The sequence below is a fragment of the Aquarana catesbeiana genome, linkage group LG06 (genome assembly GCF_042186555.1).
Source record: "Aquarana catesbeiana isolate 2022-GZ linkage group LG06, ASM4218655v1, whole genome shotgun sequence".
NCBI classification, from domain to species: Eukaryota; Metazoa; Chordata; class Amphibia; order Anura; family Ranidae; genus Aquarana; species Aquarana catesbeiana.
The window spans coordinates 42728161-42800249 of record NC_133329.1 but is presented as its reverse complement, the minus strand read 5'-3'; the positions used below and the strand labels follow the sequence as shown (position 1 = coordinate 42800249).

At 45.9% G+C, this 72089-nt stretch overlaps 2 protein-coding genes across 2 annotated transcripts; one reads left to right on the top strand and one right to left on the bottom strand.

Moving 5' to 3' along the window:
- Window positions 1-30517: 30517 nt before the first annotated feature.
- ZNF646 (zinc finger protein 646) lies at window positions 30518-56834 on the bottom strand. Its single transcript, XM_073635770.1, has 2 exons — window positions 56407-56834; window positions 30518-38312 (listed from the first exon to the last, which is right to left on the bottom strand). The coding sequence occupies exon 2, from the start codon at window positions 38129-38131 to the stop codon at window positions 31184-31186; it is 6948 nt and encodes a 2315-aa protein (XP_073491871.1). The 5' UTR covers window positions 38132-38312; window positions 56407-56834; the 3' UTR covers window positions 30518-31183.
- On the top strand, window positions 56298-68715 carry ZNF668 (zinc finger protein 668). The gene is made up of 2 exons (XM_073635772.1): window positions 56298-57414; window positions 65168-68715. The coding sequence occupies exons 1-2, from the start codon at window positions 57400-57402 to the stop codon at window positions 66872-66874; spliced, it is 1722 nt and encodes a 573-aa protein (XP_073491873.1). The 5' UTR covers window positions 56298-57399; the 3' UTR covers window positions 66875-68715.
- The last annotated feature ends 3374 nt before the right edge of the window (window positions 68716-72089 follow it).

Below are 72089 nucleotides of genomic sequence, written 5' to 3'. Positions count from 1 at the left end.
GTCTCATTTTTATATACTTTATAAAAGTGATAACTAAATGGCTTGGGGAACAAAACATGGAAATTTTTTGCTCCATGGCAAGTAAACTCCCCAGACCCTAATCCCATTGAGAACTTGTCTTCAATCCTCAAGAGATGGTTGAACCCCACCACCACCACCACCACCACCACCACCACCACAAATTCTGACAAAATCGAACCATGGATTATGCAAGAATGGGCAGCCATCAGTCAGGATGTGGCCCAGAAGTTGATGGACAGCATGCTGGGGTGAATTGCAGAGGTTTTGAAAAAGAAGGGTCAACACTGCAAATATTGACTCTTTGCATAAACTTCATGTCATTGTCAATAAAAACCTTTGGCGCTTGTAATTATTATACTTCAGTATACCATAGTAACATCTGACAAAAAGACACTGAAGCAGCAGACTTTGTAAAAATGTAACATTCTCCATTTTTGGCCACGGCTGGATATACATTTTTTTTTTTTTTCTTTTTGGTACTTGCAGACAAAGGGCAAGTACAGAATTTGAAAAGTTACAGAAAATTTCAGTGGAAAGTTGAGTCACACATACAAATTACAACTGAAATCCAGAAACCTGAAAAGTGTGTAGCACCAATTTTGGTATCAGATTTGGTTACATTGAAAAGAGGGAACTCCCATAGAGCAGGGGTCTCAAACTGGTGGCCCTCCAGCTGTTGTGGAACTACAAGTCCCATCATGCCTCTGCCTGAGGGAAACATGCTTGTAACTGTCAGCCTTGCAATACCTCATGGGACTTGTAGTTTCACAACAGCTGGAGAGCCACCAGTTTGAGACCCCTGCCATAGAGCAAACTAATCTTGGAACACACAAAGTATAAGCTGCAGGGATGGCAAGTGTATGATGAGCATCAGTGTTGTTTTTTTGCATAGTGAAAGGAATGAGTAGGTATAAAAGGATAACCTAGATTAGCTGGTTCCCAACTGGCTCATGTGTATTTACGGGGGCAGAATGGCTCCCCTGCGCAAAACCCCATAAGGGTACGGGGTTCCTTTTAAGAGCGGCCAGAGGGCGCCCGCTGCATGGCAGGGGACCCGATGCACGTGACTGGTGGTCGCGAGCGCCAGCATGGGGATTTGTGTGTGTGTGTGTGTGTGTGTGTGTGTGTGTGTGTGTGTGTGTGTGTGTGTGTGTGTGTGTATATAAACACACAAATCCCTGTGCTGTCAGGGGAGACATGTTGTTTGTTCCTACTATGTAGGAACAGCAATCTGTCTCCTCTCCTACTTGGTTCTATCCCCATACAGTTAGAACACACAGTGAGGAAACACACATTTAACCCCTTCCCTACCAGTGTAATTTAAACAGTTATCGGTGCATTTTTATAGCACTGATCGCTGTATAAATGTCAATGGTCCCAAAAAACATGTCAAGTGTCCGCTTTGTCCGTCGCAATACCGCTAAAAATCGCAGATCACCGCCATTACTAGTAAAAATGACATAAAGCTTTCCCATAGTTTGTAGATGCTAGAACTTTTGCACAAACCAATCAATATACGCTTATTGCGATATTATTTATTTATTTATTTTTCCTCTCTCTAGGGTCTCTGCTTATAAATATTTATTAAATATACATTTTTTTTAATAATTGGGGGTTCTTTAGATGGATGTCCCCCTTACCACCTACAATAAGGTCATGGGAAAACTCAATGCTATTCTGCCAATGTATAAACTTACCTATATGAACAGAGGCTGTCCTCGGAAATTCGAGAGGGTCTGGCAGCCATGGACCGACCCCCTGTGATTTCTATTGTCCTCTTTTGGCGTCCTTACCTTATCGGCCTATGATGCACTGTATTTGACTGTGCTCTGTTGTTCGGTGTGGCCCCCCCTCCTTTTTTTTCTGATGCCAGCTGAGGGATAACTCCCTATGTTCCTGCCCTGTGTGATGTATATCTACCATGTCCTATGGTTATACTGCATACTATGTATTGCATTTATACTGTTTTCCCATTGTTGTGTTCACTGCAATAATTTCATGTCCAATAATGTACTGCAATCCAATTTTTCAAATAAAGACCAACCTTGTTAAAAAAATAAATAATTGGGGGTTCTAAGTAATTTTCTAGCAAAAAATGACGATTTTTTACTTATGGTTAGGGATGAGCCGAACACCCCCCGGTTCGGTTCGCACCAGAACCCGCGAACGGACCGAAAGTTCGCACGAACGTTAGAACCCCATTGACGTCTATGGGACTCGAACGTTCGAAATCAAAAGTGCTCATTTTAAAGGCTAATTTGCATGGTATTGTCCTAAAAAGGGTTTGGGGACCCGGGTCCTACCCCAGGGGACATGTATCAATGCAAAAAAAACTTTTAAAAACGGCCGTTTTTTCGGGAGCAGTGATTTTAATGATGCTTAAAGTAAAAAAAAAAAAGTGAAATATTCCTTTAAATATCGTACCTGGGGGGTGTCTATAGTATGCCTGTAAAGTGACGCGTGTTTCCCATGTTTAGAACAGTCCCTGCACCAAATGTCATTTTTAAAGGAAAAAATCTCATTTAAAACTGCTTGCGGGTTTAATGTCATGTCGGGTCATGGCAATATGGATGAAAATCAGTGAGACAAACGGCATGGGTACCCCCCAGTCCATTACCAGTCCCTTTGGGTCTTGTATGGATATTAAGGGGAACCCCGCACCCAAATTAAAATAAGGAAAGGTGTGGGGCCACCAGGCCCTATATACTCTGAACAGCAGTATACAGGCGGTGCAAACAAGACAGGGACTGTAGGTTTGTTGTTAAGTAGAATCTGTTTGTAATTTTGAACATTTTTAACGTGTTTAGCTCCAGCCAAAAAATCTTTTCTAAGCTTTTTGGAAAACATAGGGAAGGGTTATCACCCCTGTGACATTTGTTTTGCTGTCTTTCCTCCTCTTCAGAAGATTTCACCTCACTTTTTTGTCCCAATGAAAAATGTTTTTTGAAAATTTGGGTTTTTTTGTGGAACAAGGATTGGAAAGCATCAGTGGAAAGGAGAACTTGTTTTCCCATATTAACTCTTACAGGAGAGAATTTCCCTTCCTAGGGGTAGATTTCATCTCACTTCCTGTTGTCTCCTTCCGTTTGCAAGTAGGAGTCGTTTGTAAGTTAGATGTTTGAAAGTAGGGTCCTGCCCTATATACTCAGCAGAAATTTGGGCCTTAGGTGTTGCTGTGGCCACAACACTGTAAGCCCTCACAGGGCCCTGCTGTGAAATATTAGATCAAGAATTGTAATTACATGCCCCTGTTGAACAGCAGCTGAAAAATTAGGCCTTAGGCACTGGTGCTGGTGCCACAACACTGCAACCCCTCACAGACACTCTAGTTGGAACGCAGGAACGAGCCCTGCTGCAAATTATTGCTTCAAAAATTGTAATTACACGCCCCTGTTAGACAGGGGCAGAAAAATTGGGCCTTAGGCACTGGTGCCACAACACTGCAACCCCTCACAGACACTCTAGTTGGAACGCAGGAACGAGCCCTGCTGCAAATGATTGCTTCAAAAATTGTAATTACACGCCCCTGTTAGACAGGGGCAGAAAAATTGGGCCTTAGGCACTGGTGCTGGTGCCACAACACTGCAACCCCTCACAGACACTCTAGTTGGAACGCAGGAACGAGCCCTACTGCAAAGTATTGCATCAAAAATTGTAATTACACGCCCCTGTTAGACAGGGGCAGAAAAATTGGGCCTTAGGCACTGGTGCTGGTGCCACAACACTGCAACCCCTCACAGACACTCTAGTTGGAACGCAGGAACGAGCCCTGCTGCAAAGTATTGCATCAAAAATTGTAATTACACGCCCCTGTTAGACAGGGGCAGAAAAATTGGGCCCTAGGCACTGGTGCTGGTGCCACAACACTGCAACCCCTCACAGACACTCTAGTTGGAATGCAGGAACGAGCCCTGCTGCAAAGTATTACATCAAAAATTGTAATTACACGCCCCTGTTAAACAGGGGCTGAAAAATTGTGCCTTAGGCACTGGTGGTGGCGCCCAGAACCAAAAATGTTCTTACAAGCTATCAGCGTGATGATTGAGGAGGAAGAGGATAATTACTCAGGGATAGTCACTCAGCATCAGCATAGGCAGTCTTTGAAGGGATCTGAGATTTCAAAAAAAATTATTCGGTTACATCAGCATCAGGTGCTTGGTAGCTGGTGGTGATCCAAGACTCATTCATTTTTATGAAGGTCAGCCGATCGACCGAGTCGGTGGACAGACGCACCCTGTGATCGGTTACCACGCCTCCAGCAGCACTGAATGTGCGTTCCGAAAGAACGCTGGATGCAGGACAGGCCAGTAGCTCAATTGCATACTGTGCAAGCTCTGGCCAGTGATCCATCCTCAAGACCCAGTAACCCAGAGGATTTTCGGTGGGAAAGGTGTCCAAGTCTGATCTTGCCCCTAGGTATTCCTGCACCATGTAAAACAGACGCTGGCGATGGTTGCTGGAACCGATCATACCTTGGGGCTGCGGACCAAAAAATTGTCTGAACGCATCGGTCAGACGGCCACCTTCTCCACCGCTCCTTCTTTGACTGACCGAAGCCTCAGCAACACGTTGTCCAGAAACAGGAGTTTGTAACCTCCCAGTCTCTGGGAACGCGTTGCACAGACCTTTCTGCAAGGCCTCCCGAAGATGTTTCATCCTCTGCTCCCTCTGCGATGGCAAGATAAGGTCCGCAACCTTACCCTTGTAACGTGGATCAAGGAGGGTTGCCAGCCAGTATTGGTCCTTCTCCTTGATACCACGAATACGAGGATCCTTACGCAGGCTTTGCAGGATCAGGGAGGCCATGCAGCGTAGGTTTGCTGAGGCATTCGGTCCGGAGTCCTCTGGGTCACTAAGAACGACATGGTCCGCAGCCACCTCCTCCCAGCCACGTACAAGTCCATGTGTTTCTTGGGACTGATCCCTTAAAGACTGCTGCTGATGCTGAGTGCCAGGCTCCACCTCCATACTGACACAATCTTCCTCCTCCTCCTCTTCCTCCTCGTCCTCTTCCTGTGTGATCGGCGGGCACGCAGGAACACTGTCTGGATAAAGGGGGCCTTGAGAGCTAAGGAAGTCCTCCTCTTCCTGCCTCTGTTCTGCCTCAAGTGCCCTGTCCATTATTCCACGCAGCGTGTGCTCCAACAGGTGGACAAGGGGGACAGTGTCACTGATGCATGCACTGTCACTGCTCACCATCCTCGTGGCCTCCTCGAATGGTGACAGGACAGTGCATGCATCCCTGATCATGGCCCACTGGCGTGGGGAAAAAAAACCAAGCTCCCCTGACCCTGTCCTGGTGCCATAGTCGCACAGGTACTCATTGATGGCCCTCTGCTGCGTGTGCAGCCGCTGCAGCATGGCCAACGTTGAGTTCCACCTGGTGGGCATGTCACAGATTAGGCGGTTCTTGGGCAGGTTAAACTCCTTTTGGAGGTCCGTCAGCCGAGCACTGGCATTATATGACCGGCGGAAATGCACACAGACTTTCCTGGCCTGCCTCAGGACATCCTGTAAGCCCGGGTACCTGCCCAAGAACCGCTGCACCACCAAGTTAAGGACGTGAGCCAAACAGGGCACATGGGTCATTTGTCCCTGTCGGAGGGCAGAGAGGAGGTTGGTGCCATTGTCGCAAACCACCATTCCTGCCTTAAGTTGGCGTGGCGTCAACCACCTCTGAACCTGCCCCTGCAGAGCTGACAGAACCTCTGCCCCAGTGTGGCTCCTGTCCCCCAAGCACACCAGCTCAAGCACCGCATGGCATCTTTTGGCCTGCGTACTTGCGTAGCCCCTTGAACGCCTACGGAGCACCGCTGGTTCCGAGGAAGAGGCCATGGAGGAAGAAGAAGAGGAGGGGGTGGAGGAGAGAGGTGTGTCACAATCAGCATTTTGGAGGCGTGGTGGCGGAACAACCTCCAACACTACTGCACCTTGTCCTGCATCCTTCCCAGCTGCCAGCAGAGTCACCCAATGCGCCGTGAAACTTAGGTAACGTCCCTGTCCATGCCTGCTGGACCATGAGTCAGCGGTAATATGCACCTTACCGCTGACCGCCCTGTCCAGCGAGGCATGGACATTGCCTTCCACATGCCGGTAGAGAGCCGGAATCGCCTTCCGTGAGAAAAAGTGGCGTTTGGGTACCTGCCACTGAGGAACCGCACATTCCACAAACTCACGGAAGGGGGCAGAGTCTACCAACTGAAAAGGCAGCAGTTGAAGTGCTAGCAATTTTGCCAAGCTAGCATTCAACCGCTGGGCATGTGGATGGCTGGGAGCAAACTTCTTTCGGCGGTGCAGCAGCTGGGGCAGGGAAATTTGCCTGGTACAATCTGACGTCGGTGTACCAAAAGCAGATTGCCCACAAGTACTTGGCTGTGACACACCTAATTCTACACCTTCATTCCTCTCACTGTAGGTCTCAGAGAGGACTGAAGGTCTAGTGGGGTTGGAAATCTCAGCTGATGAGGAGCAAGGAGAGATCCTCTTTGTTCTTTGGTGTGGGTCTTTTAGATACGCTTGCCAACGAACTGCATGGCAGGTCAACATATGTCTGGTCAAGCATGTGGTACCCAAGCGGGAGATATTTTGGCCACGCGAGATACGCTTGAGACATATGTTGCAAATAGCAGCGGTGCGATCTGATGCACTCGTCTCAAAAAAGGCCCACACCAAAGAACTTTTTGAATAACGCGCAGAGACTGCAGCGCCCTGCACATGTGGAGCTTTGGGGTGTGATGCAGTCAATGTGCTGCCCTTAGGCTGGCCCCTGGAGGGCATCCTGCCTCGTTGGTGATGTGCTGCCGCCTCCTCCTCCTCCTCCTCCTCCTCCTCCTCCTCCTCCTCCTCTCTCCTATCAGGCACCCACGTTGAGTCAGTGACCTCATCATCCCCTCCCTCCTCATCACTGGAGCAAACCTGGCAGTATGCTGCAGCAGGGGGAGCATGACTGCCAGATTGCTGTCCTTCTTGGGCACCCCCTCTGTCCGCGCTCATGTTACTGCCTTCATCGAGCTCAGTATCGTCATCAGAGCCTTCCAAACGCTGGGCATCCTCCTGGAGCATGTACCCAACACTGTGGTCAAACAGTTCGAGGGAATCCTCATGAGGACATGGTGGAGCTAGGGAAGGAGTCACTGATGACATTGAGCTGAGGGAAGAGGCCGCTGCTTTGCCAGACAAAGCACCCTGGGCATGGGTGAGAGAGGATGAGGAGGATGAGGACGGCTTGGTCATCCACTCGACCAAGTCTTCCGCATGTTGCGGCTCAACATGGCCAGCTGCCGAAAAAAAGGCCAAGCGTGTCCCATGGCCACGTGCTGATGAGGATGCACCGTCTCCACGACCAGCACTAGACACAGAGCCTGCTTGCCCTCTCTTATTGGCTTGTGACTGTCTGCCTCTCCTTCTTGGCCTTCCAGACATACTAATGGCCTGTAGCTGCACTAAGCTGGGATAGAACACCTGTAATTTTCTTCAAGTAGCTTTATATACTGTAACCAGACAAGCCTGCCTGTCAGTAGGAAGATAACAGGAACGGATCTAGCTGAACACTGTGAGCAGGACGCACTGTACTAAATGTAAATAGTCTAGCTGCCTGACCGTGGTACTAATAGGATCAAATAGAACACCTGTAATTTTCTTCAGGTAGCTTTATATACTGTAACCAGACAAGCCTGCCTGTCAGTAGGAAGATAACAGGAACGGATCTAGCTGTACACTGTGAGCAGGACGCACTGTACTAAATGTAAATAGTCTAGCTGCCTGACCGTGGTACTAATAGGATCAAATAGAACACCTGTAATTTTCTTCAGGTAGCTTTATATACTGTAACCAGACAAGCCTGCCTGTCAGTAGGAAGATAACAGGAACGGATCTAGCTGAACACTGTGAGCAGGACACACTGTACTAAATGTAAATAGTCTAGCTGCCTGACCGTGGTACTAATAGGATCAAATAGAACACCTGTAATTTTCTTCAGGTAGCTTTATATACTGTAACCAGACAAGCCTGCCGGTCAGTAGGAATTTAACAGGAACGGATCTAGCTGAACACTGTGAGCAGGACACACTGTACTAAATGTAAATAGTCTAGCTGCCTGACCGTGGTACTAATAGGATCAAATAGAACACCTGTAATTTTCTTCCGGTAGCTTTATATACTGTAACCAGACAAGCCTGCCGGTCAGTAGGAATTTAACAGGAACGGATCTAGCTGAACACTGTGAGCAGGACGCACTGCACTAAATGTAAATAGCAGGAACGGATCTAGCTGAACACTGTGAGCAGGACGCACTGCACTAAATGTAAATAGTCTAGAAGATAACAGGAACGGATCTAGCTGAACACTGTGAGCAGGACGCACTGCATTAAATGTAAATAGTCTAGATAGAAGATAACAGGAACGGATCTAGCTAAACTGAATACAGTGTATATATATATATGCAACACCTGGGATGCATATATATACACAATACACTGTAAGTGCAGCTAACTGACTGACTGTTCTGCCTAATCTATCTAACTCAAATCAAATGACACTGTCTCTCTCTCTCTCTATCTCTCAGCACACCGGAACACACACTACACAGGGCCGCCGTGCAGGCGGCCTTATATAGTGTGGGGTGTGTACTAAATGCCCTGAGCCGTAATTGGCCAAAGCCACCCTGGCTTTGGCCAATTACAGCTCTCTCTACTGACAGCGCTGTGATTGGCCAAGCATGCGGGTCATAGTGCATGCTTGGCCAATCATCAGCCAGCAATGCACTGCGATGCCGCAGTGAATTATGGGCCGTGACGCGCCACACGAATTTAGCGCGAACGGCCCATAACGTTCGCAATTCGGCGAACGATCGAACAGCCGATGTTCGAGTCGAACATGGGTTCGACTCGAACACGAAGCTCATCCCTACTTATGGTCTTAAAGTGGTTAAAATGATTGAAGACTGAGACTACCTGAAAATGAGTATTTCCAGAAGAGGGTTTGCAATGGGGGAAACCATATGTCTCTCTTGTTAAGTCTCCTTAAAAGGGAAGTATGGGTTTGGGGTTTCGACCCCCCCTCCCCCCATCATACTTAGGTGGATGCAGCATAGGTCCCCCGCTGCCTCTTCACTGAGAACCGAGCCACCGAACACCGCCGATGGCTCGGTTCTCACAGATCCCCGAGCAGAGAGCTGCTGACTGTCAATCAGCAGCTCTCCTGCTCTGCTCCTCCACGCTCACTACAGCGCTGAGCTGTGGAGGGGTGGGGAGTGTCCGCCTCAGGCTCTCAGCGGCTTGCTGGGACGGCTGTCAGTCCAGGCACCTGGTAGATCCAGACTCCCAGAGTCGGGATGATGTGGTGCCTGGACTGAACTGTGTGACGTCAGCAGAGAGCAGACTTCAGACCACTCTCCGCTGAAAACGGGTGACAGGAGTGCAAAACAAATTGCACTCCTGTGACACTTGTTAGAAGCCCAGCCAATTGAGCTTAGGCTGGACTTCTCCTTTAAGCCCTGTACTTGCAGGCCCTTAACTACTTATTCTATCCTGGCATTCTTTGCAAAAAAAAAAAAAATGAAATAGATTTATCTCTACTCTCCTGCATCAAGTTGAAGCCTAGGAGCAAAAGAATGTCGGCTTCCAGCTAATGTTTCTCACACGGGTATATTGGTTCATGAAGGCTCCCTTTTAAATTCCTGAATGTCTTTGATTAATGTGTCTGAATATTAGGAGCAGCTTTATATAAACCACTTGCTGAGGTTTGATTATGAAATTTCAGAAAAGATTTATTTTCTCTGAGCGGCTGGTTTCGTGTATCGCGAATGTGAGCTGCTCCTCTGAGAAGAAGCAGACGAGCTTCAACAAGAATTTTATACGATAAACTTTATAAAAACGGCTGCCTCCGACTCCTGAGCTGAATTTTATATCCCCTCCATAAATTCCTGCCTTCCCTGCGGAGAAGCCTTGGCCTACCTCCACATCTACACGGGGTTACCTCTGCTGCTGTTATAGTTCCTGAGAACTTCGGAAATACTAATTGTGATGGGACTGGGCCAATATTCCAGACAAGGAGAAAGCTATAACAGTAATCGCTCCCGTGTCTCTCTCTAGTTACTGCCACCAACATAGTTATATCTACAGCTTTCAGAAAGATGATTATTGCTTCCCAGACCTGCTATAGACCTGGTATGCAATGATACATAAGGAACCATTTTCTGAGCTATATCAGTTGTTGCCATAATAAGCATTCTTCTCACCAATAAGAGCTAAACCTCCATAATGATACAGTAACACATATGTGGAGTTCAGGAGGTGGTGTTTAAACCTGGGCGCTGCATATACGTGTTCTTGTGTCCTGTGCTGGGAGCGGGCTCTCGTCAACGATTGAGAGCTGGGAATTCCCGGTTTCCGGTCACCTGATCACTGTGACGGCCTCTGATTGGCTGTCACAGTGATCTATAGGTGTGCCTGGGCACACCCTAATCACCGCATGTGGTGCTGATTCCCCCTGATTCCTATCTCCCCCTTGCAGTGCTGCCAGCTTCCCTCACCTCCTCTCCTCACAGGAGCTGGGAAGGGGCTAGTAAATATTTCATTAACCGGCCTTCTTTTTCTGAATGAACACAGTGAGTGATCTGTACCGATCCTGTCTTCATTCGTAACTGAAGCTTAGTAAACTGTGTTTACTGCAGAGAAAGTTACTGAGAAATCTCTGTCCTCAGTTTCATTCTCTGTCTCAAAAGTGACACATAAGGGGTCTGTTTTGACCCTTTTGTTTCACCAAAGCAACATAACAGGGCTCCTAAAAAAATAAAAATTAATAAAAAATAATATTGTAGGAAAGAAATTTAAAAAAAAAAAAAAAAAACTACTGACACCGTCGACTGCCCTACTGACACCAATCTTTGCTCTACTTACTCCATCTGCTGCTTTAATGATATACACGCATGTGTGTTTGTGCTCTGGGGTGCATACCCTAATGCAGTGATTAGTCATTATGCAGCCCGCCCCTGTTATTTTTCTCCTCTGAATGAAGAGAAAACGGAAAATTGTAAACTCACCTTTCCATAGTTTTCCTTTCCTGACGCATCCCATGGCAGCACACACACTGGGTTGTGACTCCGCCACCACAACCTGATAGGACTGATTAGCTATAAATTTTGAAGAGGAGCCCCCCGCTGCATTCTCAGTATCTATCACCTTAGACAGGTGGGTATGTGTGTGCTGCCATGGGATGCGTCAGGAAAGGAAAATTAAGGTGAGTATACATTTTTATGTTTTTCTGACCCATCATGGCAGCACACACACTGGGAAATAACTTGCTACATGGGTGGGTGCGTTGCAAGATTTATTTTATTCACAGGATATGGAAGAATTAGCTTTAATGATCGATCTCCCAAATTCAACAGTCGCTAAACGAGCCGGGTCTATTCTGTAGTGAGACATGAACGTGGTTCTAGAAGACCAAGTTGCTGCTTTGCAAATCGTTTCTGGGGACACTCTACAATACGCTGTCCAAGAAGTCGCCACTGCCCTGGTCGATTGAGCCTTTAGGTATTAGAAGAAGCTGGATTGCATATGCTTTTTTTAATGATCTTTATTAGGCAAGAGGCTATTGTCCTGGAAGAAGCTGCCTGACCTTTCCTAGGGCCGTATGGTATGACTAGCAAGTTTTCTGTTTTCCTGAATGGTTTTGTGGCCTCTAGATATGAAGAAATAAGTGATTTAATATCTAGTGGATGTGGCATTCCTTGGTTAGAGAGAAATGTTGGTAAACTGATCTCCGGATTGAAGTGGAAAGCAGATGCCACTTTAGGTATGAATTGTTCAGATGGTGTTAATACAACTCTATCAGGATAGAACAGCAAATGAGGCTCTTTTATTGAAAGTGCTTGCAGCTCGGACACTCTTTTTGCAGAAGTTATTGCCACTAAAAAGGTTAATTTGAGGGTTAGATCCCATACAGACACTGACTCCAAAGGAAAAAATGGTTCTTTCGATAAGGCCTCCAGAACTATTGTTAAGTCCCAGTTCGGGTGGTCTTACTTTCAAGCATGCTTTTTGAAATTGGATTATAAGAGGATTGAAGGCCCATTTGATTCACATCATGGCTGATAAGGCAGATATTTGAACCTTTTGGGTGCTTGAACTTAGCCCCCTCTCCAGGCCTAGTTGTAAAAATTCGAGAATTTGTGACACTGTAGGAGAAAGTAGGTCCCAGGACTGTTCTTGTGCTAACGTAGTGAATCTTTCCCAAACTCTTTTATAAGTGCCATTTGTTGACTTCTTCCTTGCCTGTTGTAGGGTGGCCACCACCCTTAGAGAACAACCTTGATCTAGAAGCCTCTCCCTTTCAACTTCCAAGCCATTAGGTGTAACCTTTCTGGTGCTGGATGTAGGAACTGGCCCTGTGAGAGTAGGTCTGGAGTTACCGGAAGGAGTAATGGATCCTCTGTACTCAGTTCTCTGTACTCAGTTGTTGCCAAAACGGTATTACCGCAATCACAGTGGATGTTGAGTTCCTTAGCCTGGCTAGGAACCTGGCTATTAAGGGGATTGGAGGGAATATGTAACCTAAACGGAACCTCCACTGATGATGGAGACAGTCGACCCCTAGTGCTGTTGGATAGGCAACTCTCGCCAGGAACTTGGCACACTTGTTGTTCATTGGAGTTGCTGCCAAGTCGATATCAGGAATTCCCCATTTGTATGTTAGAAGGGAAAAGGCTTGTTGACTTAGTGACCATTCGTTGTTCGAGATGAACGTTCGGCTTAGATCGTCCGCCAGTTGGTTCTGCGCTGCCGGTACATACACCGCTTTCAGGTCTTCCAAATGAATCTGAGCCTAGTCGAGGATAGGACGTACCTCCCGCATGAGGGCACTGCTCCGGGTGCCCCCTTGCCTCTGGATGTAGTTCACTGCCACCGTATCGTCCATGTGTATTAATACACTCCTTCCTGTGAGTGATGGCCTTAATGCTAGGAGAGCCTGAAAGTTGGCCCTCAGTTCTGGAATGTTCGATACTACGCCCAGGGGGCGAAAAAACCAACGGCCTTGTACCGCTTGATCCTGGTAATGTGCTCCCCAACCTTGTAGGCTGGCGTCTGACGTGACTATTTCCGGCTGAGGGGCCACAATGTGTCTGACGCTTTAGATTGCTGGTTCGCGTCTACCACCATGCAGACTGTTTCACCGATTGGTTGATGAAAATTCATTGACTCATTGATGTTCCATTCCATTGTTTCGGGAATGATATCTGGAATGTCCTCGTATGCCCCTGGGACCACCGGACCATTGGAAAGGTGGCAGACATGGATCCCAATATGCTGAGACATGTTCTGGCAAATAGGTGTGTTGCTTCCATTAGTCTTTTTATTTTCTGGACCAAATGTCCTATTTTTTCCTGAGGGAGACTCACCGTGTTGGCCTTGGTGTCAAGTTCTGCTCCCATAAAAATCATTGATTGGGTTGACTCCAGACTGCTTTTTTTCCAATTTATCATCCACCCGAATTGATGTAATGTGGATATAGTACTTCCCGATGTTGGAGAAGTAACTGTTGGCTGTTGGCCAAGAGTAAGATATCGTCGAGATAGTGGTGGACTCTTAGTCCCTTCTCTCTCAGGTATGCTGACTGGAAGCAGGATTTTTGTGAATGTTCTGGGTGCCGTGGATATCCCAAACGGGAGACTCCGGAATTGAAAATGTCGTCGCCCGCTTGCAAACCGAAGGTATTTTTGAAAGCTTGTGTGTATAGGAACATGGAGATAAGCATCGCATAAATCTATTGATAGCATCCAATCTCTTGTATTTATTGCCAGCAGTATAGATTGAAAACTCACTCTCCATTTTGAAAGACTCTACCAATATCATTCTGTTGAGGTTCTTCAGATCTAGAACCAGACGCAGGTCCCCTGTTTTTTTCTTGACAAGAAAAAGGGGGAATAAAAGCCTTTGCCTTTCTGATATTGAGGAACTTCTGCAATTGCGTGTTTCTGCAGTAACTCTAGTACATATTTGATCAGAAGCTTTCTCTTTGGAAGAGATGATGGTAGTCGGGTCTTTAGGAAGTGATCTCTGGGGTTTCTGTATTTGAAACTCCATTTGTGGCCCTCGCGAACTGTGGCTATTGTCCACGGATCTTTTATATGTTCTACCCACACCTGTTTAAACAGGCTGAGCCTGGCTCCCACTAACACAGGCTGGGCAGACGTGCCATCAAAACGACTTCTGCTGATCCCCTGTAATAGGAGTTTTGGGCTTCTGTGTCCTCAGGAAAGACGATTGGGTATTACGCCAATTCCGTTTGAACTCTTTGCCTGGTCTATATGATCTGGCTTCTCTGTACCGTTCGGGAAGATTGCCTCTAAAATAGTGAACTTTCTGATGTTTTGGTCTTCGGTCAGAGGGAATAAGACCCGATTTTCCCCCTGTGACCTTCGAGATGGCGAGGTCTAACTTAGGACTGAACAGGTTGGTTCAGTCATACGGGATCTTGCACCAGTTCGATTTGAAAGCTGTATCTGATACCCACGGCTTGAACCATAAGGCTCTCCTGGACATGACCGAGGACAGCATCGCCCTTGCTGCCGATCTTAATATATCTACTGATGCTTTGGCTATGAAGTCCCCTGCTAGGCTGAGTTCCTGTAGAGCAGATACGATTCTCTCCTGATCAGCTGCTTCTGACAGGAGTTTTTCAATGTTAGAAGTCCAACTACTAATTGCTCTGCCGACTGCTGCTAGTGTGATAGCTGGTCTGCATGCTCCCCCTGCTGCTGAATAGGCTTTCTTGAGATCAAGGTCGATTTTCCGGTCCAAGACATCCCTGAAAGTCACTGCGTCTTCTATTGGCAATGTCACATGTCTGGCCAGACGCATTAATGATGCGTCTACTACAGGTGCCGTGAGGAGAGGGTTTACGGCTGGTTCCTTTAAAGGATATAGCGTTGCTATCCTATTGTTTAGGCTGGACTTCTTGTCAGGTTTTTGCCACTCGTCTTTCGAGTTCATTGATAAAAGGAAAGGTTTCTGGATCCTTTTTATGTTAGGGAAATATTTTCTGAGCTTGCGAGGCAATTCCTTTGGTTCCTCCCAACCAATTGCCTCCTTTACTGACTTCGCAAAGGGGTCTATTAAGGCAAAATCAAAGCCAATTGACACTGGAGAATCCTCTTCGGCTGATGAGTCGTCTGATTCTTGCGGTACGCAGGTGACTGTTGCTGATGTGCTTTGCACTGGTCTAACTGGTTCTGTGGCTGATACCTGCAGAATTGATTCTTTAACAGACTCTCTGATTATGTTCGATACTTCCAATGCATCCGATTCCCTTTCCCTAGTGGCTTCTTCAGCACATGTTTGGCAAGCTAACTTGTTAGGAAGGGCTTGTGCTCCGCAAATCCAGCAGGCATTGGCTGCAGGTTCCTTATGGTGGTCGGGTTGTGATTGGTGGGAGGACAATGTTTTAATGTGATGGTGGGAAGAAGTCCTTAACCGGCTTCTTCTAGAGTGTGAATGTCTTGAAGGGGATCTCTCTTTCCGCTTAGAATGAAATGATTTTGAGGACCTGCCAGGGCTATCAGGATAAAGTGATATATTAGTGGCATGTCTCTCTTTTACTCCTCTTCACTACTTGCCAAACATGATGCCTCTTACCTTACTGGCTGTGGATGGTCTGCTGGGGCAGCGGCCTCCATGAGCAAAAGATAAAGTGTATCTGTGCAGGGAAGGGTTAACCCCGTGAAGCTCAGTACAGTATATTCAGCATGCATTAGCATCTATGTGAAACAGCCATGAGAAGGAAGATTAGTCTTACCGGGTCAGAGGGTAGTCAGTAAGCGGTGGCAGCAAGGTGTGGAAAATGCAGAGTGTGAGCGTTCTGGATACAGAGCAATAACCTGTGCAGCCAAAACAGCATATACATCGTTTTTAAATAGACCGCCATCGCGGCGGAAGTGACACACGCACAGCGCATGCACCGTAGCGATCTGCGGCACCCGACGCCATCTTTGATACTGGCGAAAGGAGATAGATGCCCGCATCACTTCCGGTCGTGCCGACGAGCCGATCACGGCTGCCATCTTGGGAAGGTCAAGGCGGCCGGAGGACTAAAAGACTCAGCAGTGAGGAGAGAGGGAAAAAAAAAAAGAAATGAGGTAAAATCAAACAAAAAGAAACTAGAAAGAGAGAACATATAAAGGGTAGAAGATGAAGGCCGCTGCATGGTAGTGTAAGCCTGTTTAAGGCTTGTAAAAAGACAATGTAGTCCCCCTGAGACCATCAGAGTGGGGTCCCTGCATAAAGCTCATTTAGAGACTGTATTGTCAGGGCTTCCAACTAGGAGAGGCTGAACCTAGCTGGGGTGAAGCGGTAAGAGGTCCTTGCTTTATCTTGGTCTGTACTAACAGATGAGGAAAAAAAAGAGAATGCAGCAGGGGGCTCCTCTTCAAAACTTATAGCTAATCAGTCCTATCAGGTTGTGGGGGCGGAGTCACAACCCTGTGTGTGTGCTGCCATGATGCGTCAGGAAAGATAAATTCTAGGGGAAAAATAAATATATGAACAAACGTGTAAAAAAATAAATAAATAAAGGTCAGTGTCAGGGTTAGTGTTAGGGTCGAGCAGTGCTGGGACAAGGTCACCTAGAGCCCAGGGAGAATGTGCCTACCCAAGATGTATGAGTGTTATGTCAGCAAAAATCCGGTAAGGGCCCCTGTTAACTGAGGTGGTGGGTGTCACTTAAGACACCCACCCCTCTGTGCCGTTTCTTCCCCAGCGTGTGCCATGGTTGGCAGCTCCCGCACGCATGCACGGGAGTGACGTCATGCGGCTTCGGACAGTCAGAGCCGCTGTCCGTGGCCCCGTAAGGAAGAGGGGTGAAGATGGATGCTTCCACCAGTGGAGACATCGTAGGCTTTGTTTGCAGGTAAGTGCCACGTAATGAGCTAGTATGCGATGCACACTAGCCCATTATGCTTTTACTTTGCAGGGGAATAAAGAGGAAGTAAAACCCACCAGGGTTGAAAATGTGTTTGTCGTATCTGAAGTTGCAATGTAATGTGTACATTGTTTTGGATAGGGTGTAGAAAGGTTGGAATCACTTTCAAGTTTTATTGCTGCCTGCTTCTTCAATGGAAGGAATCTTCCTTCCTAACTGCGGAAATGGCTGTTCCCATTTCATCCTTCTCACACAGGTGTTTTTCTCTATGACAGGGTCTCTTTAAGGCTGGGTTGAAGGGTATGTAAACCCTAACAATGTGTGTCCCATATTTGCTCTTCTTTGGTCTATTATACACCAATCACCCATAACGTGATGACAACCCACCATAACCTGTCAAGGCATGGACTCCACTAAACCTTTGAAGGTATGCTGTGCTCTCTGGCAACGAGCTGTAGAGCAGTAGATCCTTTAAGTCCTGTAAGTTGTGAGGTGGGGCCTCCATGGATCGGCCTTGTTTTTCAAGTACATCCCACAGATGTGCAATTGGATTGAAATCTGGAGAATTTGGAGGCCAAATCAACACCTCAAGCTTCTTGTTGTGTTCCTCAAACTATTCTTGAATTCATCAGAGCAGGACACCTTCTTTCATTGTTCCACGGTCTAGTTCTGATGTTCAAGTGTCCATTGTAGGAGCTTCTGGCTGTGGACACCGGATAATCATGGGCAGCCTGACCGGTCTGTGATTATCAAGCCCCCATACACAACAAACTGCGATGCTCTGTGTGTTCTGACACCTTTCTATCAGAACCAGCATTCGCTTTGTCAGCAATCTGAACTACAGCAGGTCTTCTATTGGATCAGAATTCACGGGCCAGTCTTTACTCCTCACATGCATCACTGAGCCTTTGCTGCCCATGACCCCTCCTGCTGGTTTTGCTTCCTTGGACCACTTTTGGTCGGCCCTGACCACTGCAGACTGGGAACATCCCACAAGAGCTGCAGTTTTGGAGTTGCTCTGACCCAGTCGTCTAGCCATTACAATGTGGCCCTTGTTAAAGTCAGTCAAAACCCTTGTGCTTGCCCATATTTTCTGCTTTCAATACATCAAGTAAGGGACAATGTTGTTGAGAAGTGCAAGTCAGGGTTAGGTTATAAAAAATATCCAAATCTTTGATGATCCCTAGGAGCACCATCAAATCTATCATAACCAAATGGAAAGAACATCATGGCACAACAGCAAACCTGCCAAGAGACAGCCACACACCAAAACTCACGGACCGGGGAAGGAGAGCATTAATCAGAGAGGCAGCACAGAGACCTAAGGTAACCCTGGAGGAGCTGCAGAGTTCCATAGCAGAGACTGGAGTATCTGTACATAGGACAACAATAAGCCGTACGCTCCATAGAGTTGGGCTTTATGGCAGAGTGGCCAGAAGAAAGCCATTACTTTCAGCAAAAAACAAAATGGCACGTTTTGAGTTTGCGAAAAGGCATGTGGGAGACTCCCAAAATGTATGGAGGAAGGTGCTCTGGTCTGATGAGACTAAACTTGAACTTTTTGGCCATCAAAGAAAACGCTATATCTGGCACAAACCCAACATATCACATCACCCAAAGAACACCATCCCCACAATGGCAGCATTATGCTGTTGGGATGTTTTTCAGCAGTCAGGACTAGGAAACTGGTCAGAGTTGAGGGAAAGATGGATGGTGCTAAATACAGGGATATTCTTGAGCAAAACCTGTACCACTCTGTGTGTGATTTGGCTAGTATGGAGGTTCACCTTCCAGCAGGACAATGACTCCAAACACTGTTAAAGCAACACTTGTGGTTTAAGGGGAAACATGTAAATGTGTTGGAATGGCCTAGTCAAAGCCCAGACCTCAATCCAATAGAAAATCTGTGGTTAGACTTAAAGATTGCTGTTCACAAGCACAAACCATCCAACTTGAAGGAGCTGGAGCAGTTTTGCAAAGAGGAATGGGCAAAAATCCCAGTGGTAAGATGTAGCTCATAGAGACTTGGGTCCCTCCCCTGTCACCATTTTTTTTTGGTGTCAGAAAAAATTATCAGAAGTGATTCATGCTGATAGCAGAGGAAGGAGGCAGAATACAGAAATTACACTTAATGCTCTGGATTGAGACACGTACACACTATAGAGCAGGGGTCTCCAAACTTTCTAAGCAAAGAGCCAGTTTACGGTCCTTTGGGCTTGGGGGGGGGGTGTACTATGGCTAGTAGGAGTAGAAAATGCCCTGACAGTGCCCAGTGCTCCATCATTGGTTTCAATGGGAGAAATAGTGCCCCATTGTTGGTATCAATAGAAAAATAGTGCCCCATTGTTGATATCAATGGAAAATGAGTGCCCACTTGATCAATGGAAGAAGAGTGCTCCATTGTTGGTATCAATGGAAGAAGAGTGCCTGTTGTTGATGTCAGTGAAAGGACAGTGCCCCATTGTTGGTGTCAATGGAAGAAGAGTGCCCCATTTGATGGTGTCAGTGGAAGAAGAGTGCCCCATTTGATGGTGTCAATGGAAGAAGACTGCCCCATTTGATGGCGTCGGTAGGGGAAATAGTGCTCCATCATTGGTGTTGGTTGGTGAAATAGTGCCCTGAGGGCCAGTTAAAGGCAAGCAAAGGGCCACATCCAGCCCCCAGGCTGCAGTTTGGAGACCACTGCTATAGAGGTATATGCTTTGTTCATATTTCATGTCTGAGATTTACAATTACTTTAACCACTTGACCACTGGGCACTTAAACCCCCTTCCTAACCAGAGCAATTTTCAGCTTTCGGTGCTCTCACATTTTGAATGACAATTACTCAGTCATGCAACACTGCACCCATATGAAATTTTTGTCCTTTTTTTCTTTTGGTGGTATTTAATCACCTAGGGTTTTTTTATTTTTTGCGTTATAAATCAAAAGACTGAACATTCGATAAAAAAAAAAAAAAAAATTCTTTGTTTCTGTTAAAATGTATTGCCAAGTATTGGCAGAGTATTGCACAGTGTAGCAGAGTATTGCACAATGTTGCAGAGTATTGCACAATGTTGCAGAGTATTGACACTGAGTAGCGCTGTGGGCACTAAACATCCAGCCCACAGCGCTGCTGCAATCTCTCCCCCTCTCCCCTCGCACTGTACCGATCGGTACAGAGAGGGGAGGGAGGAACCGGCGTCATGACGTGTCACCGGTTTGTTTACAAGTGATCGCTCCATCATTCGACGGAATGATCATGTGGTAAACGGCTGCGATCAGCGGCTATTTACTGTGATCCACCGGGTCCTCGGGACCCGGCGATCATGGATGTTCCCAGGTGCGCGCCCCAGGGGGCACACGGGAGCAACAGTCTGGAATCAGGAACGTGCACCCAGAATAAGCCGACCGCGCTGTAGCCATCTTTCGGCTATGGCCCAGTCAGCAAGTGGTTAAGATACTCTTTGGGGGCATTGGCTTTGTGATCCAATTATTTCCCGTCATATGTTACAAATGTTTTTTTCACCATATGGATGAATACGGATTTTGCCACATCAAGGGTCACTTTGGGGTTGATTTACTAAAATTGAAGAGTGCAAAATCTGGTGCAGCTCTGCATAGAAACCAATTAGCTTCCAGGTTTCCTTATCAAAGCTTAATTGAACAAGCTAATTGGCTACCATACATAGCTGCACCTGATTTTTTTCAGTTTTCGTAAATCAACACCTATGTGTCCAAGTTTTTATCTTTGCTTCCATGTGTACATTGTTAGACTAGTGCTCAGAGACAAACACTACGATGAGCCTTTCTCAGGAGTTGCACACCCCCAAAATAAAAATGCCAGCATAGTGCAAACTGCAAGCAAAACACCACGCATCTACTACCAAACATGCTTGGATTGTCACACCGCCCTGTGCCAACATTCCTTACCGTGGCTGAAAATTGCCCGCCTATGACCTCTAGTGGACGCTGCTGGAACACTAAACCGCATGGTCTGAAGGAATGTGCAATGGTTCTGATAATGGAAACCAAGGGGCACCTGCTCTTATAAGTATTTCACTTTGAATGAAGAGATTACATATGCGATCTTGAAAAAAGATCGTTCATATAGAGATCAAGTTCACATTTTTCAAGCTGCCAGCACTAACCTCTAGTATTTAACATTTCTATCAGCCATGCTACTGTAAACATTTGTACAGCATTAACACATTTCCAAATGGTCTTAACCTGCAGCTGCCAGAAATACAATACCCACAGCGTGATGGGTCAAAGAGGGCGCCAAATGAAAAAAATCCTTCGGAGTTCAAAGTCTTTATTCATCTAGTTATGACAAGCAGGTCATAATACAACCAACAAGTTTCGGGGCCACTCAGTCACCTCCATCAAGGCTGGAGGAAAAGTTCAAAGCCCTGATGAGGGGGATTGTGTGGCTCCCGAAACGCATTGGCTGTCTTTTGCCCTGCTTCTTGTAACCAACTAAACAATAAAGACTCCTACAGAGTTTTCATTTAGCCCCTCTTTTTGACCTATTACACTTGGATTTCTCAAGTGAAGTGATTACTCTCTCCTGGGAGATCCTGGTCTTCATGGTGAGCTGACAAATACAGGCCAGTTAGGTTCAAATAATAAAAAAAAACACAAGAGGGCACCTCCATCTAGGTGTAGTGATTTTTATTAAAAGGAACAAAAAGACAATAAAAATGCACTCACTTGTTAAAAGTGGATCAAGGCTTGTCATAAACTAGGGTTATACCGATACTAGTATCAGTGCCGATACCGAGCATTTGCCCGAGTATTGGTACTGGGGCAAATGCTCTGATGCTTAATCTAATACCTGGGCAGTCAGGGGTAATTGGTTCAGCGCTGGGGGGAGTTACAATCACTGATCTCCCTGTATATATTTCAATAAAGCAGCTGACAGCCACTTCTCCTCCTCTTCCCCTTCCCCTAGTGCCTGTCAGCTGCTTTATTGAAATGTATACAGGGAGATCAGTGATTTGTAACTCCCCCCAGCACTGCACCAATTATCCCTGACTGCCCCCATATCCTCCTCCAGCCCCCCTCCATGTTCCTCTGATCCCCCTCCGTGCTCCTCTGGTCCCCCTCCATGCTCCAGCCCCTCCTTGGTGTTCCTCGGTCCCCCCCTCTGTCCTCGATCTGACAGGATGGAGAGCGGAGGAAGGAGCCAGTCAACGTGTCATTTACTGGCTCCTTCCTTTTCTGAATGAACGGAGCCAGTGATCACTGCCTCTGGTCATTCATAACTGTCACCGAGCATCGTAAACTATGTTTACGATGCTTCAGTTTATGAATGGAGAATCGCTGTCTCCTGTCCATTCATTTCAGTGCAGCTGAAGCTACTGAGAAAAGTACTGGGGAATCTGTGTCCTCAGTCCCTTTCCATGTCTCAAAACGGAGATGTCAGGGGTCTGTTAAGACCCCTGATATCTCACCAAAGCCACTCCCCAACAGGGCTAAGTAAAAAAAAATTATACAAAAAAAAAAAAAAAAAAAAAAAGAATTGTAATGATTAAATACTAAAAAGGTTCAATTGTAAAAATAATAATAAAAAAAAAAACAAAAACACACTGACACCACCATCCACCCCCCCCCCCCACCCAAAAAAAGAAAGAAAGCATTGTAAAAAAAAAAAATTGTAAAAAAATAAATAAATAAAAACGACTGACACAGTCCATGCATCATTAGTGCTGCATATTAGTGCCACTGTCACATGACATTTAAAAAAAAAAGTAACGGTTATCAGTATTGGCGAGTACTAAAAAAGTATCGGTACTTGTACTCGGTCTTAAATGGTAATTGGTGGACCCCCATCATAAACCCATATAGACCTCCATAGGATTACCGTGAGGCTGCAGGGCTCTGCAGGCACGTGGCTGGCTGAAGCTGAGTTCTTGGTGGAAGTACAGCTGGAACATAGGCAACAGCGGCTTACGGGTGTAGCAAGATGGCTGCAGTTCCAAACAGCACCTCTCTCCGCTGGGCGAAGGTGACAGGAAGTGGAGGGGCCGTGGCTACATGTTTCAGGGAAACAGGACCGCCCCTTTATTAAACCATTGATTTGAGGGGCGGTTCTGTTGCCCTGAAACATATAGCCACGCCCCCTCCAATCCCTGTCATCATCACCCAGCCCAGAGAGAGGTGCTGTTTGGAGCTGCAGCCATCTTGCTACACCCAGAAGCCAATGTTTCAGCCTGAATCCTGACAGCTGTACTTTCACCAAGAACTCTGATTCAGCCAGCTGCTTGCCTGCAGAGCTCTGCAGCCTCATGGTAATCCTTTGAAGGTCTATATGGGTTTTTGACAAGCCTTGATTCACTTTTAACTAATGAGTGCATTTGTATTGTCTTGTATTCCTTGCTAAATTGCTACACATAGATGGAAGCGCCCTCTTGTGTTTGTTTTATACAAGTGCATCAGGATCTCAGGACCTAATACGAGAGGAGCTGCATCCACTTCACCTGGTGTTCTCTACCACTTCCCTGGCCCTTTTTTGTGCCCCGATATATGACAGTTTGTGTCTAATCAGTGCAATAGCGTATTCATTTTCCTAGGCCCAAATAATAGCTTTGTCTGCATTTTGATAACCTGTGAAAATCTGTATCTAACACCCCTCTACATCTACCTCTTATAAATACCCATAGAGTAGCGTAAATACTTTGCTCAAAGGAGTTCTGTCTGGACAGTTGTTAGCCTGCCATGTGTACCCCTTTAGTTGGCTGTTGGGATGCCTGTCAGGGCTGAAGCCCCCCCCCCCCCCCATATGACAGAGCTGGGCCAGCAGCTTGGTACTTGGTACTTTTTCACTCCAATTGATTATCTTCAAGCACGACTAAATTTACCACTTCTCTATCGGTCGGCGGTCTCAGAATCTTCTCCCTGGGTGCCAGTCTTTGCGCACGCACAGCTCAATTTACATGCTGCAGAAGACTGTGAGCAGGCAGGTAGGTGTATTTTATCGCAGGAGAGCTGTTGCATGTCTCTTTTATGATAGTACCCTGCCTGTTCACAGTCTTTTCTAAATGAGCCTTGAGTTATAAAGCAAATAAAAGGTGGCCACGTGCTATGGAAGAGGGAAAGTGATCCTGGAAAACACGCCCCACATGGGTTCAACTTCAAACGATTACAGAATCCAAACTAGGGAGAGCATCTTTGTTACCACCTTAGATGAAGAGAACAGAGACATCAACCCTCACAAGTACAGCCTCCATGCAATTCAAGAAGCTGTTTATGATCAGCGTCCACACCAAACTGACATCCTAGCTTTGCATTGAGGGAGCATATCAAAAGAAACTGGATCAAAGGCATATATAAACAAAGGTAAAAATAAACCACATCAAAGCATAGAGAAGAACATCTCATAGTTCCGTTTTTATAAGGTTAAGAATAAGAATTATCCTTGTACATAAAACCTCAGGGCGATGTCTGGCCCGCCCTGTGTCCGGGGTCTTTTTTTGGAGATTGTCACTTTTTTATTTTTATATGTGTTACGTCAGTGTCAGACAAGTGTGTGTGGGATTACATTTACACAATGAGAACGCTATATGGTCCTGTGCTACAGAGTACAACAGTAAGCTCTGCTGTCCTATCCCCATACCTTCCTACATGACAGGATCATGGAACTGCTACAAGAAAACAGTGCCGATCACTTTCTGCAACATTTTCCCAGGTAAAGAAAGGTAGGAATATGTGGGGTGAATCACAAGAGGAGAAGTTGGCACTTTGAATGGCAACCAACAATGGTTATCCTTTATTGCAAAAAACATGTATGACAGCTGTAAAACAGCCAACACGTTTCGGCCATCAGGCCTTAGTTGTGACTAAGGCCTGATGGCCGAAACGTGTTGGCTGTTTTACAGCTGTTATACATGTTTTTGCAATAAAGGATAACCATTGTTGGATGCCATTCCAAGTGCCGAATTCTCCACTTGTGATTTGTGTTATCTGAGGCTTTCGCCAGCCTGTAGATCTGAGCACCGGGCAGAGTTGGGATGTGAGAAGGTGAAGGCACAGTGCATCTTAACATAATGCAGTGTGAAAAAAGTCTAATGAATTTTCTATATATACAGTGCATCCAAAAAGTATTCACAGCACTTCACTTTTTCCATATTTTACAGCCTTATTCCAAAATGGATTAAATTATTTTCCTCAAAATTCTACAAACCATACCCCATAATGACAACACGAAAGATGTTTGTTTGAAATCCTTGCAAATTTATTAAAAATAAAAAACTGCTCAATATTTTGTTGAAGCACCTTTGGCACCAATTACAGCCTCAATTCTTTTTAAGTACGATGCTACAAGCTTGGCACACCTATTTTTGGGCAGTTTCTCCCATTCTTCTTTGCAGGACTTCTCAAGCTCCATCAGGTTGGATGGGGAGTGTCAGTGCACAGCAATTTTCAGATCTCTCCAGAGATGTTCAATCTGGTTCTGGTCTGGGCTCTAGCTGAGCCACTGAAGGACATTCACAGAGTTGTCCCGTAGCTACTCCACTGTTATCTTGGCTGTGTGCTTAGGGTCGTTGTCCTGTTGGAAGATCGCCCCAGTCTGAGATCCAGAGCGCTCGGAGCAGGTTTTCATCAAGGATGTCTCTGTACATTGCTGCATTCATCTTTCCCTTGATTCTGACTAGTCTCCCAGTTCCTGCCGCTGAAAAAACATCCCCACAGCATGATGCTGCCACCACCATGCTTCACTGTAGGGATGGTATTGGCCAGGTGATTAGCAGTGCCTGGTTTCCTCCAGACATGACGCTTGCCATTTAGACCAAAGAGTTCAATCTTTGTTTCATCAGACCAGAGAATTTTGTTTCGCATGGTCTGAGAGTCCTTCAGGTGCCTTTTGGCAAACTCCAGATGGGCTATCATGTGCCTTTTACTGAGAAATGGCTTCCGTCTGGCCACTCTACCATACAGGCCTGATTGGTGGAGTGCTGCAGAGATGGCTGTTCTTCTGGAAGGTTCTCCTCTCTTCTCAGAGAAACGTTGGAGCTCTGTCAGAGTGACCATCGGGTTCTTGGTTACCTCCCTGTCTAAGGGCCTTCTCCCCCGATTGCTTAGTTTGGATGGGCAGCCTGCTCTAGGAAGAGTCCTGGTGATTCCACACTTCTTCCATGTACGGATGATGAAGGCCACTGTGCTCATTGGGACCTTCAATGCTGCAGAATTTTTTTTGTACCCTTCCCCAAACCTTTGCCTCAATACAATCCTGTTCTGGAGGTCTACAGACAATTCCTTGGACTACATGGCTTGGTTTGTGCTTTGACATGCACTTTTAACTGTGGGACCTTATATAGACAGGTGTGTGTCTTTCCAAATCATGTCCAATCAACTGAATTTACCACAGGTGGACGCCAATCAAGTTGTAGAAACATCTGAAGGATGATCAGTGGAAAAAGGATGCACCTGAGCTCAATTTTGAGTGTCATGGCAAGGGCTGCAAATACTTATGTACATGGGATTATTTTTCCTGTTTTATTTTTAATAAATTTGCAAAGATTTCAAACAAACTTCTCTTTCACACTGCCATTATGGTGTATTGTTTGTAGAATTTTGGGGAAAATAATGACTTTAATCAATTTTGTAATAAGGCTGTAACATAACAAAATGTGGAAAAAGTGAAGCTCTGTGAATACTTTCCAGATGCACTGTATGTGCATAGAAATAGAAAACATTTTCACCACATACAGTATGGTAAACATATTACAGGCAACACCCCTAACACTGGACTTTCAGAACACCAATGGGTCAGCACAGCAGAAGCAGCTTCCTTTCATGATAAAAAGAATGCGCCTCTAAGTGCAGTAAGATAAGGACTTTTATTTGCTAAAGGTCAGATAAAAGAGATAGAAGCTCCCTTCTCTCTTTTATCCAGCTTCCTTTCATGCACTCTTATCTCTGATTAAAACCTCAGACAGAGCCATACACAGGAAGGGGAAAAATGTATTGTTCTGACTTGTTTACTTTTGCGTGTACATTAGAGCTTGAGTTACTGAGCTCTGTATGCAGGCTTTTTTTTTAACTGAAAACAAAGAATGCTATATTTTATATTTCATCCACATGAAAAGCCAGCAATGCGGTACATGATAGTAACTGGAGGCTTAAGCACGTGGTTGCAATAGGGTAAATTGGTGAACATATAGGAAATGTATTGATTATTATATACATATAGTGCTGGTATCAATTATAGACGATGAGCATGGTAATAACAATAAACATGGTAATGACATTGGTATCTCATGCATTGATGGTATGGTCCCGGGCACCGAAAGCCGTCCGAGGGCACCTTCAACCAGGAGCTTCTAGGGGACGACCCACACAGGCATCAACCAGGACAGGCATGGAACCACAAGGCACTCCTGTGTAGGAAGTGAAAATATGAAGTGAATCTGGGAAGTCTCTAGGACAGTGATGGCGAACCTTGGCACCCCAGATGTTTTATAACTACATTTCCCATGATGCTCCTGCTCTCTCCAATGTAGCTGAGCATCATGGGAAATATAGTTCCAAAACATCTGGGGTGCCAAGGTTTGTCATCACTGCTCTAGGAGATAGGAATGAGGGTGAGAAAACAATTTCCTTTTACTAGCACAGGTTCCCTGACCACTTTCTCACCCTCACTCATATCTCTTAGAGACTTCCCAGGTTCACTTCATATTTTCACTTCCTAAAAAAAAGTGCCTCATGGTTCCATACCTGCTCTGGTTGATGCCTGTGTGGGTCGTCCCGGCCGAGTTCGCCATAGCTCCTGGTTGGCGGTGCCCTCGGAAGGCTTGCGGTGCCCGGCCCCATACCATCAATGCATGAACTACAGTAAGCATGCACTGGGTGTGGGGTCTTCTTTACCCTACCCCTGTTCATGTTTATATATCAGACAATTCATATATAATAATTCTATTTTAGACACATTACGTGTTTGCTCCTGATGAGTGTCTCAAAAGCCACGAAACGCATAGAGATACCAGACACCATTTTTTTACTAATACTTACCCAGACCTTTAAGTCATCATGCAATACCCACCTTTACAGGACTAGTGAGGCCATAGGTCCTGCAGGCACTATTTCGCAATTTATGGTTTTATACAATCTTGCTATTGGTGAACTATGGAATATTATTGTGGTTATATCATGAGCTACCAATGTCATTACCATGTTTATTGTTATTACCATGCTCATCATCTATAATCGATACCAGCACTATACGTATGTATATACTATATAATGATCAATACATTTCCTATATGTTCACCAATTTACTCTATTGCAACCACATGCTTCATGTAAAGTCCCACTCTCTTACTTTCCTCCTTATTTTTGACTTCAACAGGGATGGAAATACACAACCTTACCAGGCCATGGCTTCAGTTAAAGTCCCAAAAAAACCCCTCCACTTTACCATTCTATGCATTAAGGTGAAAAACCTTATGTGCTACAGCGCCCCCCCCCCCTTTTTCTTACCTAAACCTTATCTGATACAGCGATGTTCACGAGTGCAGAGGCTCCTGCCGCTGTCTCTCTCCTCATTGGACAGATTGATAGCAGATGAAGAGGAGGAGCCTGGAGCACCGGCGGAGGACCCCAGAAGAAAAGGATTGAGGCTGCTCTGTGCAAAACCATTACACAGAGCAGGCAAGTATAGGCATGTTTGTTATCAGCTTCCATTTTTTTTTTTCGTCAAAGCTTAAATGAGAAGTATGGGAATCAGTTTTTTTTTTTTTGCGGATTCATACTGGATTCATGCTGGCTCTAACACAGAGCTGAGCAATCAAACAACACCAATCACTTGGTTCTTACGGCTCCCTGAGCAGAGAGCTGCTGTCAGTCACTGGCTCTCTGCTCTGCCCCCTTCTCACTGGAGCGCTGGGCTGTGGAGGGGGGCTGGGCACTGGGCAGCTGGCTCAGACTCTCAGCAGCTGAGTGCAGAGCAAACTTTGGCTGTAAGTCTCCTTCACCACTTCAATACCGGGCACTTTTACCACCTTCCTACCGAGGACAATTTTCAGCTTTCAGTGCTGTTGCACTTTGACAATTGCTCGATCATGCAACCCTAAACCCAAAATGAAATTTGTATCATTTTTTTTTTTTTAAACAGATCAGAACTTTCTTATGGTGGCATTTAATCACCACGGGGGGGGGTATTTTCTACTAAACAAACTAAAAAAGACCAAAAATTTGGAAAAAAAACAAAACATTTTTTTTAGTTTCTGTTATAAAATTTTGCAAAAAAAAAAGTAGAAACATAGAAAAGTAACGGCATAAAAATAACAGTAGTCCATCGAGTCTGCCCTTTTTCTTTTTCATACGTTTTGTATTTTTTTTCCTTTCTTTAACTTTTTTGAATGAGTATAGATCTATGTTTGTCCCAAGCCTGTTTGAAGGCATTTACTGTATTGTTGAGTGGCTCACTACCTCTGCTGAAAATTACAAGCATCAACTACCCTTTCAGTAAAATAATAAAGTAATTTTTCTTCTTCACTGATGGGTGCTGATGAGGCATCACTAATAAGCTGCACTGATGATCAGGGCAGACTGATATGCCCTGTACACACGGTCGGACATTGATCGGACATTCCGACAACAAAATCCTAGGATTTTTTCAGACGGATGTTAGCTTAAACTTGTCTTGCATACACACGGTCACACAAAGTTGTCGGAAAATCCGATCGTTCTGAACGCGGTGACGTAAAACACGTACGTCGGGACTATAAACGGGGCAGTAGCCAATAGCTTTCATCTCTTTATTTATTCTGAGCATGCGTGGCACTTTGTGTGTCGGATTTGTGTACACACGATCGGAAATTCCGACAATGGATTTTGTTGTCGGAAAATTTTATAGCAAGCTCTCAAACTTTGTGTGTCGGAAAATCCGATCGAAAATGTGTGATGGAGTCTACACACGGTCGGAATTTCCGACAACAAGGTCCTATCACACATTTTCCGTCGGAAAATCCAACCATGTTTACAGGGCAATAGTCTTGCTAGTTAACAACTCTCCTTTCCTCCCGCAGACACCATGTCATAGGAAAGGACTGCCGATAATCGGCAAGTCTGTTTACATGTGACCAGCTGTGAATGGATACAGCTGATCACATGGTAAAGTGCCGCTGTAATTGGCCTTTTACCCCGATCTGTGATCAGCTGTGTCCCAAGGACACAGTGGTAACAGAGCGCGCCATATGCGCATGCCAGGGGGTGTGCAGGAGGCGGGGTTCTGGGAAGACGTCCAAGGACGCCCTCCCAAAACTTGAAGCCCGTTCTATAGCAATCTTTTGGCTATAGCGCAGGTGGAAAGAAGTTAAACAAGCTGAAATTTTAAGCTGATTGGCTACTATGTACAGCTGCACCAGATTTTGCACTCTCCAGTTTTAGTAAATCAACCCCAATGTGTTTTGTGCATTCTGTTGCACATGGAACATGTGCAACCTACAGAGGTAGTTGGGTAGCATCCAAAATGAATGGCACTGCAATGCATCTCACTGTGCTTTGTGCACTACTGAACATTAGCACAACATGAAAGGTGTGAACAGGCTCCTTATAAAGAAACACTCATTAGCAAAAGCAGAAAGAAGTCAAGACAGAGGATTTTCCAAATAAGTTTATCTACCCACACTGTCAGTTTTGCAGGTTCTCAGAACCCTGTACAATATAAATTATTAAAACCAGACCGCTGCACAGTGCTGTAGACATTGGCTGGGCAATTTGTAAACCCGTTTGAAAGCAACATGCGTTGCCCTATGATGTACCCCTCCAACCCCAGTTGCTCAGACTTTGAGTCCCAGTCGCATTGTTCTTTTATCCTCCCCTAGAGGGGTGCAGAGAAAGTGTACAAATAACCTAACTACAAAGCAGGTGTGATTTACAACATCACGCTGCAGTAACGAGACACCTTGGTGTCAAATGTTTCATTAAAGCACCATATATATTTTTTTTTCCACAGAAGTGCATCAGTTAAGTGAAGGTCGATCCTTCATTGTTCTTTTTTTTTTGTTTCAAAAGAAAAAGAAAAGAAAAAAGGCATGTAACGTGGGAACAAACTGTACCACTTTGTTCCATTTCGAAGGTGACTTTGCATGACAATTCGTTATTCAGTCATTTACATGAGGACATCCTTAGATGTGTTAATGGCACACAGCAGAGTATCCTGAAAAAAGAATGAGAATCCTTGGAAAGATCAGTTTTAGGAAACGAAGAGGAAGAGATAATTTACTCATACATACAAGGGCCATGCCCTCCACTGCTGGGCTCATGTCACTTCAACCATTAAGTTGGACATTGGCTGAGGTTCTAGAACGTCATTATCTGGACTATTATGTGTTAGTTGGTGATGTTCAAAACTGGAACAATTGAAAGCTCCTTCTTGCTCGTGGATCTTGCGATGGGCTGCAAGGTGACCAGCAATACGAAAGGCTTTTCCACAGTCTTTGCAAGGGAACTTGTGAATACGGAGGTGGTTATTATAGGCCATCAGGTTAAAGAATTCCTTTAGGCAGTTGGGGCACTTGTAGACACCAGTTCTATGGGTTTTTTTATGGTTAAATAGACTACTAGCATGGCGGTAAGACCGATCACACTGGTTACATTTGTATTTCCGTTCTTGGGTGGGTGGGAAATCCTGAGTTGGCTCCATCTTGCAAGAGTCTGATGTGTTTTTACGAATGTTTATTTCTTCATCAGATGGCACTGCTGGAGAGGAAGATCGGAAAGAATGCGATTTTTTGTGTGTCCTTTGATGGTGCCTAAGCGTCAGTTTGCTGCTAAATTCACGACTGCAAATTGGGCAACGGAAGGGCCCTACACCTGTGTGAGCTCTGATGTGACAGACCAGGTTTTGGGAAGACCGAAATGCCTTTCCACACTCCACGCACTGAAATTTCTTCTTAACAGCATGAGTGCGGAGATGGTTTTTTATGGCCATAGGGTTGAAAAATTGCTTGTTGCATAATGAACACTTATAAAGTCCTTTCTTGTGAGTGTTCTTGTGGTTAAGAAGGCTTCCGGCATGCCTATAGGTGCGGCCGCATACATCACAACCATATGGGCGCTCTGAATCCTCTTTTGATAAGGTGGTTTTTCCTAGTTCTTCTTTGCCAGTGCTTGGCATTTTAATGAGGCTTTCGCTACAAGCATGTTTTCTTAACTCATCACTGCTGGAAAATAAAACCCCACAAGCTGTACAAACCGGATCTTTTGTGAATGGTGCGTTGTTACCAAAATAACTGCGCTGCTTCTTTGAATTTCTGGAAATGGGGCTACTGGATTTCCTGGATCTCTTACGAAATCCAGTGGATCTTTCAGCCTGATGATCATCTACAGTACTTGCTTTTCGTTCTACGAGTGGTTGGGAGTTAGACTGGGACTCTTCTTGTGCATGAACAAACAGGTGCCTGGTTAGTTGTCTCTTCCATTTAAAGGCCTTTCCACACTGCAAACAATGATGCCTTTTTGCTTCATAGTGATTGCGTTCATGGTTCTTCAAGGCCATGAGATTAGAATAAATTCTGTGACAAATGGGACAACAGTACTGACCCATCTTGTGGCTTTTCTTGTGGTTAAACAAACTTCCTGCGTGTCTGTATGACCTCCCACATTGTTCGCACTGGTAAGGACGGGAATCTGGATCCAGTTCCCTTTTCACTGAAGAATCAGTGCTCTTCTTACCAGAGCAATCAGCTCGGTCTAAAGTAATGTCTTCACAAAGTGGTGTGAGCTTACGCTGCTGCATTTGAGAAAATTTTCTGCATCTTGTGCTCAGACGTTTACGTCGACCGGACTTCCTTATTGCAGCCCTTTGCCAGTGTAATCTTTGGTGAGTGTCCAATTGTTTACGAAGCCGAAAAGCTTTTCCGCAATCCAGGCACTTGTGTCTTTTTAACTCAAAGTGAATGCGGTTGTGATTCTTCATGGCCATGAGGTTGAAGAAGCGCTTCTGACAAATGGAACAGCGGAAAACCCCAGTTTTGTGTGTCTGTTTATGGTTAATTAGGCTTCCTGCATGTCTGTAACTCCTGCTGCAGATTTCACAACGAAAGGGACGCTGATAAAATCCACTCCCATCCTCATTATGACTTGAACTAGCCAGAGATGGAATTTCATCTTTGGCTTTTATGGTCTCTTCTGAAGGTCTTACTAACTCGATTACACTATTTTCACAGTTACCAGCAATACGTAGTGATAATGATTTAACCCCAAAGAAAGTTTTGCCAGCAAATTTTTGAGTTTGAAATGGTTTGTCATCTATATCAGACCCAGATGTGCTCTCAGCTTTGATAGGCGTGCTGGTCACTGGGTACTTATTGGAATGATCTAAGCAGGAATTATCTATGGATAAAGTGTCTATGCACGGTTTAAAATCACTCAGGAGAACATCAGAGACAGAAGGATTAGGTAAAGAAGCACTGGGGGAAACTTTCAAATGCCCCCCTTCTCCAGTAGTGTATGGAGAGTCATTAGGATCAGAAGCATTAGGTTCATGTTGACTGGTCACTGCTACATGCTGCTTACACTCTGGATGGTGCCTCAAATGGTTAATGTAAGCTGCCATGTTGGAATACTGTTTAGAACAAGCTACACATTGGAAATTGCCAACTAAATGAGTCTTTTTATGATTTACTAAACTTCCACCATATCTATAGCTCTTTCCACACTGATCACAAGTATAAGGTCTGTTCTCTTGGCTTTCCTCATTTTTAGGAGTTTCGTCAGAATTCTCCTCTTCCTTCACTGCTGGAGTCCGTTGAAGATCATTATCTTGATTATTTGCATGGCTATTAATGCCTTCATTGACCAAAGGTTTCTCTTTATTGCCATGACTCAAGCTATTGACTTGTAATCCCTCTAGGTCATCATAGGTTTGGCCACAGTAGCCATCCTCACCCTCATTCTGGTTATGACTTGTACTAGCCAGAGATGGAATTTTATCTTCTTCAGCTTTTATGGTCTCTTCTGAGTGACTTACTACCTCTATTCTATTGCTTTTTTCACAATCACCAGTAATATTTAGTGATAATGCTTCCACCCCAAAGACAGTTTTGCCAGCAAATTCACAACCTTGAAATAATTTATCATCTACATCAGACTGACATGTGCTCCCACCTTCAGGACGTGGGCTGGTTACTGGGTCTCTTCTCTTTTCACTTTGTCCTGAACATCGCTTCCTGGATAGTTTAGCATGGTTTGGTGGAAGTTGGAAGTTTATTTGAGTATTGGAATGATCAAAGCAGGAATTATCTGTGGATAAAGTGTCTATACATGGTTTAAAGTCACTTGGGAGGACAGTGGAAGCAGAAGCATTGAGTAAGTGAGCACTAGAGGAAAAGTTTGAATTCCCCCCTTCTCTGTATGGAGAGTCATGAAAATCTGAAGCATTGGCTTCATGTTGACTGTTCACTGCTACATGCTGCTTACACTCTGGATGGTGCCTCAAGTGGTTAATGTACGCTGCCATATTGGGATACTGTTTAAAACAAGCTACACATTGGAAATTGCCAACTAAATGAGTCTTTTTATGGTTTACTAAACTTCCACCATGTCTATAGCTCTTTCCACACTGATCACAAGTATAAGGTCGGTTCTCATGGCTTTCTTCATTCTTAGGCATTTCATCAGATATCTCCTCTTCCTTCGTTGGTGTCTGTTGGAAATTGTGATCTTGATTATCTGCTTCACTGTTAATGCTTTCATTTGTCAAAGGTTTTACTTCAGCACTGTGACTCAAGCTATGGGTCTGTAAGCTCTCTAGGTCATCATAGGTTTGGCCACAGTAACCACATATATGGGAAAGCTGGGAACCACCATCTGGAGCTTCAGTGTGCTCAGCCTCCTCCAGTTCACTCTTTATTCTTCTTAACAACTCCCTCTCTGAAGAATCCATAGGAAAGGAAAATTCTGGCTCCTTTCCCTCTGGATCAATGACAGAAAGAGACTCCTCCTTCACTTGCTTTTCATGTGCAACCTGGTGCTGGTGAAAGTTTACTTCATCAGAGAAAATCAAACCGCAATGGCCACAGTCATAACAATTGTCAAAAGCTTGTTGGTCTTGCACAGTTTCATCTGACTCTGCCCCATGGGAATTGTCTTTTACAACATTCCTGAGAGCAAGAGGTTTAGTGTGTGACTGAAAATGTTCCCTCAGTGCTGGAAGGTTGGGATACTCTTTAGGACAAAACGAACACTGATAGATGCCAATTTGATGGGTAAGTTTATGGTTATTTAGGTCTTCAATACTTGCGTAAACTTCCCCACATTCTATGCATGTATAATCAATATGATTACTATAGTCTTCAGACATAAGCTCTGTATTTCCATGATTCTCATCCCCATGGATATCAGAGTTATTAGAATGTTCCCTTTCAGAATCACTAACATTTTCTAAAGAGAGTTTTTTGTCATCCTCTCCTGTATTGGATACCTTCTGTTCCCATAGATCTCCCTCTAGAGCCATATGCACCATTTGATGGGCAACTAGATCATCTTCACAATGAAAGATCTCCTCACAATTAACGCAACCAAAGAAGTTCTTAGCACCTGGATGGGAGTAACAGAGATCAGGATAGAGAAACCTAGAACTGTCATGCATTTCCCCAGGCTGGCTCTTTTTAACTTTGTGGTGAATTCTTATGTGATTTTTTAAGGCAGCCATGTTGTGCACATGCCTGGAACAATAAGGGCACATATAGTCACCGGTTTGGTGGATTCGTTTATGGTTGATTAGGCTCCCTGAATGCCGGTATGACTTGTTGCAAAGGTCACATTCATAGACCCGCCTTCCTTGATGTTCTGAGGCTTCAAGAACCTTTACTGGAGATTCCTGTTTCTCTATAGTTTTGTAAGCATTCAGAGGATCAGTCAACAGTTGTTCCTCTTTTTTAAGGTCTATAGGTGGTTCTGTAGAGCAAGAAACCGGTGTTGAGCTTTGACACATCTGGCTGTGACACTGAAAACTCTCTGTACAGTCAAAGGATTCTCCACAGGAGCAGGAGATTTGTGTCAAAGTTTCTTCAACAGCTGTATCATCTGTTTGGGGGGACACATTCTCATTTAATTTTACTGATTCTGTAAGAGAGTGGATAGTCTTATTTTGCAAAAATCTGGGCCTACCACGAAGATACTGATGGCCCCTTCTGGATAAGATTCCCTTACGGCCTGCATATGTACGACTATGAAAGCGGAGGTGGTTTCTAAGGGCCATCAGATTAGAGTATTGCTTTGGGCAGAGAGAACACGGATATATTCCAGTCTTATGTGTGAGCCTATGGTTTATCAAGCTACTTTTGTGCCGGTATGTCCTTCCACAAGGTTCACACTTATAGGGCCTATCCACTGGGGAGTTATCATGCTCTTCTAATGGAGAAGATTCTTCTTTAAAGACAATCTGATCTACCGTAAGCTGTTCAAAGTCACCAGATGTATCCTGGGCTTTAGCACCATTGTCTTGTGGCGTTCCTTCATGCGAGGTAGTTGAGGTCTCCTCGTGTGTCCACTGATGCAGGGTTGGCTGTTGAGCAAGATCTTCCATCTCTGGCTTCACAGGGTTTGGTAAACTATGGCTGGAGGGGTCACTGTTACTTTGAGATACTTGAGTATATTCAGGCCAGTAAGTGCCTGATCCAAGAGCCCCCTCCATGTTTTGTGTATCGCTATAGGTTTCTTTTATTGCTTCCTCTTGATGGATGACTTGATGCTGCAAAAAATCATTCTCATTGGTTAAATAGTCACCACAGATTCTACACTGGAAAGGGTCTTCTAGATTCTGGGAGAGATCAGACACATTAGCTGAATAAACGTAATTATCCTCCAACTTCCTCCCTGCCCTAGATTTAAAGTGCGCTCGAAAATGGTTATTTAAGGCAGCAACATTGAACATCTGCTTAGAGCACAGGGGACAACTATACACCCCTGTTTGGTGAGTTTTTTTGTGATTTATGAGACTTCCAGCATGTCTGTAAGTCTTTCCGCAATCTTGGCACCTAAAGGGTCTATTTTCCGAATCTTCAGGCTTGCCCTCTTCAAGGATTTCATCGTATTGTTGCTGCTCAGACTGTTGACAAGTTTCCTCCTCTGATGTGAAGGTTGAATTATGATCCACTGCATTCTCCTCTACTATCATACTGTCCTTGCTCAAACTCTGTAGAACCTGTTCTGAACAGAGTGAATCAGGCTGAAGATCATCTTGGAGTTTTTGAGTTGGTGAAGGTAACATTTCTGTGTCTTCCTCATAACTACTGCTCTCAGAAACCTGTGATATTGCAGGCAGAGCCTCATGTTTGTGTTCAGTATCTTTCGGGTGCAATATATCGCTTTGTAGTGTATCTGTATTTCCTAACAGAGGACCACCAATTTTTGCAGAATATCGAGGGGATTTGCACCTTTGGCGAGCTCTGGAGTCTGAATGAAGGCGGCAATGGTTTTTCATGGCCATGAGGTTGGAGAACTCCTTAAAGCAAATTGCACACTGGTACAAACCCACCATATGGCTCTGCCTGTGGTTTGCAAGACTGCCTGGATGTTTATAAGCTTTCTCACACTGATTACATTTGTAACGATATTCCTCTGTGTTGTCATTGGATGCTTGTTCTTCTCTAGTTTCCTCCATAGACCCCTGTTGCGTTACAGCGTCATCCTTTGCAGGTTCTTCTGCAGAATTTCCGTCTTGATAATACTTTGGAACAACTTGAGAAAAGTCTCCTGGCACCATGGATTCAGCAATGTAGTTTTCTAAGTTACTAATTAAATTGCTACTATCCACTAGGATAGGAGCTTGCACATCAACTACGTGGTTTCTTGCTAAATTTTCTGTAATAGAGACTGAGGAGAAACCATGTGAAGACCTTCGATGGTTGTAAAGCTGCTGAGACATACGGAATGCCTCTCCACACTGATCACACTTGAAACGCTTGTCCTCCGAGTGTGTGCGCAAGTGACTTTTCAAGCCCATAGGGTTAGAAAACTCCTTCTGGCAGATGAGGCAAGTGTAGAGGCCAATCTGGTGAGTTTTCTTATGGTTTACTAAGCTTCCAGCATGCCGATAACTCTTGTCACACTGACTGCATTTGTACGGTCTCTCTTCTTTATGGCTTCCCTTTGTGGTGTTCAGCCCTGCTGGGCTAGAGAACAAGTTGGAGCACTGGTCAGTGTCCAGAGATCTGTCCAAAGCCATTGTAGCTTGGTTGGCCCCGAAACTTTCTTCCTCCATACTTGATCTGGAATGGGCTGGGCTTTTCAAAACATGAATTCTCTACCCACCACCAGAAAACTTAGGCATGGGGTTGAACAGGCTTGACTTCCAGCTTATGTGGCATCTTATAGTAAAGTATACATCTGGGGTTCACTTCTACAGTCAGATCCATTATAGTTGTAGTTTCTTCCCATCAAACCTGTAAAACACATTTCAAAGTCACAATTAAAATGGGAATAAAACATTTAAATTCTCCCCTAACTGCATAGTGACAACACAAGTATGAAAATGTGTTTTGCATTATCTAAAGATAAATGAAAACATTTTTTTTTTAACATTAGATGAAAACATATAATGTATGTATTGAAAAGAATGCCCCCAACTAAACATTGAAGAACTAAATTAAACAGTTCACATCTGGAATTATTCTGCTGGTGTTTACTTAAAACAGTAATAGAGGAATGTATAGCGACGAGAAGAAGTTCGGTTGCACGTGAAGCCGAAAACCGAAGCCAACAATTATTCTTTCCATGCACAATATAATACGTTAAAACTATTTTAATGTATTGCTGTCTCTTTTGTAAGTTCATATTTGAGCAATCACATACAGATTTCAGACCGAAAGGTAAATATTTGCAGAGTAAAAACCCAAAATTCAGGGGCTCCTGGGGTGCCCAAAAGGTAGGTCAGGGTCAGTGCCATTTGTCAACTTTTTAATTTGGTACCTACTACAGGGTTATTATAAATGAATGAAAAAATAAGGCATTGGGATGAGAATTACTGTACATCCTAATGTGTTAAATTTCTAAAACTGATAAATCCTTTAATAGACTCAGAAGAATTCTGGAGAGAGATAGACTTCTGTAGAGCCAACAGCACTTTATGAAGAATGCATTTTTAAACACCTTATGGTGCCTGTATAGGAGCGTGAACCAACCCTACATTACCTAGCAGAGTCAGCTGTGTGGGCCCAGTGGACTTTCTCCACTTTCAGGTAGGTAACCACCAACACCAATGATCTTTTATAGCCGTCTGTGTGAAAAATTATTCCCACAGACAACCAATGTAACGAACATTCTTCCCACTGACGACAAACATGAAGGGGCACCAACTGCACTGACATACAACATAAGGGAACAAGTATTCACTGACTACCAGTGTGGGGGTAGGCACATCTCCACTGACTTTCCACATCAGGGAACAAGTCTCCATGGACCACCAATGTGGAGCAGGACCAGTCTCCACTGATCACCAACATAAAATGGTGGATCTCCACTCACCAATGTAAGGAAGCACATTTTCTTTGACAACCAACTTGAAAGAGCATGTCTTCACTGTCCGTCACTGAAAAGAAGACACATCTCCACTACGACAATGTAAAGGAGCATTCCTCCACCGACTGCCAAGGCTGGGTTCACACCTAATACAGATTTTATTTATTTTTTTCAAAAAGACACATTTTTCTTAATTTCTATTAGATTATTTCTTCAAAAATGTAGGCCAAAACTGTATCCTGCTACATTTCTGTGGCAAAAATAAAAATCAGTGTATATTATTTAGTCTGCAGGAAATCTATGATTATATATATATATATATAAAGAATTTACAGGACCTGGAGGCTTTTTGCCAAGATGAATTGGCAGCTTTACCATCTGAGAAGATAAAGAGCCTCATCCACAAATGATTTCAAGCTGTTATTGATGTTAAAGGGGACAATACACGGTATTAAAGAGGAGTTCCACCCAGGGGGCCCATGAAAAAAAAATTAAAAAAAAAAATTAAAAGTCAGCAGCTACAAATACTGCAGCTGCTGACTTTTAATTGGACACTTACCTGCCCCAGGGTCCAGCGATGCGGGGGATCGAAGCCCCGCTCGTCTCCCCCTCCGTTCAGCGTCGCTGGCATTGCAACTGTGGGCGCCGGGCTGTGGCTTCACAGCCTGGCACCCACTGCGCATGCGCGAGTGACGCCGCGCGCCGTGATTGGCCGCTCAGTCACTTGGGACCTGTAATGGGTCCCAGATGATTGACAGGAGGGAGGGAGGGAGGGAGCAGAGCGGAGCCCTTCCTGTGCCGAGGGGGAAGTGATGTCACCAGCCCAGGCACTGGAAGGGGCAGACTACGAGGGACGCCCTAGCACCAGGCATTTAGAGGTAAGTTAAAAAACAAAAAATATCCAAATTTTTTTTGTTGTGTTTTTTTAGGATTTTTTATGTATTTTTGTTTTTTTGGGTGGAACCCCACTTTAAGAACTGGGGTATGTAAACTTTTGATTTCAAAACACAGTTAATTGATAAGAAATGGCATCAGCCAAACACTAACAATGAGTGAAAGAAAAATTTTTGTGTTATTTATATTCTCTGAAAAATGGCCAAGAAATCATAAATTCTGCCAGGGTATGTAAACTTATGAGCACAACTGTATATTTGAAAACTGACCAATCCTGATGTACTGATGGCTCATTTCATTTCTTGAGGCCTTAACCACTTAAGCCCCGGACCATTTGGCTGGCCAAAGACCAGAGCACTTTTTGCAATTTGGCACTGCGTCGCTTTAACTGAGAATTGCACGGTCGTGCGACGTGGCTCCCAAACAAAACCGACGTCCTTTTTTTCCCACATATAGAGCTTTCTTTTGGTGGTATTTGATCACCTCTTCGGTTTTTATCTTTTGCGCTATAAACAAAAAAAAGAGCGACAATTTTGAAAAAAAAAAAAGCAATATTTTTTACTTTTTGCTATAATAAATATCCCCCCAAAAATATATAAAAAAAAAACATTTTTTCCCCTCAGTTTAGGCCGATACATATTCTACATATTTTTGGTAAAAAAAAAAAAAAAAATGCAATAAGCGTTTATTGATTGGTTTGCGCAAAAGTTATAGCAGAGTTTTATGGCATTTTTATTTATTTTTTTTACTAGTAATGGCGGTGTTCTGCGATTTTTATTGTGACTGTGACATTATGGTGGACACATTGGACAATTTTGACACCAGTGTCATTTTTACAGCGATCAGTGCTATTAAATTGCACCGATTACTGCAAAAATGACACTGACAGTGAAGGGGTTAACCACTAGGGGGCTAGGGAGGGGTTACGTGTGTCCTAGGGAGTGATTCTAACTGTGGGGGGGCTGTGTGTGACACATCACAGATCGTAGCTCCCAATCATAGGGAGCTGTGATCAGTGACACTGTCACTAGGCAGAATGGGGAGATGCTTGTTTACATCAGCATCTCCCCGTTCGTCCTCTCCGTGAGACGATCGCAGGTATCCCCGCGGCCATTGAGTCCACGGGACCCATGGTCGGACTCACGGAGCTCGCGGCGGCAAATTCAAAGGGACGTACAGGTACGCCCATTTGCCTGTCCGTGCCATTCTGCTGAGGTACATCGGCGTGCGCCGGTCGTTACCTTGTTAAAAGACACCAGGACAGTACAAATACCCCCCAAATGATCCCTTTTTAGAAAGTAGACAGTCTGAGGTATTTTGTAAGAGGCATGGTGAGTTTTTTGAAGTTTTCATTTTTTTGTCACAATTTTTTGGAAAATGAAATTAAAAAAATTCTTTTTTTTTTTTTTCACAATTTTATTTCACACCCAAGGCACATGACTGGGAGGATGTCAGGCTGTCATGTCGTCGTATGATGTCCACCCAGGGTGGAAAAGTTCCCACTCAGCCATCATTTGTCTACAGGCCGGGCAGGAAGTGGTAGAAGGAAAAAGGGAAGAAAGAATTATTTTACGCTCTGTAAAAAAATAAATAAAAGAAGAAAAAGAAAAGAAAAAAAAAAAAAAAAAAGGGAAACAAAAATTTTTATTGGCTGGAGATCTTCCTTAAAATGTGCACAAGGCACCCAGATTGGAATGCAATGACTGCTTCTTGAGTTCCAAATAAATTTGGCAGAGCTACATTAAAATATCAGCACAGTGTAAAAAAAACTTACTATGTATTTGTAAGACCATAAAGCATTCTTCACTGGTATAAGCTTCTGTGATCATGGGTGATTATAGACAAGGAGCATGCAGCTTGTCAATGGCTGTGCCCGCCCTCAGGTTTACATCTCCTACGCCAGTAAAAACGTATCATCTACCCGAGACCGACACACCCAATGTATACAATAAGCAGAATACAGCTGCTACATTCCTGGTCTACAGACGCTGTACCAATGGTAATTATCTTCAAGACTTGGCATGTAGAAGGAATTCTAACTCACTGAGGCATCCAATAAGCAGCAGGAGTCACTTTTAAGTGGAGGCTAAATGGAAAATCCATTGGATGGGTCAACCCACCCAGAACGGGTACTGATATTTCAAATTTTGGTAGACGCTGAAAATGTATTTTTCCATTTTTTTTTTTTTTTTTTTTTTCGGTGGAGTAAATAAGGGTTATAAAAGCTTTTCAGGTTTTTTCATTTAGTCCCATTGGAGAGATTACCCTTCACATCCAGAGGAGTCTTTCCAGAGTGAAGGGAAATGTCCTCTCAAGCCAGCCATATTGGATCAAAATGTGGCGGGCCGAATGTCGATTGGCAGGCTGTCACCTGCCAAAAGTTACAGCGGGGGGAAAAAAAAAATGGATTTTTAATACAGCTAACCTGTAAAATCCTTTTCTTGAAGTACATCACGGGACACAGAGCACCATAATAATGACTAATTGGGTTATATGCTACCTTTAGGTGATTGGACACTGGCAACCAATAGTAAGACGGTTCCTCCCATATAACCCCTCCTATACAGGCAATACCTCAGTTTTGTAGCAAGCAATGACGATCCCAAAAAATAGGGGAGGGACCTCTGTGTCCCGTGATGTACTTAAAGAAAAATGGATTTTTAATATAGCTTACCTGTAAAATCCTTTTCTTGATCATACATCACGGGACACAGAGCACCATAATAATGACCAATTGGGATGTCCTAAAGCAATGCACCTGGGGGGGGGGGGGGGGGGGGGGGGGGGGACACAATATCCCTAAGCCCAACGGGCCAGAGACTATAAAGCTGCCTGCAACACGCTGTGGCCAAAAACAGTCTTTTTTTGAGATCTAACATCCTCCGAGTAAAACCTGGTGAACATATGAACTGAAGACCAAGCGGCCGCTTTGCAAACCTGAGCCATAGACACCTGTTGGCGTACTGCCCATGATGCACTAACCCCTCTAGGGGAGTGTGCTTTTAAATCCCAAGGTGGAACCTTGTGCCTTAATCCATACGCCTGGATAATAGTCTGGCAAATCCACTTAGATATAGTTGAACTTGTTGCCGGCTGTCCTTTTTTAGGTTCTTCCGGCAGGACAAAAAGGCAGTCAGATTTCCGCAAAGAAGCTGACATCTTTAAATAAACTGTGATCGCCCTCACCACATCAAGCGAGTGAAGTTTTAGGGTTTGGAAAAATTTCCTCCCTAGGTTTAGGGTTTGGAAAAAAAGGAAGGTAGAATGATATCCTGATTCAAATGAAATTTGGAAACTACCTTTGGTAAAAAAATCCGAACAAGGGCACATGACCACTCTGTCCTGATGAAGAATCAAAAAAGGTTCTTTGCAAGAAAGGGCGGCCAATTCTGACACCCTTCTAGCTGAAGTTACAGCCACAAAAAAAACAAAAAACAATTTCCTGGTTAATAGGACAAACGGAATATGTCCAATAGGTTCAAACGGTTGACACTGCAAGGCTGACAGAACCAAATTTAGGTCCCAGGGACATAAAGGCGGCTTAACCGGCGGCCTAAGGTGCGTAACTCCCTTAACAAAGGTTCGTACCAAGGAATGGGATGCAATTGGCCTTTGGAAAAATACCGATAAGGCCAAAATCTGTCCTTTAATTGTCCCTAAAGCCAGCTTAAAGTCTACTACTGCTTGAAGAAAGGCCAGAACTCTTCCAATCATATACCTACGAGGGTTACATTTTCTTTCCGCACACCAAGAAATGTAGGACTGCCAGACTCTATAATAGATAGTATCCAAAAGCAAACCACGCTAATGAGACCAATATGTTGTAAGTGTTACATACATTAAATATAGAGTTAAATTACCTAAATAGAATTGATATATTTGACAGTGATTAAATACCACTATAATGTTCTAAAATAATCACATCACAGAAATTGGAATACACAAGGTGGTTATTAAAAGTCAAAAGGAGGTAGGTTGGTAATGTGATAAATCACATCATAGGAGAAGTCTCTTATTCACTCAAATCAGTGACATCACACTTGTAAAAAGCACCATAGAAAGTAGTAAGGTGAGATAGAAAAGTCCTTCCACCTAAGAAATCACAGCCTCTTATCAGGAGATCAATATCGCTTTTTAGCTTATAACCCAGCCACAGTCTTTGGTAAACTGATAGTTAGGCACCTTTCTTCCTCTCCCGTGATTTCCAAGATTTCTCTTATTCAGCCTTAGCATACCTTGCCCTTTGCAACCTGCTGCTTCATCTTATCTGTCAGCGCTGCTCCTTCACTAGAACAGAACTTAGGCTGATGGCTGAATAAGAGAAATCTTGGAAATCATGGGAGAGGAGGAAACATTATTATTGACAGTGGGCATCTAACGTTTTTAACTGCAGCAAGACCGCGTTTTTATCATTTAAATGTTGTTATTTAGAGTAGACAGGAGACTATTGTCTTGTCTTCTCTGTAAGTTTATTTTAGACAGCGCTGTATATTTTATTAATCTATAATAGATAGCTCTAGAAACTGACTTTCTAGCGTTGATCAGAGTAGACAAGACTGAGCCCATGATACCACGGTCTTTCAATATTCTGGTCTCAATAGCCATGCCATCAAATTCAGCAACCGTAAAGAAGGATGGAATATGGGTTCTTGAGACAACAGGTCTGGACGGCACAGAAGGACCAATGGGTCCCCCACTGCCAATTTCACAATCTCCGAGTACCAGGATCTCCGAGGCCACGCTGGCACCACTAGGATCACTGGCTTTTGTTCCTCCTGTATTCTGCGTAGTAAGTGCAGCAGAATTTGGATCGGAGGGAAGGCATATATCAGAGAATGCTGATCCCAAGGAACTACTAATGCGTCTATCCCGACAGCAAGCGGATCCTTGGTCCTGGATACAAACCTGTCCAGTTTGGCATTGAATCTGGATGCCAGCAGATCCACATCTAGGGCCCCCCAGTGTTGACCGATCTGTAGAAAAACTTCGGGATACAGGGACCATTCCCCTGGCAACAATTTCTGGCGACTTAGGAAGTCTGCCTGCCAATTGTCCACCCCCGGAAGAAACGGCACATGCTTTTCTGCCCAAGTCAATATGTAATTTACCTCTTTGGGCTGCCTGACTCCTGGTACCTCCCTCGTGGTTGATATATGCCACTACCGTGGACTTGTCGGACTGGACTTGGACAGGGAGACCCCATAACTTGGACGTCCAGAAGCGCAGAGCCAGACGAGCTGCCCGAATGATGGGCAAGGTCCTTTCTGCCTGGGACCATATTCCCTGGACAGACACCTCCTCCAGGACTGCTCCCCAGCCGAGGCGACTGGCATCTGTAGTTACTACCCTCCAGACTGCTGGTGGAAAAGATTTTCCTTTTCTCAAATTGCTGGTTTTTAACCACCAAGAGAGACTCCATTGTACCTGTGGAGATAGGACCATAGGATGATCCAAGGTTCGAGCAGACCTGTCCCAGGCTTCCAGAATGCTGTTCTGGAACACCCTGGAGTGGAACTGTGCATATGGAATTGCGTTGAAGGATGATGCCATTTTTCCCAGCAACCTCATGCACAGCCGAATAGAAGGCCTTGGTTCTTTTTTTCACCTTCTGGACGAGTTCCACTATGGAAACGACCTTCAAGGAGGGAAAAAAACACCCTTTCTTGGGCGGTGTCCAAGACCAGACCCAGATATACCAAGGCCTGGGTTGGACAAAGGGCTGACTTGTCCACATTTAGAATCCAACCCAGGCGTTGTAAAACCCACACCGTTCTTGACACGTTTTGGATCAGGATGGGGCAAGAGCAATCTCTCAAGAGAAGATCGTCCAGCTAACCTACCACAGAGATCTTCTGGGACCTTAGGGACGCCAATACCAAGGCCAGAATCTTTGTGAAAACCCTGGGGGCCGTGGCCAGACCGAATGGCAGTGCCACGAATTGAAAATGACAGCCCTCTACTGCAAAACGCAGAAACCTTTGATGTGGACCGACGATCGGTACATGAAGGTATGCGTCCTTGATATCTATGGACGCTAAATAATCTTCTTTTCTCAGAGATTTTATTATTGAACGAACCGACTCCATACGGAAGGACCGGACGTTTACAAAAAAGTTGAGCCTTGAGGTCCAAAATGGGCCTTACTTCCCCATTTGGGGAAGGTAAAAAGGTTTGAGTAAAACCCCTTGAATCTTTCTTTGTGCGGAACCTTGACAGTTACCCCCTGCTTCAGCAGATGCTGCAAGGCTACGAATAGGCATTTCTTTTTCTCTGGATCCAACGGGACCCTTGAGTACAGAAAACGGCTTGGAGGGATTTCCCGGAACTCTATTCTGTAACCCTGTGTTATAGTGGAAATTCCTGGAGCATTGGGAATTTTATAAGAGGGTTGCTTACCTCTCCTTTTAGTAGGGAGGAGGGTACTCTTTCCTCCAGAGATCTTTTGGATATATTTATCCAGATCTTCGCCAAACAAGCATTCTCCATGGAATGGAAAAGCTGCAAGTAGCCTCTTGCATGGCTTCTCAGCAGACCAGTTCGTTAGCCACAAAACTCTGCGCATATGTACAGACAGTAACGCAAAACGAGACATCTGCTGAATTGAGTCTTTCAATGAGTCCACTGCAAAACATAAAGCATGAGGAAGCTCCAACAATTCCTCGGAAGGTTCCTCCTGACAAGGCAGGTTTCTTTTTAACCTTTTAAAACGGTCTTTTAGGGATTGGCAAATCTCAATGGCTGCAACTGCTGGATGAACTGCTGCACCAGCCACCGCAAAGGAGGCTTTTAATAAGGACTCTAGCTTTTTATCGGCCGGATCCTTAAATACCTGGGCATTATCTACTGGGCAAGTTAAACTCTTATTCACTGAAGAAATGGCGGCGTCCACCAAAGGTGTACCCCATCTCTTCCTGAATTTTTCCTCCATAGGATATAAGATAGAAAACCTTTTTGGAGGCAAGAATAACCTGTCAGGATGATCCCAGTCTGCGTAGATCACCTGCTCCAATAGGGGATGCAAAGGGAACGCTTGGGAACCTTGCTGAGGTCGCAAGGATCCCAAAGTAGAACAGGAGAGTCCAGACTCCTGAACCGGAGGTAACTTAAACCCAACTCGTACCATCTCAGTCAGAAATTGGATAAACAATTTTTGGGAATGGGAGGCTGAATTTGGCTTCTCCGAACCTGAGTCCTCAGCTGAGGATTCTTCAGCCTCTTCTTCTTCCCGGTCTTTTATGGCCACCTCCTTCAAATCCTCTGCCCACTCTGGTTCCAGATCACCTGGACCCATCTGGCTATAAGAGTCCTGGTGCTCTAGTGATTCTCCACTTGGCCCAGGCTCAGGGGAGGGAGATCTATTACGCTTCTTCCCTTCCTGTGTTACAGAAGCTATCATGCCAGCTATTTTGCCTTCAAGGCCTGCTAATGCCGATGCCACATCATCCTTATAAACATAAGCCGAGGCAGGAATATTGATGGTGGCCACTATGCCTGACAAATGCAATGGCTCAGCCAGGCCAGATGCCGCAGGTCTTTCAGGGGAGACTGAGGCTTGCATCTGCATGGGGCTGGTCTCCTGTTTTCAAGGAAGGTACTCCTGTGCTTGCCCTGCTCCCTTTACCTCGTTTTCTGGAAGACATTGCTTACATACAAAAAAAAGTACTCCCCACAAGCTGAAACCAGTGTTTAACCTATTGCAACTGTGTCCAAAAACCTCCAGACTCACGTGCCCAAGAATTGCCCTGTGTTGTCCCAGCAAACGCCAGGAGCTCCAGCTCCTTATAAAGCCTGCCTAGTAGTGGACTGAGCACATGCGCACACCAAAGGCGCGCACAACGGCGGCGCACACCGCCATATGTGCGCGCCATACTTGGCAATCTGTAATTTTCCAGACACAAGCAAAGGCTTTCCAGTGGCACAGAGGGAATATATATATATATATATATATATATATATATATATATATAAAATTCCCAAAGGGAGTACTCACCATCCCAAGCAGCAGGGCCTGTCTTACCAGGCCCAATCTTCCCCCATCACGGCGTGTAGCACCCCTGAAGAACCGGGTCCCCCATTCTTTGGGGGCCACACCCTTGGACCTGTAAAGCACCCTTCTGGTTTACCTTGGGCAAGTTATGATCAGGAATACCAATTTAACAAGGGTCCAGCGCCATATAGGACACAATACAAGCAAAACCTCGCTCTTGAACAGAGGCTTGGGTACCATCCACTTTAGCTATCTTATGCCATCCGAATGGATCCGATTATAACATCCTCACTGGGACATTATTTGAAGAATTTTGAAGAGCTTCAACAGCCATGACCATCACCTTCAAGACACTGGCGAAAAAACTGAGGTATTTCCTGTATAGGAGGGGTTATATGGGAGGAACCGTCTTACTATTGGTTGCCAGTGTCCAATCACCTAAAGGTAGCGTATAACCCAATTAGTCATTATTATCGTGCTCTGTGTCCCGTGATGTACGAAAAAGAAATAATGATTTGAATCCCTCCAGATTTTGTAAGTTTGTCCACTTAATAAATGAAGGGTCTATAATAGAGCTGCAAGGATCTGGCTAAAATGAGAATCGTGATTTTTTTTTGCTTAGAAGATAGATCACGATTCTCGCAGCGTAACATCTTCTTTCACATTAAAAACAAAACAAAAATTGGGCTAACTTTACTGTTTCTTTTTTTTTTTTTTTTATTTCATTGAAGTGTATTTTTTCCCAAAAAATTGCGATTGAAAGACCGCTGGGCAAATACAGTGTGACATAAAATATTGCAGCAATTGACATTTTGTTCCCTGGGTCTCTACTAAAATATATATATATAATGTTTGGGGGTTCCAAGTAATTTTCTAGCAAGAAATATTGATTTTAACTTAAAGGGGTTGTAAAGGTAAATGTTTTTTCACCTTAATGCATTCTATGCATCAAGGTGAAAACATCCGACGATTAGCAGCCCCCCATTTACTTACCTGAGCCCTCGAAAGTCCCGCGTCGTGAATGCACTGGCTTTTCGGCTCATTCATTGGACGATTGATAGCAGTGCAGCCATTGGCTCCCGCTGCTGTCAATCAAATCAATGTATAGCCGCCGACTGTATCACGAGAGTGCGCCCGCAATATAACCCCCTTGGAGGAGCGCTTCCCAGAACGGGGGTTAGCTGATGCGGGGAGGAGCCGAGACAGCCGCCGAGGGACCCCAGAAGTCGAGTATCGGTGCAAACCGAGTTGCACAGTGGAGGTAAGTATGACATGTTTGTTATTTTTAAATAACAAAAAACAAAAACATCGAACCTTTACAACCCCTTTAAGAAACAAGTGTCAGAAAAAGATTTAGACTAAGTGGTTAAACTTCCTGCATTTACACGTTGTTAAAAACTTGGCAGACTGCCTGGATTTTTTTCTTTACATACAAGTTTATCCCTTTAATCTAAGAAGGAAGGGTTAGTTATAATGTTTCATGTTAAAAACTTGGCAGACTGCCCGGATGTTTTCTTTTTACAGCTGAGTGAGCAGATAAGTCTCTCCACTTGTTATATGAAAGAACCGGCAAACTCTGCAATAGAGATCGTAAGGAGGGTTGAATCAAGATCACAATTTTTTTAACAATTGTGCAGCTCTAGTCTATAATTTGTATCACAGGTGTATTTTAAATGATAGAGACAGAATATCAACCAAAAATCTAGGAAAAAAAAAAAAGCTGAAACAGCTGATACAAATGTTATAAACTGAGTTGCACTTCAGTGAGTAAAATAAGTATTTGATCCCCTACCAACAGTAATTCTGGCTCCCACAGACTGGCTACAGTATGTACTCATGTGGTACACAGATTAGTTCTGTCAATTTAAGAAGGTGCTCCTAAAGACAACTCGTTATGTGTATAAAAGACACCTGTCCACTTCCATTCAAACCCACCATCATGGGCAAGACCAAACAGCTGTCAAAGAACATCAGGGACAAGATTGTAGACCTGCACAAGGCTGGAATGGGCTACAAGAACATCAGCAAGAAGCTTGGTGAGAAGGAGACAACTGTTGGAGCGATTATTCGCAAAATGGAAGAAAAACAAAATAACCATCAATCGCCCTCGGTGTGGAGCTCCAAGCAAGATTTCGCCTCATGGGGTGGGGATGATCATGAGAAAAGTGAGGGATCAGCCCAGCACTACATGGGAGGAGCTTGTGAATGATCTCAGGGCAGTTGGGATCACAGTCACCAAACAAATCATTGGTAACACAATACGCCACCATGGATTGAAATCCTGCAGCGCCCGCAAGGTCCCCCTCCTCAATAAGGCACATGTACAGACCCTTCTAAAGTTTGCCAATGAACATCTAAAGGATTCAGAGAAGGATTGGGAGAAAGTGCCGTGCTCAGATGAGACCAAAATTGTGCTCTTTGGCATTAACTCGTTTGGAGAAAGAAAAATGGTGACTATGACCCCAAGAACACCATGCCTACAGTCAAAGCACGGAGGTGGAAACAAGATGCTTTGGGGCTGTTTCTTTGCTAAAAAGGTACAGGCCAACTTTGCCGAATTGAGGGGCCAACAGACGGGGCCATCTATTGTAAAATCCTAGACGAGAACCTTCTTCCCTGAACCAGAACACTGAAGATGGGTCATGGGTGGGTTTACCAGCATGAGAATGACCCAAAACATATCGCCAAGGCAACAAAAGGAGTGGCCCAAGAAGAAGCACCTTAAAGTCATGGATTGTGTGTGTGTGTGTGTGTGGGGGGGGTCTAAATGTTTTTGTGCAAAAAAAAAAAAAAAAAATGCTGATTTTTAACGCATATGAAAAATTTGTAAAAATTGCCCAGGGAAGGCAAATTGTTAAAACAGTAGACTAGACTATTGGACTTTTACGCATTTAACAGCCTTTAGTTATACTTTAAAAACTTAAAAATAAAAACGTAAAGGCTAAACTTTTTTATTTTTGTCTTGGATAGGGTGGAGAGGGAGTAGAACCCATATCAGGTTTTTTTTTTGCTGTCCGTGTCCCGTTAGGGAGATTCATCCTTTCTATGTGTCCTGTTTACCATTATCACTAAAAGTGAAAGTAAAAAGGTCACACGTTTTGGGTTGTCCCCAGAAAACTAATAGAGGGGAAATCTTCTAATGGGGACACCCTGGAATACCCTCACTTTTGTAGGGATTTCCTCCCACTTCATGTTTTGGCTATGGGACAGGAAGTGAAGAGAAACCCCCTCCAATGTGACACAGATGGCAAATAAAAATAAAAAAAAAAAAAAAAACTGACCAGGCCTCCTCCATTACTTATCCATAAAAAACAAAAACTAATAAAAAAACAAAAAAAACAAAAAACAAACATACTTTTCATACTTTTGATTAAAGTTATACTTTATTACTTACAAGCATTCACAATTTTCCAATGCAATATTTGAATTGCAGCAACACAGCAAACAACGTTTCTGCCAGTGTTACTTCCCAAGATGGGTTCCACGTGTCCCATAAAGACAGGCGGACGCTGCTTTACTGCCCTGCAGGAGGCTCTTCTATGCCATTAAAAAGAAGCAGCAGAGGAGTCATTGCACAGAATTTGTTTTCACTGCCTGAACCCACCTGCTGAGTATTACTCCCTGGGGCCAAGGATGCCGACAGACAGGATCAGAGGTGAACTTGACTTCTTCACCGCAGGAAACAATAATAAAATGATGAGGGAGCGGCAGGTGAGAGCGCCGACACAACAAACCAGGGATGTCCTAATCCAGACGAGCTCACGTGTCCGCTCATCTGCAAGGACCTAAATTGTGGGAGCTTCCAATAAAAATAACATAAAATGTTTGCTGTTCTTACATTTTGTATCTGTTGTAAAAATCGAATTGTTCATTTAAAAAAAAACAAAAAAAACAAAAAAAAAAAAACAAAACCACACACACACACACAGGGTTCAGAAGATCAAAGTGGTTTAAACAAGAAGGGTCCTGCAGTGGTACATTATACCTCCTGACTTACTTATCCATTAAAAAAAAAAAAAAAAAAAAAAAGAAAGTGGTACCTCATTTATATTTTAACCACTTGCTTACTGTGCACTTAAAACCGCTTCCTGCCCAGGCCAATTTTCTTTGAATTAGATCCTCTTTTATTTTTATATGCGAACAACATTAAGACAATACAAATAAATAGTACAAACAAAACCACATTACATCCTGCCCAGGCCAATTTTCAGCGTCATCACGCTTTGAATGACAATTCCGTGGTCATGCTACACTGTACCCATATGACATTTTTATCATTTTTTTTTTTCACACAAATAGCAAATAGAGCTTTCTTTTGGTGGTGTTTAATCACCACTGGGGTTTTTTGCTCTGCAAAAAAAAAAAAACCAACAAAAAAAAAAAAAAAAAAAAAAAAAAAAAACACATTTGCAAACAGGTAATTTTTCTCCTTCATTGATATGTACTGATGAGGCTGCACTGATAAGCGGCAATGATGGGGCAGCGATGGGGCAGCGATGGGGCAGCGATGGGGCAGCACTGATTGGTGGCACTGATGGGTAGCAGCAGTGGGACTGATGTCCCGTTTATTTCAGGTGGCAATCAACACTTTTTTCTCCTCACGCTGTCAGCATGAGGAAAAAAAGCCGATTACCGTCCCTGTTTACATCACGTGATCAGGTGCCATTGGCTGTCAGCTGATCATGCGGTAGGGGGCCGGGATCGGCATCCCCCCCCCCCATTAGCCATAACATTATGACCACTGGCAAGTAAAGTGTAACATTTGATTATCTCATTACAATGGCAGATGAAAGTGGGTGGGATATATTAGGCAGCAAGGGAACATGTTGTCCCTGAAGTCGATGTGTTGAAAGCAGAAATAAATTGGGCAAGTGTAAGGATTTGAGGGACTTTGACGAGGGCCAAAATTGTAACGATGACTGGGTCAGAGCAACTCCAAAACTGCAGAACTTGTGGAATGTTCCCAGTCTGAAGTGGTCAGGACCGACTGAAACTGGTCCAAGGGAGGAAAACAGGCAACAGGGTCACGGGTAGCCAAGGCTCACTGATGTACGTGAGGAGCGAAGCCTGGCCTGTGTAGTCCTATCCAAAAGAGCTATTGGAGCTTAAATTGCTGAAAACGTGAATGCTGGTTCTGATGGAAAAGTGTCAGATCACACAGAGCATCGCAGTTTGATGTGAACGGGGCTGTGTAGCTGCAGACTGGTCTGGTTGCCCATGCTGACCCTTGTCCACAGCCAAAAGTGCCTACAATGGGCATGTGAGAATCAGAGCTGGACCACCGAGCAATGGAAGGAAGCCTGGTCTGATGAATTCAAGAATGGTTTGATGAACACGAGTTTGATGTGTTGACTGGGCCTCCAAATTCTCCACATCTCAATCCCGTTGAGCACCTGTGGGATGTGCTGGAAAGACAAGTCCGATCCATGGAGGTCTCACCTCACAACACAGGACTAAAACGATCTGCTACTTATAGGTTGGTTCCAGATACCACAGAATACCTTCAGAGGTCTAGTGGTGTCCATGCCTTGATGGGTTATGGTGGAAGGTCACAGTGTTATGGCTCATCAGTATATATACACACACACACACACACACACACACACACACACACACAATCTCACAAAACCGAGTACACCCCTCACATTTTTGTAAATATTTTCTTCTATCTTTTCATGTGACAACTCTGAAGAAATTACATTTTGCTACAATGTAAAGTAGTGAGTGTACAGCTTGTATAACAGTGTAAATTTGCTGTCCCCTCAAAATGACTCAACACACAGCCATTAATGTCTAAACCGCTGGCAACAAAAGTGAGTACACCCCTAAGTGAAAATGTCCAAATTGAGCCTAATTAGCCATTTTCCCTCCCCGGTGTCATGTGACTCGTTAGTGTTACAAGGTCTCAGGTGTGAATGGGGAGCAGGTGTGTTAAATTTGGTGTTATCACTCTCTCATACTGGTCACTGGAATTTCAACATGGCACCTCATGGCAAAGAACTCTGAGGATCTGAAAAAAAGAATTGTTGCTCTACATAAAGATGAGATAGATATATATATATATATATACACATACATACATACATACATACATACATACATACATACATACACACATATATACACGCATATATACACGCACATTCACTTGTTTTGAAACTAGAGGTGCACCGAAACATAGCGCCCGAAAGTGGTGAAAAAAAGGTGCCTATAATGGCACCGAAAAGAGGGGTGATCCGCCTCAGGTGCCGCACGTTGCGGGAGGTGTTATCCTGGCGTGCCCCAATCCCCCCTCCCTCCTCCTTGTCATGAAGAGCGGCGATCTTCCTGTGTCATGGGCCGCTGTAACAAAGTCCCGCCTCCTGTTATATGCAGCACACCAATCCAATGCCGGGAAATTGAATCAGTTTGACGTCTATCGTAGGAGGTGGGACCTTGTCACTGCGGCCGCCCGGCCAATTCAAATCCAGCTGGCACAGCGGGAGATCGCCTCTCTTATGTGATCCGGGCACTGGTGGGCTGCCTCTGGTGGGCACTGGCAAGGCTGCATTTGATGGACACTAATGAGGCTGCATTGATCTCTTGTATCAGGTTTGCAGTCTCTGACCATCTCTTGTATCCTGTCTGCTAGAGGTGCACCGAATGGAAATTTTGCTAACACTATTAGCAGTGTGTTTAAGAAAGAGATTGCAGACATGACACAAGAGATGGTCAGAGACCGGAGGACATGATACGGCAGATGGTCAGAGACCGGAGGACATGATACAAGAGATGGTCAGAGACCGGAGGACATGATACAAGAGATGGTCAGAGACCGGAGGACATGATACAAGAGATGGTCAGAGACCGGAGGACATGATACAAGAGATGGTCAGAGACCGGAGGACATGATACAAGAGATGGTCAGAGACCGGAGGACATGATACAAGAGATGGTCAGAGACCGGAGGACATGATACAAGAGATGGTCAGAGACCGGAGGACATGATACAAGAGATGGTCAGAGACCGGAGGACATGATACAAGAGATGGTCAGAGACCGGAGGACATGATACAAGAGATGGTCAGAGACCGGAGGACATGATACAAGAGATGGTCAGAGACCGGAGGACATGATACGGGAGACGGTCAGAGACCGGAGGACATGATACAAGAGATGGTCAGAGACCGGAGGACATGATACAAGAGATGGTCAGAGACCGGAGGACATGACACGGGAGACGGTCAGAGACCGGAGGACATGATACGGGAGACGGTCAGAGACTGGAGGACATGATACGGGAGACGGTCAGAGACTGGAGGACATGATACGGGAGATGGTCAGAGACTGCAGGACATGATACGGGAGATGGTCAGAGACTGCATTTTGCTTGAGCGTTTCTTGCACTAAAGGTGCTAATAATGGCAAATTCATATTAATTAAAAAGTCGAATATAATACAAATTATATATATATATATATATATATATATATATATATGAACTTGAACTGAAACCTAATAGGATGGTAACAATTATGTAAATGGGGAAGTAAAATTTGATGTGTAGTAACAAAAAAAAAACAAAAAAAAAACCCTGCATGAAAAGATTACAAAAAATGTAAACAGTTTTTAGGAAAGCTTTTTATAATGAACTTTTTTCATTTTTTGGGCCACGCATTTCACTTTTTAAGGAATGCCAAAAAATAAATAAATAATAAAAAAAAAAATAAAAAAACATCAAATTAGTATTATCCGCCTAATAGGAGTAAAAATAAAAAAACATTTTTCATATGTTGTTTAATATCAATAATTTGTAATATTATTTTATAATAAAACTAATAAAATATACATTTTTTATCTTTATTCTTAATAGGGGGAAAAAAAAAAAAAAAATCTGGATTTTTTTGGGATTCCCTTAAAAAGTTGAATGTGAGGCCTTAAAAAATGTTTTCTATATTTGCGCACAAACTAAAAATTTTGAAATTTTTATTTTAATGTTTTTCTTCTAAAATTGACCATTTCCTCCGGTTTTTCGGACGTTGGTTACAAAATTGTATTATATATATATATATAAAAAAAGGAAAATTATTTTATAATAAATACAATTATAAATATTAATAATAATAATAATAATAATAGGAAGCGGTGGCGATACTTACGTGTCATAATGGCGGCTCGGCGTCCAGGCGGATGGAGTAGCGCGGGAGGCTCAGCCCATGTCCGATGAGTAAGCGCGAGCTCTGCGGTCCAGTCGTACTCTGTAGACAGGAGGACGGGGGAGGGGGAGGGCAATACTGATAATTCCTAATGACTGGTGTAAATGAATGACAGTGTGAGGGCAGAGGGGGCCCCTAGTCAGGCAGGGCCCCTCCACAGGCACTGTATCCTCTCCCAGGGCCCCTCCTGTGCCTCTAGGTGCTCTTTGGTCCCCGCTGAGGGGCCCCAGCCTGGGGGTGAGGCCTGAGGAATCAATCAGGGCTCATCTATTTCATCTCTCACTACAAACAAACACTTCCTTTTGTTGCTAGGAAACAGGAAATGTGCACCCTGGATCGTCTTCCCCACTGCCCGTCCTGGCCCCTCCTCCGCTGCCCTATAGTAATATGAAGATGCCAGTACAAAAGATGGCGGCCGCTGCCCCAACACCGCAATTCCTCAAAAAAAAAAAAAAAAAAAAAAAAAAAAAAAAAAAAGGGACGGGCTGCCAACCGCAAAATGGCCGCTACTGGCTGGCAACTGAGCGGAATGAGTCCACGTGACAGCGGATTGACCAATTATCGCCGTGGGTGTGTGATCCACGCCTCAGCTCCAGTCTTTACTGTCCGCCGAAAATGAAGACATAATAGGATGGTTCCGGAGCGTTCAGGGATGAATGGTGGAGTAAGGTTCCAGCGCTGGCTCTGGGCTGTATAGCCAGCGGCAGGTAAATCCGGCGTCCACCTCCTTATCATCGCCCTCGCTGCCTGTCCTGAATTACAGCCAAGCTCGGATATCATGGGAGGGCACTCATAAAAGGTGCACAATGACTTCCGGTGTGTGCTCCTCCCCACCACCCCCAGGGTCCTAGGTCCGGCCATGTTAAGCTTTGTCTGCTGGCTGGAGCTGTTGTAGCTGGGGATCAGTGTGAAGGATCACCCCCATCAACTGCCCAGATGGAGGGCCATCAGGTGGGTGTCCTTATTTCTGAACCCTCCAAACTGTGCAACCCCAAAACTATTCCCCACAGCTGTGCCCCTCCTAGATTATTCCCCAGAACCCCTACACTATCCCCCCAAACTGTGCAACCCCAAAACTATTCTCCCTGAGCTTGCCCCCCTCCCCTACTCTATTCCCTAAACTGTTCAACCCCAAATTTTTTCCCACAACTGTGCCCACTACCCCTACAATATGAGGGGTGGGGGGCCCCGCCCCCGACTCTTCTCCTGAGCCCTGCCCCCCCCGACTCTCCTCCTGAGCCCTGCCCCCCGACTCTTCTGAGCTCTGCCCCCCCCCCCCGACTCTTCTCCTGAGCCCTGCCCCCCCCACTCTCCTCCTGAGCCCTGCCCCCCGACTCTTCTGAGCTCTGCCCCCCCCCCCGACTCTTCTCATGAGCTCTGCCCCCCGACTCTTCTCCTTAGCCCTGCCCCCCGACTCTTCTGAGCTCTGCCCCCCCCCCGACTCTTCTCAGCTCTGCCCCCCCGACTCTTCTCATGAGCTCTGCCCCCCGACTCTTCTCCTTAGCCCTGCCCCCCGACTCTTCTGAGCTCTGCCCCCCCCGACTCTTCTCAGCTCTGCCCCCCCCGACTCTTCTCATGAGCTATGCCCCCCGACTCTTCTCCTGAGCCCTGCCCCCGACTCTTTTGAGCTCTGCCCCCCCGACTCTTCTCATGAGCTCTGCCCCCGACTCTTCTCATGAGCTCTGCCCCCCGACTCTTCTCATGAGCTCTGCCCCCCGACTCTTCTCATGAGCTCTGCCCCCCCCCCGACTCTTCTGAGCTCTGCCCCCCGACTCTTCTGAGCTCTGCCCCCCGACTCTTCTCATGAGCTCTGCCCCCCGACTCTTCTCATGAGCTCTGCCCCCCCCCCGACTCTTCTGAGCTCTGCCCCCCTGACTCTTCTCATGAGCTCTGCCCCCCGACTCTTCTCATGAGCTCTGCCCCCCCCCCGACTCTTCTGAGCTCTGCCCCCCTGACTCTTCTCATGAGCTCTGCCCCCCCCGACTCTTCTCATGAGCTCTGCCCCCCGACTCTTCTCATGAGCTCTGCCCCCCGACTCTTCTCATGAGCTCTGCCCCCCGACTCTTCTCATGAGCTCTGCCCCCCGACTCTTCTCATGAGCTCTGCCCCCCGACTCTTCTCATGAGCTCTGCCCCCCGACTCTTCTCATGAGCTCTGCCCCCGACTCTTCTCATGAGCTCTGCCCCCGACTCTTCTGAGCTCTGCCCCCCCCGACTCTTCTCATGAGCTCTGCCCCCCGACTCTTCTCATGAGCTCTGCCCCCCCCCGACTCTTCTGAGCTCTGCCCCCCTGACTCTTCTCATGAGCTCTGCCCCCGACTCTTCTCATGAGCTCTGCCCCCCCCCGACTCTTCTGAGCTCTGCCCCCCCCGACTCTTCTCATGAGCTCTGCCCCCCGACTCTTCTCATGAGCTCTGCCCCCCGACTCTTCTCATGAGCTCTGCCCCCCGACTCTTCTCATGAGCTCTGCCCCCCCCCGACTCTTCTGAGCTCTGCCCCCCTGACTCTTCTCATGAGCTCTGCCCCCCGACTCTTCTCATGAGCTCTGCCCCCCCCCGACTCTTCTGAGCTCTGCCCCCCTGACTCTTCTCATGAGCTCTGCCCCCCCGACTCTTCTCATGAGCCCTGCCCCCCCGACTCTTCTCATGAGCCCTGCCCCCCGACTCTTCTGAGCTCTGCCCCCCCGACTCTTATGAGCTCTGCCCCCCCCGACTCTTATGAGCTCTGCCCCCCCCGACTCTTATGAGCTCTGCCCCCCCCGACTCTTTTGAGCTCTGCCCCCCCGACTCTTCTGAGCTCTGCCCCCCCCCGACTCTTCTGAGCTCTGCCCCCCCGACTCTTCTGAGCTCTGCCCCCCCGACTCTTCTCCTGAGCCCTGCCCCCCCGACTCTTCTCCTGAGCCCTGCCCCCCCCGACTCTTCTCCTGAGCCCTGCCTCCCCCGACTCTTTTCCTGAGCCCTGCCTCCCCCGACTCTTTTCCTGAGCCCTGCCTCCCCCGACTCTTTTCCTGAGCCCTGCCTCCCCCGACTCTTTTCCTGAGCCCTGCCTCCCCCGACTCCTTTCCTGAGCCCTGCCTCCCCCCACTCTTTTCCTGAGCCCTGCCTCCCCCCACTCTTTTCCTGAGCCCTGCCTCCCCCCACTCTTTTCCTGAGCCCTGCCTCCCCCCACTCTTTTCCTGAGCCCTGCCTCCCCCCACTCTTTTCCTGAGCCCTGCCTCCCCCCACTCTTTTCCTGAGCCCTGCCTCCCCCCACTCTTTTCCTGAGCCCTGCCTCCCCCCACTCTTTTCCTGAGCCCTGCCTCCCCCCACTCTTTTCCTGAGCCCTGCCTCCCCCCACTCTTTTCCTGAGCCCTGCCTCCCCCCACTCTTTTCCTGAGCCCTGCCTCCCCCGACTCTTTTCCTGAGCCCTGCCTCCCCCCACTCTTTTCCTGAGCCCTGCCTCCCCCGACTCTTTTCCTGAGCCCTGCCTCCCCCGACTCTTTTCCTGAGCCCTGCCTCCCCCGACTCTTTTCCTGAGCCCTGCCTCCCCCGACTCTTTTCCTGAGCCCTGCCTCCCCCGACTCTTTTCCTGAGCCCTGCCTCCCCCGACTCTTTTCCTGAGCCCTGCCTCCCCCGACTCTTTTCCTGAGCCCTGCCTCCCCCGACTCTTTTCCTGAGCCCTGCCTCCCCCGACTCTTTTCCTGAGCCCTGCCTCCCCCGACTCTTTTCCTGAGCCCTGCCTCCCCCGACTCTTTTCCTGAGCCCTGCCTCCCCCCCCCGACTCTTCTCCTGCCCCCTCCTTTGCCTCCCCTAGGCTCTTTACCCGAGCCCTGCCCCCCCCCCCCAAGACTCTTCCCCTAAGCTGTACTCTACCCTTTCCTCTAGACTATCCCTTAAACTGTTGCCCTCCTGTTCTTGGACTGTATCCCTCAGCTCTGTCCTCTGGAGTATTCCCCTGAGCTTTGCCTTCCTTAGTTCCCTCTGAACGCCTCACCTGAGCTCTGACTGTTACATGATGTGTGATATGTGGTTCCTAAGGTTTTAACCCTGCACCCGTTTCCCTCACTTTCTACATCTGTAACTTCCAAACAAGTGATGGGAGGCAGCAGTCTTCACATGGACAAGGAGGCGCAGTCGGCATAAAAAATGGGTTTAGGTTTTGAATGTGTCCCCGAATAACAGATTTTCTCTAGTCATCTTCCAGGATGGCCCACCTGACAGGAAACACAATCAACACATGAAGGTAAAAGCCCCTCCCTTCCCCTGCACCTCAGTTCCTGATTGTGTTTCCCTGGCAGTGAAACGTTTGTTATTTTTTGTAGACCTGAAGTCGGTAGCTGATGGTCTCCCCCCTGGGTGCTGGACGCCAGAGCCGGGGAAGGCTGCAGGTCCAGCTAGGGTTTGTTCCCAATCCAGGGGTCTCCCCCAGTGAGTAGTTTTCCGGGCACAGGGGAAGTGTTCCCGGCGCTCCTGTGGATGCATCTCAACCCCCCCCCCCTTACCTTCCACCCAGGCAGCGGGGCTATGGTGGTTGAAGGGGCTGGCAGGTCAGCTGGAGTCCATGGTAGAAGGAAGCGCAGGATGGTGGCCGGGCAGCATTGGGGGCTTCTCCCAGCGGTTCGGGCTCCAGCCCTCGTTTTCCCAGCCCTCTTCTGATGAGGGAGGGTTGTTTCCGGTCACCGGACTACAGGGTGAAGCAAGATGGCGCCGGACCTCCTTCCGATTCGAGGTCACTTCCATTTGCGGAAGAGGAGGAGGAGAAATTCTTCAAACCCCCCCCAAATTGGATGCAGCCCTGTCACAGGTTTCAAAGAAATCAGATCTGTCTTTGCAGGATTTGGGCAACATTAAGGAGCAAATGGACCGTAGGTCTGAGACGCTGCTGTGAAGGGCTTGGGATGCCAATGCGGCGGCCATGGCTGTCAGGACCATGGCCAAGTCAGCGTCCCTTCTCAATTCTGAAGGAAGTGCCGTCTGGGTCAAGTCGTAGGAAGGGGACCACATGTCCAGGTCATGGCTCTCTAGGTTACCCTTTTAGGATTCCCTGCTCTTTGGGCCTGGCGTAGACCACGTCCTTTCACGGTCTGCGGAAAAGGGGACTCAATCAGAAGGTGGGGGAAAGGGAAAAATAGACAGGGTGGTCTGCTGTTTCCCGACCCCAGAAACCCCAACAGTCTAAGTGACGCCAGAATCGGGGGAGACTATCATTTCGTCCCTGGGTGGGAGAAGATCTCCGAGAGCCTATCTGACAGGGGATTATCGGTTGGAACTTCTCTCCCCTCCCCCACAGAATTTTATTTTGACCCACCCAGGGATTGTCTAAGGGCAGCAGGGTTGCTAGACAACATCTAGTGGACCAGGAGGTAATTGTCCCTGTACCAACGGAACAGCTCTGTCAGGGGTTTTACTCCCAAGTTTTTGTCGTCCAGAAGCCTTCAGGAAAATTTTGCCTGATAATAAATCTCAGAAAACTAAACAAATTTCTGCAACAAAAGAGCTTCCAGATGGAAAGCATATACAGCGTACGCAAACATCTGTTGAAAGATGCCTTCATGGCCACAATAGATTTAAGGGACGCTTATCCCCACGCCCCGATCGCCCACACCAGTCCCTTTTTAAGGTTTGCAATTCTCACAAACCAAGGGATCCCGCACTGGCAGTTCCGAGCCCTTCCCTTCGGTCTAGCAGCAAGCTCAAGGGTGTTCACCAAGGTCCTGGCGGAGGCAGTGGCTTACCTGCATCTTCAGGGGATCTCCCTCATACCTTACATGGATGATCTCCTAATTTACGGTCCTTTCCTACAGCAGGTGAGAATGGACATGGAGAAAGTCATCCTTAACATCGAGCTCCTAGGATGGATAGTGAACCAAGAGAAGTCATTCTTCAACCCAATCAAAGATTTTCCTACCTATGCACGCCAGGGCTCAAAAGCTTTTTGGAAAAGAGGGCAAAAGTGGTAGCGGCAGTTTCATCACTGATGGAACCCAGAGCCTGCTCTCACAGACCGGTCATGAGAGTCCTAGGACAAATGACCTCTTGCATCCCAGCGGTTCCCTGGGCGCAGCTTCATTCCAGGGAATTGAAGTTCTTCCTGCTCTTTCTGTCCCAGGAGGAGATGGAGTCGCTGGACGGGAAGGTTTCCCTCCCAGTGCAAGTAAAGGCCTCTCTAAATTGGTGGCTTGGCCAAGACAGGTTGATGTTGGGATCGTCCCTGGGCCCAGTGGAATCCAGTCAAAATAACCACTGCCTGGGGTTGGGGCGCTCCCCTGTTCTTTCTGCTCTCCTCCTGGGACAGAAAAATGGAGTCACTGGACGGGAAGGTTTCCCTCCCAGTGCAAGTAAAGTCCTCTCTAAATTGGTGGCTTGGCCAAGACAGGTTGACGTTGGGATCGTCCCTGGGCCCAGTGGAATCCAGTCAAAATAACTACCGCCTGGGGTTGGGGCGCTCACCTGGAGGATCTCCAAGCCCAGGGATCCTGACCCAAGCAAAGACTTCCTCCAATTACAGGGAGCTCTTGGCGGTAGGACAGGCCCTGAGGGCATTCAAGGACAGAATTTGGCAGCACGAAGTCCAAGTCTTATAAGACAATGTAACAATGGTCTCTTACCTAAACCGTCAAGGGGGGCGAGGTCCAGGAGGCTCCTAAAGTTGGCCTTGGAAGTTCTGGGTTGGGCCGAGGGAGTCCTTTAGAACATATCGGTGGTCCACATTAAAGGGACCACCAATGTAGTAGCAGACTTTCTAAGTCGGCAGCCTATCCACCAAAGGGAATGGGAGTTAAATTGAGGCGTGTTTTTTCAGATACGTCAACAGTTTGGGGTTTTCCGGAGATAGACTTCTTTACCTGCAGAGGGAACAGGAAGGTGGAGTGGTTTTTCTCTCTCATCTGAGAGGGGGGATTGGAGGGAGTAGACGCCCTAGCGCAGGACTGGGGTTGCAACCTAGTGTACGCCTTTCCCCCACTAGCATTCCTCGGGTTCTATAGAATTTAGCCAGCTCGGAATGCAACCTGAACCTGAGCCTGGTTTCCAATTCTGAGGAAATGGTCCATTTTGCCCTCCACAACGTCTCCTGACCAGGCAGCATCTCCTTCTACAAGGGCCGGTTCTTAACCCCGACCCAAGGTTCTTTTGCTTGACGGCCTGGCTCTTGAGAGGGAGATACTCAGAGACAAGGGATGCTCTGAAAAGGTGATTGAGACCCTTCTAGAAAGTAGGAAGCCGGTCACTAGAAAAATGTACGTAAAAATCTGAAAGGTGTTTTCACACTGGTGCCAGGATAGAGAGGTCTCCCGGCCATCGATACCAGTAGTACTAGAGTTTTTACAGGCAGGGGTGGACCAGGGGATAGCCCTGAACACCCTGAGAGTGCAGGTAGCAGCTCTGTCTGTTTTTCTGGACCAGAGGCTCGTGCTGGATCCTCTAATCAAAAGATTTCTGTTCGCTAGGGAGAGGTTGACTCCCATTAGGATTTTCAGATTCCTGCCTTGGAATCTGACGCTGGTGTTGGAGGTGCTGACGAAAGCTCCCTTCGAACCAGCATTACAAACTTGAAATTTTCAAAATTCTAATTTACAAAATGTTTCTCTTAAATTAGCCTTCCCACTGGCTATCACTACAACCAGGAGGGTAAGCGACCTACAGGCCCTGTCCATTAAGGAGTGCTTTTTGTTGGTACTGGAGGACAGAGTGGTTCTGAGGCAAGACCTCCCCAAAGTGGTCTCCCAATTTCACAGATCACAGAAAATTATGTTGCCTTCCTTTTCTGAAAAAACGATAAATGAAAGAGCAGAAAATTTGTCATTTACTAGATGTCAGAAGGTGTCTACTTGACCTACCTAGATAGGGCGAAAGACTTAGGAAGTCAAACCACCTTTTAATTTTATTTAGCGGCCCTAGGAAGGGAAGGCAAGCATCTAGACCAGTGATGGTGAACCTTGGCACCCCAGATGTAGTTCCAAAACATTTCCCATGATGCTCATGCACTCTAGTTGAGCATCATGTTCGCCATCACTGATCTAGACAAACAGTGGCCAGGCCAGACCATAGAAATAGCTTATGAGCGAACAGGGTCCCCAGTACCAGCACACTGCAAAGCTCATTCCACAAGATCTCTAGTGGCCTTGTGGGTAGAAGAGAGAAATCCTGAGCCCCAATAGAACAAATCTGTCAAACAGCCACATGGGCGAAGCGGAATACCTTCTTGAAACATTACAGAGTGGAACTGTTATCGCCTCAGGATCTGGTATTTGGCAGAAAGGTCTTACAAGCGGTGATTCGCACCCTAAGATAGGCCTTGAACCTCTTGTTCCTCCTCTCAGGTGTACCGTCCTGGAAGATGACTAGAGAAAATTACCAGTTACACTTACCGGTAACTGTGTTTCTAGGAAATCTTCCAGGACGGCAGGCCTACTTCCCACCCTTTGGTGTAGTTACTCCCGGAAGTTTCCCTCTTGCACCAGGATAACCTATTACTTTGGCAGAACTGAGGTACAGGGGGAAGGGAGGGGCTTTTAACCTCATGTGCTGATTGTGTTTCCTGTCAGGTGTGCTATCCTGGAGGATTTCCTAGAAACACAGTTACCAGTAAGTGTAACTGGTCATTTTCACAGCTTTCTGTTTTCATAGGAAATGCTCTAACCCCCTACTATTTTTCTGGCTTGGTCTTTATTGCTATGTGAAAGATTGCAGAGAATACACATTGACAATCATTTTTTTTTTTTTCAGGTCTCTTCTATGATGTCTTCAGCGAAGGTGGAGCCTCTGGAGGAGGCCGAGCTGGCCATTAAACAGGAGACCCCGGCCGAGGTGGCCATTAAACAGGAGACCCCGGATTATGTGCAGTCTGGGCGCAGGTTTCGCTGCCTGAGCTGTCGCAAAACTTTCCCCAATGAGCCAAGGGCCCAGCGGCACTGTGAGGTCCACAAATCCGCCGAGGCCTCCGGCACTGCAAAGCCCAAAAAGCAAGAGGCGAAGGGGGAGCAGCGGCATCAGTGCAAGCACTGCGATAAGTCCTACAAGAGCGCGTCCTTATTGAGGAGCCATGTCCGTAGCCACACGGGTGAAAAACCTTTTGTGTGTAAAGAGTGCGGCCGATCCTTCATGCAGCCCATCTGCCTGCGAGTTCATATGGCCACCCACAGCGGGCAGCTACCATTCCCTTGTAAGCAGTGCGGTAAAGCCTACGCCACACCCTCCAAGCTCCGAATCCATGAACGTCTTCATACCGGTGAGCGTCCGTTCTCCTGCCCCGAATGCGGTAAAGGATTTGCCGATCCCTCTGTTTTTCGTAAGCACAGGAGGAGCCATGCTGGGCTCCGACCTTACCAGTGCCAGCTGTGTCAGAAGTCCTACAGCGAACTGAAAGACCTGAAGAACCACGAACGCAGCCACACGGGAGAAAAACCTTTCTTGTGCTCGGACTGCGGGAAGGCGTTTTCACGTGCCTCCTCTCTCACCTGTCACCAGCGAATTCACGCGGCGGAGAAGCCGTACAAATGTCCCATCTGCAACAAAGACTTTACTCAACTGTCGTCCTACCAGAGCCACCAACGCACCCATTCTGGTGAAAAGCCATATTTGTGCCCACAGTGTGGCCGCATGTTTTCAGACCCGTCCAGTTTCCGGCGGCATCAGCGGGCTCACCAAGGCGTCAAGCCGTACCGCTGTGACAAGTGCGGAAAGCCCTTCCGGCAGCCGGCGGATTTGGCCATGCACCAACGAATTCACACGGGCGAGCGTCCCTTTCGTTGTCCGGACTGCGATAAGACGTTTGTGGCGTCTTGGGATCTGAAGCGTCATCGTTTGTCCCACAGCGCTGAACGTCCTTTCCAGTGCCCGGAGTGCGGGAAAGGGTTCGCAGAGCGCTCTGGGCTAAGCAAGCACCAACGTTCTCACAGCGGGGAACGGCCTTATAAGTGCGAAGATTGTGGCAAGACATTCATCGTGTCTTCCAGCTTAAGGAAGCATGAACGCACCCACATAAAACCAGATGGGGGAGAACCTAACAAGAAGAAGGAGGAATCTACCACCTGTGAGAAGTGTGCCATCACCTTCCAAAGCGTGATGGATCTGAAGAACCATCAGAAGAGCCACCCGGAACTGAGGCCCTTCCGTTGTGACCATTGCGAGAAGGGCTTCCTGGACAAGGCTGGGCTAAAGAAACATCAGCGCATACATAGCGACGTACGCCCCCACGTGTGCCAGCAGTGCGGCAAAGGCTTCCTAGTACCTTCCGACTTGCGCAAGCATCAACGAACACATGCTAAAGAGGTTAAGGGGAAGGTTGAGGAGGAAGAAGAGGAGATTACAACGTTGACGCTCCATCCAGCTTCTGTGGAGTCTCAACCCTTGTTTGATCCTCTGGTTTCTTTTCTGGAGAAAGTTGCTGAGGGAGACATGGAGGTCATTGAGTCTTCACCATCATCAAGCTGACTGAGGCCTACTTGTCCAAGATGATAATGTGATAATCCCTTTATCTACAGCAGTCTTGAATGAATTTGTCATGATCTGGTTATTGCCCAGTCCTGATGTTCTCAATTCTCTGGAGGTTTTTTTATTCATTGAGCTACAATGTGATCCTCCCCAAAACGAGTTCGCCTTGACTTATGTGCAGAGTAGAAATGAGCTTGGGCGTCCGCCAACTCCTCTCTAACTTGAACGTCTGCTTTGACATGTGTGTCAGGCTATTTCCCAGCTGCAGTTTTGGGAATGACTTGGCCCATAGCTCTTTGGAGTATAAGAAAGTGTGAGTTTTGAGGACGCCTGGGTTCATCTCTTGTGAAGATATCCTAGATCAGGGGTCTCCAAACTTGCGAAACAAAGGACCAGTTTACTGTCCTTCAGACTTTAGGAGCTGGACTAGGGCCAGTGGGAGTAGAAAATGTCCTGGTGTCCAGTGGGAGTAAACAATGCCCCATCTTTGGTGTCTGGGAGGATTGTGCCCCATTGTTGGTGTCAGTGGGAGGGATAGTTCTCCATCTTTGGCGTCACTGGAAGGAATTCAGTTGGAGGAATTGTGCCCCATCGTTGGTGTCAGTGGAAGGACTAGTGCCCCATCATTGGTGTCAGTGGGAGGACTAGTGCCCCATCGTTGGTGTCAGTGGGAGGACTAGTGCCCCATCGTTGGTGTCAGTGGGAGGACTAGTGCCCCATCGTTGGTGTCAGTGGGAGGACTAGTGCCCCATCGTTGGTGTCAGTGGGAGGACTAGTGCCCCATCGTTGGTGTCAGTGGGAGGACTAGTGCCCCGTCGTTGGTGTCAGTGGGAGGACTAGTGCCCCGTCATTGGTGTCAGTGGGAGGACTAGTGCCCCGTCATTGGTGTCAGTGGGAGGACTAGTGCCCCGTCATTGGTGTCAGTGGGAGGACTAGTGCCCCGTCGGTGTCAGTTGGAGGACTAGTGCCCATCGTTGGCGTCACTGGGGAGGAATAGTGCCCCCTCGTTGGTGTCACTGGAAGGAATAATGCCCATCATTGGTGTTACTGGGAGGAATAGTGCCCCATCGTTGGTATCAATGGGAGGAATTGTGACATTTTTCTTTGTATCAGTGGGAGGAATAGTGTCCCATCACTGGTGTCAATGGAAAGAATAGTACCCCATCATTGGTGTCAGTGGGAGGAATTGTGCCACATTGTTGGTGTCAGTAGTAGGAGTCATGCCCTTTTGAAGGTGTCAGTGGGAAGAATAGTATCGCATTGTTGGTGTCAGAAACAGGACATTTATACCCCATGGTTGGTGTCAATGGATAGGATGGTGCCCCAAGGGCCAGATAATAGCAAGCAAAGGGTTGCAGTTTGGAGACCCCTGTTAGAGCGATGGCATTGCTAAGCTCCCAGGCCCTCATGCCAACCCCCTGGCTTAAGTACTTCGAGCCAATGACCCAGAGTAAGCTTGTAGATGAGGAATGTTGATAGCTTTTTTTTAAGTGCTACTCCTGGGTAAGCGACTCTCAAGTATTGAAGCAAGAGGACCAGCATACCAGCTAGGAGACTTCATAAGGAGAGTTCAAAAATTGCTTGGTTCAGGGAGAGTTGTACAGCAATGCAAGTCTAATACAGTGGAACCTCGGATTGCGAGTAACGTGGTTAACGAGCGTTTTGCAATACGAGCAATTATTTTTTTTCAAATCCTGACTCGGTTTGCGAGTGTTGTCTCGCAAAATGAGCAGGATTCAAGCCTCTGCGGTGTGCAGTACCACATTTGGCCAGAGGTGCGGGGGCGCCGGTGACACTCGCAGCTGTTCGGAAATACTCTGTTTCCGAGTCTCCTAGTCTCTCTGGCGCCCCCCCCCCCCCCCCCCACCTCTGGCCACATGTGGTATTGCATGCAATAGAAGTCAATGTGGAGCAAATTGTCTTTGTTTCCATTGACTTCTGTGGGCAAACTCGCTTTGATATGCGACTGCTTTGGATTACAAGCATTCTCCTTAAACGGATTATGTTCGTAATCCAAGGTTCCACTGTAAAAGGTAGAGCTGAATCTTTCTTTTAAATAAAAAAAAATAAATAAATTTCCGCAGGAAGCTGACGGGAACCAGGCCTGTTTCTCAGAAATTTATCGATGGTCTTTAAATCGGGGGATTATAGGACTCCACTAAAGGGAGCTGTGGTAGCCATTGTACAAGAGACTGCAGCCAATTAAAGTAGAAGAAACATCTGCTTGCCAACTGCGTTGGCATTGGTACTTTGAACAGGGGGGGGCGTAAAGCTAATATGTGTTGGGTGAAAATAAAAGCTTAATAATAGGGTTGGCGCTAGTAAATTGTAGCCCCCCTCCCATGCTGCCCTCAGCCTTTCATGTGGATTGCATCCTACAAAGGGGATAGGCTGATCTGTTGTCATGTGATACTACTCCTCCACCAATGCCATTCCATGGTTATCCTCCATATAACAGAATGGCTGGATCTTTCATTTCCCCAATGGGGGTGACAGCATGGAGATTTAAATTCAAACTGCTATTTCAGGGGAATTCTACTACTTTTGACTTTATCTCTGTTCAGAAGAGGTAAGCCAAAGCTGCTGCAAGCTGACTTGTCATTTTTTAATGACATTTCAAAGTAGAACTATAGGCAAAACTTTTATGTCATTTTTGGATAGAGTAAGGGAGAGTTATAACCCCTGTCAGTTTTTTTTTTCCCATCTGTGTCCCATTGGGGAGATTTACCTTCACTTCCTGTCCCATAGCTGAAACAGGAAGTGAAAGGAAATCCCTGCAAATTAAGGGAAAATCCATTGCCCCCCCCCCCCCCCCCCCCCCCAGGTCATAAAAACTAGTGCACTCATTGAAGGATTTCCCCTCCTATTACTGTTCTGGGGACAACCCAAAATGTTGTGGTTTTTTTTTTCTGTTACTTTCACTTTCAGGATACCACTAAACAGGACAAATAGAGCGGGAGATACCCTAATTGGGGTACAAACAGCAAAAAAAAAAAAACGAATAGGTTTATTATTCCCTCTCCACTCTATCCAAAACTTTAAAAAAAAAAAAAAAAACTATAGCAAAAAATATTGTGTTTTTTTTTTTTTTTCAAAAATGTCGCTCTTCTTTTGTTTATAGCGCAAAAAATAAAAACCGCAGAGATGGTCAAATATACCAGCAAAAGAAAGCTCTATTTGTGGGAAAAAAAGGACATCAATTTTGTTTGTGTGCAACTTCGCACGACCGCACAATTGTCAGTTAAAGTGACGCATTACCGTATCGCAAAAAAATGGCCTGGTCATTGAGCAGCCAAATCTTCCGGGGCTGAAGTGGTTAATCGGATCAGACCCAGAGGTTCCCGGGTGTAAACAAACACAAGTCCGTTTACATCCAGCGCTCCATAGAGGAGAATGCAGGACCCTATTCTTTGTACCTGTATGTAAGAATATAGTAAGACTTACCTATAGGTACTGTAAATCTCTCCTAAACATGCGCCATTTAGGAGATATTTACTGTATACTGCCCCAATGACCTAATCGGCGCATGCGCGACGTGAGTGACGTCACGGGGCTCCGGACAGTCGCACAGCTGGAGTCCACGGATGAAGATGGCTGCGGCCTCCAGCGGGGACGACGAGGGCTTTGTTTGCAGGTAAGTGCCACATAATGTGCTAGTATGCGATGCATACTAGCACATTGTGCCTTTTACCTTGCAGGTAAGGAAAAAAAAAAAAAAGAAAATGAAAAAACTGAGTTTACTTCCTCTTTAAGGCAAGCAGGGCAGCTTCATTATGTCACCCCTATTGGAGATTAGTTATTTTGGTGTGTAAAGGGGGCAGATAGCATGATCACCCTTTTGGCCTATCTTGGGAACAAAGCTACATTTACTAGTTGCAAACAAAATGCAAAACTTAGGGCTCTACTTTTAAACAAATTTACTCAACGAATGCCACAAGCACTCGCCCAGCCGTAACAAATTTTTCTTGTTTTTGGCTAATATGTTTATTTCCTGTGATCATCGGCTTCACCTGGGGGCCATAATGCAGCATTTTCCTTTTTTAAAGTGGCTGTAAACCTCCATAATGAAAAATGAGCCGCTCATATCCCTCTATAGTGTGCACTATACTCAGTCCAAAGCACTTAAGTTGGATACACACTATACAATTTTCTGTATATTTTTTTCCTTCAGATTTACCAAAACCATATAATATGAAGTCAGACCTTAAGACCTCCAGACACACTGTAATCCAAAACATTTTGGCGCCCAACGTGGGGCGCCAGAAGTTTTTTATTCTGAACTCAGAGTCAGCTTGATTACTTCATGGCATGCATGCTGTTACATTCAATTTGATAAGGGGTAGATATCATAATATCGGACTTTTGTTCTGAATCCAGAACAACACCATTATATTTTCTGCAGATTTTTGTCTTCAGATCTACCAAAACCATGTAGTACAAGGGCCTGCCTGATTGCATACAAGTTGAAACTCTTAAGGTTTGACCTCATATTATATGGTTTTGGTAAATCTGAAGACAAAAATCTGCAGAAAATCTAATTGTGTGCATGGGGTCTAAAGCCTCGTACACACGATCGGATTGTTGGCCAAAAGAGCGTCAGACTTTTGTCTGAAGGGCGCGTGCTAGGAACTTGTCTTGCACACAATTGTCAGCCAACACGAACGTAGTGATGTACTACGTGGAATTTCAGCTCTTGAGCGCCACCTTTTGGGCACCTTCTGCTAATAGGGAAAGGAAAGGGGATCACTGCTCCAGGTGGAAATGTGGATATAGAACTCTCCTCGGAACTGGAACACCAGGTGCCGGCTCAGCATATAGAAACATGAGGCAAAAAGGAAGTCCTGGACAGCCGTACTCCGAAATATAGCATTTATTTGTAAAAAGTCCAACAGATACAAGCCACCGCAAATAATGGGACAAACGATCTGACGCGTTTCACACTTAGCAGTGCTTAATCATAGCTATGACTAAGCACTGCTAAGTGTGAAACACGTCAGCTCGTTTGTCCCATTTTTTTGCTGCGGCCAAAATTTTCTTTTTGCCTCACCTTCTGCTAATGTTGTGTTTGAGCATTGATTCCGAGCATGCATGTTTGTACTTTGGACTTTTGTGTGACGGACTTGTGTAAAGACAATACGAAAATATGACGACAGACTGTTGTCCGCCGAAAATTTACTAGCCTGCCATCCAACATTTGTGGGCGGAAAGTCAGCCA

Coding starts and splice junctions, on each gene's coding strand:
- ZNF646 (XM_073635770.1), bottom strand. CDS start 38,131: ATGGAGGAAGAAAGTTTCGGGGCCAACCAAGCTACAATGGCTTTGGAC.